This window comes from Papaver somniferum, unplaced genomic scaffold (genome assembly GCF_003573695.1).
Source record: "Papaver somniferum cultivar HN1 unplaced genomic scaffold, ASM357369v1 unplaced-scaffold_114, whole genome shotgun sequence".
Taxonomy (NCBI): domain Eukaryota; kingdom Viridiplantae; phylum Streptophyta; class Magnoliopsida; order Ranunculales; family Papaveraceae; genus Papaver; species Papaver somniferum.
Window position 1 is genome coordinate 3,631,456 of NW_020620381.1, and position 72,089 is coordinate 3,703,544.

The following is a 72,089-nucleotide window of genomic DNA, read 5'->3' on the forward strand; positions in this document are numbered from 1 at the left end:
AGACTTCATTCCAGAAATGAAGTCCATATAAAAACATTAAAAAGAGACTTCATTTCAGAAATAAAGTCCATATAAAAACCTAAAAAAACAGACTTCATTCTCCATATAAAAACAAACTTCATTTCTACTTCATTTTATAGCTAAAAAATAAGGCAAAAATTAAAAGCTCCAAAACATAGCGACAATAATACTCGTTGGGAAGCTATCGTCGAAAGCTTTCTAAATATATAAAATTTATCATTTTTGGACATATGGTTCAAAAGATATTTAAGTTTTAAGTTTTTATTTATTTATTTTTATTAAGAAAGAGAAAAAAGATTTAAGAGAAAGGGTAATTTAAATATTTTAAGATTTTTAAATAATTATTGACCAAATAGAAAAGGTAATTTCTGAAAGGACCAAACAGACATGAGAACACCTAAAAAGCACCAAACGATATTTTTCCCATACTAAAATTAGTTAGAAATTATTCCGTTAATCAACTATTATTCTCTTCCACATTTTTAATTAAGTGATCATGTTGCTTACAATTTTTCCATCAATTATTTTTAATCCATAAATTGTTAACTTACAGTCTATGTATGTATTATATTCAAACACAAAACTATTCCAACAAAATACCATGGCCATTAGCATTACAAAAAGTCACTTATTATTGAGAGCACACTACTTAGATTTTTCCAGCCTGCGATGGGAGTGACGGAAATGTTAATCCACAGTCAATCACTAACTGAATCAGATAAACAACTTAGCTAGGTGTCTCTAATAACGATAGTGGTCATGTGAACATTGAAGGTTCGTGCATATAGAATAAAATTCTATTAGAAGAACACTGTCATAAAAGTAATACTGTGATTATTGATTGCCTTAATTAATTTCCCCTCTTATATTTGGATATGACAGACGATGGATGTTTGTCTTTATAAATCCAAAAGGCCAAACTGATAAAGATATTGGATGTGACAAATAAACATGTCTGGACACTGAATTGTAGTTCCTAATTTATATTAATCAGAAGTATGAAAAGAAAATTATAATGCATACATCGTTTCAAGTGATTTATTCTCAAACTTATACAATCCTTGATTTCATTTCCTGATGAGTGCAACATTATCAATAATCTCATCCCACATACCGATTTACCTCTATTTCTCAAAACATTTCTATTCCAAGCTTCAAACAACTCAAGAAGTGACCTCGGCATTGGCCACGAGATCCGGGAAGCTTTGATGAAATAGTTTCATATTTCGAACGAGTAAGGACAATGAAAGAGCATATGATCCGTTGTTTCTCTTTCAGATATATAAAAAACACGCAAATCACTTTCTATCTCCACTCCTCTATGCCTTAACATATTTCTAGTTGAAGAGAATTATGAAAAGGAGACCAAATAATAAAACTGACCTTACGAGGAATATTATTCTTCCATAGATGCTTCGCGAAAATGCACGTCTCAAACTGCCCAGCTAAAGTCTCTTAGAATTTTGCCGTATTAAAATATCCATAATAGATATCTCATCTCCGCCTTCCACAAGATTTGGAATACTAACATCACGCCTAAGAAAATCCCAGTCTATATGCACATTAGCATTCAAAACTCTCTTAAAAACACACTGTCATCTAATGCTTCTAATCATCTCTGCTATAGTGACATCTTTATCTTTCACTACCTTAAACACCTCCGGAAAAATGTCTTTTAACCAACCTCCATCAATCCATTTTTCCTTCCAAAATCTGTTTTCGTTACCGTCATTGACTGTAAACTGATCCATGTTATGAACCGTCGAAACTATATTCACCACGTTCTTCCATAAACTTCTGAATTGGGTTTTAGAATCACATCCGGCATTAGAAAATCATTATTCTTCTTGAACTTCTCTTGAATTTTCTTCTTCTAAAGCCTGATTGATTTCCCTTAGATTCCTCAAACCTAATCTCTCATTATCCTTAGGCAAACAAATCTTTGTCCACCCTACCCAAACTAACTTTCACCTCCGTCGAACTACCATTCACAAGAACAGAAAAATTCGAAGAAGTTACACACCATCTAATCCAAGAGATTGCCAACTGACATTGTCAAACGATTTCTCCATATCAATCTTGCAAAGAATCCCAGGCTTCTTAGCTTTCAACCTACTATCCACACATTCATTCAGAATGAGCACTCCATCAAGAATTTGCTTGTCATGAATGAAATCTCCTTCAAAGTCCAAAATAATATCGGGCATTTCTTTCTTCAGTCTGAGGGCAATCAGTTTAGACAGAATTTTTTCCACATTACAAATAAGACTTAACGGTCTAAAGTCTTTAGGAGTACAAGAATCTTTTTTCTTCGGAATTAATGTGATGAAAGAGAAATTAAACCTTTAATCAATAGAATAGTTCTGTGGAAATCCTTGATAAGATTCATAAGATCATCTTTCAAAACACCCTAACAACTCTTGAGAAAATCAGCCGTAAAACTATTTGGACAAGGCGCCTTATTACATCTCATTTGTTTAACAACTCCCCAAACTTCCTCCTCCGAGAACTCCCTCTCAAGCAAAAGTTTTTCCTCCTCTTTGATCTTAGGGAAAAAAAGATTTTCCATACCTGAATTCAACTTATTCAGTTGAAGTACAAATTGATATAGAAACTACGAATTTCTTCCCTTATAATGCCTTGATCAAAACAGTCGACCCCTCCAACCTGAAGCTTGGCTATTGTGTTTCTATTCCTCCTTGTGCTAGCCATACCATGAAAATATTTAGTATTAGAGTCGCCCCATCTAAAATCATTTTGCTTAGCCCGCAACTGCCATTTACCTGCCTCTATAGCTTCTATATTCCGCAACAGTAACCTGCATTGAGTTCTCTCTTCCAATTGGTTTTGATGTAACGCCCATCTTCCTCTTGAATGTTCAAATCGTGAATCCTTCCTGTTAGAGCCTTCTTATCTCTAGAAATGGAGCCAAATTCCTGCATTCTTGAAGGTTTAATCATGTGCTTTAAATTCTGAAGTTTCAAGAAGAAAGCTGTGCTTGCACTACCATGAAACAACATATATTTCCACCACTGCTTTAAATTCCTCACGAAATGCTTGTGCTCCACCTAAACCCTATCTAACTTGAAATATGGCTTGGAAGGCATTGAAAGTTCTATAATCAGTAATATAAGATTGTGATCTGAAATTGTTCTCGTCAGTACTATTTGAAGAGAGGTCGGAAATGCTTACTCAAATTCGTAACTAAAAATAGATCTATCTAACCTACATAAAAGAGGGTCAGAATCATTATTCGACCACGTGAAAGATCCTCCTACCAATGACTGGTCAATCAACTCTTGTTCCAAAATGAAGTTGATAAGCAAAGAAGTAGTTGGACTATCCCCATCGCCCCGATTCCTCTCTACGCTTGACCTTACAACATTCATATCTCCATCTATGCACAAAGGTCCGTTCCACCAGCCTCTCACTTCAGCCATATCATTCCAGAACTCAGTTCTATAATTATAATCACATGGACTATAAGCCTTCGTCACCGCCCACTGAAATTCAGTTAACCTTTTTACGAAAAGAGTAGTGATGTTCATGTATCCAACTCTCTCATTCAACTTCTTGAACCTGCTACCATCCCAAATGCACAATAAACCACTACTGTTGCCTACCGATGGGATGTAGTTTCATCCATAATTGTCGTCAAATCACAACTGACTAACAAGATCATCGGTAATGTGCTGCATTTTCGTCTCTTTAACTAGACAAATTGCACTCCTCTGTGAAATAATCCCATTCCTAACTGCAATTATTTTATCAAAATCCTTCATGCCTCTTATATTCCAGCATAAAATTTTAAAGTCCATTTAAGATGTTTTCTTCCCGTTCTGTGCTGATATCCTCCACTCTATCTTCACGTCTACCCCATGTAGAGAATTCACCTCCTCCTCATTTTCAGATAATCCATTCTCGCCCATAAAAGATGTTCCATTATTTTGGTTGTCATCTACAGTCTCTCTATTGTTATGAAAACGCTGTCTGTAATTCATCACCAGCTTAGTCATGTTGGATTTCAAAGTTTCTCTATGCAATTGGCTAATACTGCCGTAACTAAAAGCTACCTGCACAAGAGAGTTGATTGTTTTTTCCATCAGTTCCTCCTCAACTTATTCTGTTGCACCTCCTCTATATTTTTAACTACCTCATCTTCCAAATCCTTTCTGTTAGACTGCGCAGTTAAAGAATTGACTGATTTTTCAGTACTTCTCTCGCCTGATTGTCTCAGTTGAATTCAGTTCGACTGTGCACTTAAAGAATTTTCAGTGCTCTCCTCACCTGACTCTCCCACGTGCTGGATAGGTGAGAACCCTGAGCCAGTACCTGAGTCCCGTATACGATGTATTCGTAGTAGCACTTACACTCCCCTGTCTGAAGTTTGAAACTAAAGTTATTATTAGGTGTTTTTGCTCACCCCTTTGAAAATAAAGGAAAATGAAATTAACTTTTATCAGGCCACTCCACGACTTGGAGAAAAGAAGGCCTAATAGAAAAACTCTCGAAAATACCTATATCTAATGATCGATTTGAAAGACCAAGTACATATAGGGCATAATGTATTCCAACAACCAAACAATCAACTTCTCATTAGATATGAAAGACCTATCGGTTAATTTTGGGTCCTCTTGTTTCACTATATCTTTAGTATATCTTGCGAACAACTGTGATTAAGTGATGGCCTGAAATTGTTAATATTATGCAAGGCAACAATCTTATGTGAAGTCCTTCAAATATAGCTAAGACGACGAGCCCACCCTTTTTTCAAAGACAACTCTTTCCTCCTTCCATTTCCGCATTAACTTTACATCATAACTACTCCCAAATGGTAGGGCATAATATGTTTGAACCATATTAATACGTACAACTGCAACTACTTACTTGACCACACAAGTAGTGCTACAAGGCAGGCAAAGCATGTGATTAGGCTCATCAGGAACCCAAATTTTATCGACAAGAAATGCTTATTCACCACTCTTTTCAGTACCACTAATTCTTTCAAGCAAACAACCAATCATCTTTAAGTATGAGGAACCAAACCATGTGATTGCACATATACAGTGATCTATCATCTATGAGCCCAGCACACACAAAAATCCTTCTTCTTATTTCCACCTTTTCTTTTTGTTGGCACCTTGACAAAGTAATTGTCCCTTCTACTGACCATCATTTCAACTATATATACATAAACACATTTCAAAAACTCAAACAACCGTAGCATCAAAGTATTCATATCTTAAACCTCTTTCAATAACATCGTTCAATCAAGTCTACATCCAGAAAATCTAATCTTCAACTAGCTTTAAGCTAAAGATATGGGTTTCAGTTTTACTTCAAAAATACTCCGAAGATCTTCTTCCAAAGGAAAGAATGATGAGATGGTGATCCCCAAAGGACATTTTGCAGTTTACATTGGAGAGACTCAAATCAAAAAGAGATTTGTAGTTCCAATATCGTATTTGAGTAATACATGTGTCCAAGAACTCCTAAACCAAGCAAGGGAAGAATTCGGGTTTGATTATCCAATGGGAGGTGTTACAATTCCTTGAAGCGAAGAAAAATTTATGAATCTTACATCCCAATTGAGTGACTTGTAATCAAATGCAGAGAAAACTTCTGAACAATTTTGTACTATAGGGTCGTGTTAATCTCTTGTTCAAACTGATGATATTGAAATAGCAAATTTTAGTTAGAAATTATACCTTTAATCGACCAAATGCCAGTTATAGATTCTTCGCTTGCACATCGTAATTAAGTATCCATTATGTATAAAGTTCTCCTACTAATTACTTATAGGATCCTTAAATTGTTGACTCATAGTGTATACACGTATCACTCAAACCCAAATTTATTGGAAACAAATATCATTACAATAAAATACTGAGGCCCTGGCTCTGCCCTTGGCGTTGCGAAAAGTAATTTTCTTAATCCGAAACAAACATGCATGTAATCTGTTTGTCGCAAGCTTAGCTAGTGAAGCAAATGAAACAACTAGGCAAACATCAACACACCAAGAATCATTCCAGAACAAGAATCCTGCTCATTTTCCAATAGTTAGTTCACTTGTAATAAGTGTCTGCTAATTTGGAAATTTTCTGCTAGTAGTTAGTCATATTAACTGGATGTGCCAAAAACTATCTTTCTCTTTTGCAAAACGTCAAAGCCACTTCAATGTAAGTGAAAGATTCATCATTTGCAAATTCTTTAAAAATTGAAATTAAAATGTATTCTCATTAAAAAGCAGTACGTAAATATCTGTTTTACTATCTAAGTTCTCTAATTAATGCCTCTGTTTGCACTCAACAACCTATAGGCCATAATGTGTTCCAACAACCTAACAATGCAATTTAAACTCTCGTTAGGTTTGAACGACCTATCTGTTAATATAAGATATCCTTAGCATATCTTGGGTTCATATATTACGAACTATTAATAAGTAATGACCACAAATTGTTGATGTTGAGCAAGGCAACAATCCCATGTGAATTCCCTCATATAGCAAAGGCGACGAGCCAACTATGTGTCGAAAAGACACCTCTTTCCTCATCACTCATTTCATTTCCGCATTAACTTTATCTCAAATCATCTCCGAAAAGGTAGGGCATAATATGTTGTAACATAATAATATGTACAACTGCAATTACTTGCTTGACCAAACAAGCAGTACTACAGAGTAGGCAAAACCATGTGATTAGGCTCAGCATTATCCCAAATTGTTATAGACAAACAAATGTTTGTTCACCACTATTCTCATTGTCCCCTTAAAGATTGGGTAAGTTGTCCCATCAACTCATTTCCACCGTAACATTTTGGTAGGCACCGCACCAAACTAATAATGGTCTCTCCGCACTACTATCCATCATATCCTCTATATATACAAAAACACATGTCAAGAACTCAATCAACCAGCTACCAAAACAACAAAGGTTTCACTGTTCATTCAAGTATACATCAAGAAACCTAATCTTGAATCACCTTTCCGATTTCTCTTCATCTTTAACCAAAAGATCGATATGGGTTTCACTTTGACATCAAGAATTCTTAGACGATCATTTTCAAAAGGCAGGAACGATGAGATTGTTATCCCTAAAGGACATTTTGCAGTTTACGTTGGAGAGACTCAAATCAAGAAGAGATTTGTAGTTCCATTATCGTATTTGAATCACATTTGCATCCGGGAACTTCTAAACCAAGCAGGGGAAGAATTCGGGTTTGATTATCCAATGGGAGGTGTTACGATTCCTTGTAGCGAAGAAAAGTTTATGAGTCTTACATCTCAATTAAATGTTTTGTAATCAAGTGCTGAGAAAATTTTCTCAAACAATTTTGTAAAATAGGTTCCTGTTTATCTCTTGTACAAACTGACAATATTGAAATCCGAACATTCATTAGTTCGACATCTTTCAGTAATCATGTTATTTTACAACTCTCCACCAATTTTTCATTTTAATTCCATAAATTATCGACTCACGGTGTATGTATGTATCACTCAAACAATAGAAATTGAATCTTTGATTTAGCACCCTAAACCAAATTATTAGGAACAATCCCTTATTATATCTATTAAAATACCGTGGCTATTAGCGCAAATGCTCATCTTCTTAATTATACCGGTTGTTAAAGCTGTAAAACGGATACCTAAAACTATTTTTATTGAGATTATAATCGTATATACTGAAGAGAAGGGAACTGTTGTGCTGCCATACTTGTCAACTGGAAACTAACGCTAATGCTAAAGAATGATGGAATGTTTACCAAGCTTTCTCAAGCCTGCAATAGGAATAACAAAAATGGTCTTCCTCAGTTTGTCACTAGTTCATTCAGATAGACAACTTTTTAAGGGTCAAACTGGGGAAATATTTGAATTATTCTATCAAGCATAGGATGGTATTCTTAGGTCTTTATTGAACATTTGTACATAGAGAATTCTTGTATTAGGTTAGGTTTCTACATGGACATTTCATAGACATCATTTTCGAAAGGAAAGAACGAATATTGTAAGAGCTCTCAAAAGGTAGGGATAAATATGAGAAACACATGATTCCGGTACGTATACACCGTGGTAGTGGCTTGTCGTGAGAACAGAATTACGGTCTGAAACATTAGAAAATACGTAACAAACTAAATTTACTAATGAAATGAAAAATCAAAGTAACCGAGGACTAAATCAGCTAGTGCTTCCAAGTTCCAAAATTTCGTATAGACTTTATACGACTAAAAACCACAATTTTATTCTTTTATAACCAACGCTAAAATAAGAAAGAAAAACTGTGACTAGAAGGTTCCTAAAGTACCATCAGGACTTGTTGCCCATTATCGCAAGTACTTTTAACGTAAACTCTAAACTACACGAAAGGCAATCTATTTTCTAGTAATTCCAATCCATTCATCTGTATGATTCAAGTAGACAAGCTAATGGACCCCTGACTGAATTTGTGTATGATAGATATGGAACATGTGATAGGGCATATTGAAACCACAGAGATTACATTGTCTAGCTCATGTTGCATATCTTTCGTAATGGAATATAGGGAATAAGTGGTCATATTTCTTTGCATGTTGCACACCTAACTAGAATACATTGAGTAAAATTATACCACTAATTCTTGTAAGTGTGCAAGCAAACAAAAACAAACAATCATCTAATTAAGTAGGAGGAACCAAACCATGTGATAGTATAATTATCTATGAGCACACCGAATACACAAATCCTTCTTTTTATTTCCACCTTAACTTTTTGATAGGCACCTCGCCAAATTATTAATCTCTTCTACTGTTCCGTCATCTCTATCCTCCTCTATATATACATAAACACATTTCAAAAGCTCAAACAACCATAACATCAAAGTATTCACATCTTAAACATCTTCCTATAACATCGTTCAATCAAGTCTACATCCAGAAAATCTAATTTTCAACTAGCTTTAAGCTACAGATATGGGTTTCACTTTGACTTCAAAAATACTCCGACGATCTTCTTCGAAAGGGAAGAATGATGAGATGGTGATCCCCAAAGGACATTTTGCAGTTTATGTAGGAGAGAGTCAAATCAAGAAGAGATTTGTAGTTCCTATATCATATTTGAATCATACTTGTGTCCAAGAACTCTTAAACCATGCAGGCGAAGAATTTGGGTTTGATTTCCCAAATGGGAGGTGTTACAATTCCTTGCAGCGAAGAAACGTTTATGAATCTTACATCTCAACTGAGTGAGTTGTAATCAAGTGCACAGAAAACTTCTCAACAATTTTGTAATATAGGGTGGTTTTAATCTCTTGTACAAACTGATGATATTGAATTAGCAAATTTTGAAATATAGGGTAATTTTAATCTTTAATCAGCTTTCCTAATTCTCTTCGTCTTTAACAAAAAGATTGATGTGGGTTTCACTTTGACTTCAAAAATTCTTAAACGATCATTTTCGAAAGGCAAGAACGACGAGATGGTGATCCCAAAAGGACATTTTGCAGTTTACGTTGGTATTGGATGTATATTCTTATATATTCACTTACCTTGTTTGAGAGATATTCACCTCTCTTAGAATATCTTCACAAGATTTTTGTAAATCTAACTCCTTTATATAGGAGTCATTGTTATCAATGAAAGACAGAAAATCACAATCAAATTATTCTTCTTGTCTCGTGTTGTTCATCTTGTCTCGTCTTGGGTTATAGAAACCCTCGGTCGGAGAGACTCAATTCAAGAAAAGATTTGTAGTTCCAATATCATATTTGAATCATATTTTATCCAAGAACTTCTAAATCAAGCAGGGGAAGAGTTTGGGTTTGATTATCCAATGGGAGGTGTTACAATTCCTTGTAGCGAAGAAACATTTAAGAATCTTACATCTCAATTAAAAGTAGTCATGTTAATCTCCTGTACAAATGGATAACATTGAAATACTAAAAGCCAGTCACCTAAAAGAAACCCTCATGGTATCTTGAGTCCGGTAGCAATATCTAGTGTTTTAACTTCATCTTCCTCTTCACCTAAAAGCCAGTCCTCTATATATGATCTAGCTTCAAATGATGGACCAGGAACTATCATCACACATATAGTTCTCAAAGGATCGAATTATGAAGAATGGGATAAAGGGTTTCGTATTTCTCTGGGTGCGAAACGAAAACTGGGCTTCATTAACGGTAAAATCTCTAAACCTTCTGTTGATTCTTCTGACCTGGATGATTGGTGGACTATAAACTACATGATCGTTGCCTGGATTTTTAACACAATTGATCCAGTTCTTCGTTCCTCAATTTCTTATCGTGACACCGCATTCGATTTATGGGAAGATATCAGGCTTCGTTTTTCTCTTGGGAATGGAATAAAAAAATTTCAGCTTAAATCTGATGTCGCTGGTTGCAAACAAAAAGATGGAGAGTCTATACAAGACTATTACGGGAAGCTGAAGAAACTCTGGGATGACATCAATGACTTTGATGCCTTACCTTCTTCTCAATGCTCCGGTTGTACTCGTGGTCTTAATGTGATTCTTCGTACTCGACGTAACAATGATCAGGTACGTGAATTTTTAAATGGGTCTCATACCCTATTATGCTAATGTTCGTTCTAGTATTTTTGGGCACCGAACCACTTCCGCCTCTGTACATTGTGTACTCTCGTCTCATCCAAGAGGAAGAGGTTCGTTCTTATACTCAGCCAAAGGAGGATATCGTACTCCAATGGATTTTCTCGCTCACGGAAATAAGCCACAAGGATCCAAAACAGGAGATGTCAAACCTCCATTGAAGTGCACCTATTGTGGTCACAATGGACACCTTGAGGATCGCTGTTGGGAGAAGCACGGATATCCATATGGTCGCCAGCCCAGACGTCCACCTGCGGCTAATCTCAAAACCGAGTCACCAACTCACCGTAACCAACCAGCAGCTAAGGCAAACGCTGTCGTTGGTGAGATGCCAACTACGAATCATGTTCGTCTCTCTGGTAAGCGTGGTCATACCTGGATTGTTGATACAGGAGCCTCCAATCATGTTTGTTGCGATGACAATTTGTTTGAATCTTGTCGTAATATTAGTCCTCTTCAAGTTGGTCTGCCGAATGGTGTCAGCATACAAGCAACCAAAATTGGGATTGTGAAGTTAAATGAATGTATTATATTGCACAATGTGCTGTTCGTTCCTCAATTCACATGCAATCTTCTCTCTGTATCTAAATTTTTATCTTCATCGCATGTTAACCATGCACAGAAGAATATTATCAGTGTTCAATTCACTAATTCTGAATGTGTTATACAGGACCATACTTTGAGGACGAGGATTGGTATGGGTAAGCTCACGGATGGGCTGTATTGCTTGATGGCAGTGGAACCAAATCGTGTCAACGTCGTGTTAGAGAAGATTACTACAGAATTATGGAAAAAACGGCTTGATCATCCTTCTATCCAAGCTTTGAAGTCTCTACCTCAAATCGGTCGTATTGATAGCCAGTTAGATTTTCATGCTTGTGATGTCTATCATAGAGCCAAGCAAACTCGTACTTCTTTTCCATTGAGTAATAATAGGGCAGTTGATTTATTTGAGTTAATTCATTGCAACGTTTGGGGGCCTTATCATCCAAATCGTGCCTGTAACTCGAGATATTTTTTAACAATTGTTGATGATTTTTCTAGATGTGTTTGGGTGTATTTGATGAAAACCAAAGATGAGGTACCTACCTTGTTAACAAATTTTTTTGCACTGGTTGACCGACAGTTTACTCGAAAGGTTAAGACTCTACGCAGTGGCAATGGAACCGAGTTCAAAGGTATCTTCTCTTATTTTCGAAACAATGGCATTGTTCATCAAACTTCTGCTGTTAAGACACCACATCAAAATGCTAGGGTGGAAAGGAAGCATCGTCACATTCTTAATGTTTCTCGTGCTCTACGTTTTCAAGCATCCTTACCAATCGATTTTTGGGGTGAATGTGTCCTTACCGCTGCCTATTTGATTAATAGAAGCCCTTCTCGTGTTCTTCACTTCAAGACGCCTTATGACCTTATTTATGGTTCAGCTCCACCTATTCACTCCCTTAGGGTATTCGGATGTCTCTGTTACGCGAAAAACCTCAACCCTTGCGATAAATTTGACAGTCGCAGTCGTCGTTGCATATTTCTCGGCTATCCATTTGGAAAGAAGGCCTGGCATCTATTTGATCTCGACACAGGTCATTACTTTCAGTCTCGAGACGTACATTTTATTGAAGATACTTTCCCGTTGGCAGATAACGATGAGCTTCTGAAACTGCACTCATTGTATTCTGATGAGGTCACTGAACCAGTTACTAGGAATTTGTCTGACAATCATTTTGAAGCTGAATACAATGATACATATGTCTCTGGTGGTTCTTCTTCCGCTGCTATTCCCTCACCTGATGATACTGGACCTCCACAGACTGGTTCCAGCATTCCGTCAGACTTCCTGGATGTTGTACAGGACACAGCACATATCGCTGATAATGATATATAGGCAATTTCTCAGACAGCACCTGCTGTAAATGATACATGTTCTGCTGGTGAGGATACTGATTCAACATTGTCTCATGCCTCTTCTTCTGCTGTACCTGCGTCTGGTACAGAATCTGTTACTCGTTCTCCCATCGAAACTGCAAATAGTCGAGATCATCACAATATAGTTGCAGACGAGGAACTAGGCCGGGGTAAACGTACAAAATTTGAGAATGTCAGGCATAAGGATTTTGTTCACTGGCAGGGTGTTTCAAAACATTCTAACACGACCTTGGTTTCCCCTGAAGCTTCACCTATACCAGTCAAGTCCTCAGGTACTCCCTATCCTATAACTCATATTGTGAATTGTGATGCATTTTATGCTGCACATCGTATTTTTGTTGCAGCTATTTCAAATGATGTTGAACCCAAATCATTTAAAGAGGCAATGGCTGATACGCGATGGCGTCAGGCAATGCAGGCTGAAATTGCTGCACTAATCTCCAATGGTACATGGACAATTGAAGATTTTCCTGCCAACAAGTATGCAATTGGTTGTATGTGGGTTTTTCGAATTAAGCGAAAATCTGATGGCTCGGTTGAGCGCAACAAATCCAGATTAGTCGTTTTTGGAAATCATCAAAAGGAAGGAATCAATTTCACTGAAAATTTCGCTTCTACAGTAAAGATGGTTACTGTCCGAACTCTTCTTGCGGTTGCTGCGATAAACAACTGGGAGTTAGTTCAAATGGATGTACACAATGCGTTTCTTCATGGTGATTTAAATGAAGAAGTCTTTATGCGACTTCCTCCTGGTTTCAGTAATGGATTATCTGGCAAAGTCTGTAGACTTCGTAAGTCTCTGTATGGTTTACGCCAGGCTCCCCGGTGTTGGTATGCTAAGCTAGCAACTGCTTTGCATACATATGGTTTCTCTACCAGTGCTTCTGATCACTCGTTATTTCTTTATCGCCAAGGAAATATTATTATGTATATTCTAGTGTATGTGGATGATCTTGTTATTGTTGGTAACAACAAAGCTGCTATTTGCGAATTTCAGGAATATCTAAGCAGATGTTTTCATATTAAGAATTTGGGGAAATTAAAATATTTTCTTGGCATTGAGGTAGCTAGAAGTTCCAAAGGAATTTTTCTTTGTCAGCACAAATATGCTCTAGATATCTTGACAGAAACAGGCCTTCTCGGTTCCAAACCAGCTAATATTCCCATGGAGGAGAATCATCGGCTGGCTCTTGCATCAGACTCGCCCATGCCTGATCCTGCTCGTTATAGAAGGTTGGTGGGGAGACTAATTTATCTCAATCTTACACGGACGGATCTGTGTTACTCTGTTCATATTTTGTCCCAGTTTATGCAACATCCAACTCAATCACATTGGGATGCTGCACTTCGAGTTGTGCGCTATTTGAAATCTAGCCATGGGCAAGGTATTTTACTTCGAGCAGATTCCAAGTTAGTTCTTGACGCTGATTGTGATGCAGATTGGGCTAGTTGTCCACTTAGTCGTCGTTCACTCACGGATCACTTTATCTTTGTCGGGGGTTCTCCTATATCTTGGAAAACCAAGAAACAAACCACAGTTTCTCGTTCCTCAGCCGAAGCAGAATATCGTGATTTGGCTTCCACAACTTGTGAGATTATATGGTTAAAAGGATTGTTACGGAATTTTGGTATAGGACATACAAAACCAGTTTCGACTCATTGTGATAGTCAAGCTGCGTAACATATTGCTAATAATCCTGTCTTTCATGAACGAACGAAGCATATCGAGATTGACTGTCACTTTGTGCGTGATGAAATACTTCGAGGTATTATCCTTCCATCTTATATTCATATTACCTCTCAACTAGCTGATTTTCTGACTAAAGCTTTGGGTCGTCAGCAGTTTCAAAATCTTCTTCTCAAGATGGGCATTTCGACTCTTCATGCTCCAACTTGAAGGGGGTATTGGATGTATATTCTTATATATTTTGTATATATTCACTTACCTTGTTTGAGAGATATTCACCTCTCTTAGAATATCTTCACAAGATTTTTGTAAATCTAACTCCTTTATATAGGAGTCCTTGTTATCAATGAAAGACAGAAAATCACAATTGAATTATTCTTCTTGTCTCGTGTTGTTCATCTTGTCTCGTCTTGGGTTATAGAAACCCTCAGTCAGAGAGACTCAATTCAAGAAAAGATTTGTAGTTCCAATATCATATTTGAATCATATTTTATCCAAGAACTTCTAAATCAAGCAGGGGAAGAGTTTGGGTTTGATTATCCAATGGGAGGTGTTACAATTCCTTGTAGCGAAGAAAAATTTAAGAATCTTACATCTCAATTAAAAGTAGTCATGTTAATCTCCTGTACAAATGGATAACATTGAAATACTAAAATTAGTTAGAAATTAATCTAAAAAATTTTAAGTGATCATGTTGCTTAAAATTCTTCCATCAATTTTTTTTTAATCCAAAAATTTATGACAAACACAAAATTATTCCAACAAAATACCATGGCCATTGGCATTACGAAAAGTCACTTTTTAATACTGGTGGTTGTTACTGCTGTAAAATGGTCTAAGAGATATTAATGAAACTACACTACTTAAATTATCGTTTATAGAGAAGAGAAAGTAACCATCGTGCTGGAATACTTGCCGAAAATGGGGAACTAACATTGCTAATGCTAAAAAGTTATGAATGCTTTGCCAAGATTTTTCCATCCTGCGATGGGAGTGACGGAAATGTTAATCCTCAGTCAGTCACTAATTGAATCAGATAGACAACTTACCTAGCTGTCTTTAATAACGATAGAGCTCATGTGAACATTGAAGGTTCGTTCATATAGAATAAAATTCTATTAGAAGAACACTGTCATAAAAGTAATACTGTGATTATTGATAGCCTTAATTAATTTGTAAATGAACCCCCTCTTATATTTTGATATGACAGACAATGGATGTTTGTTTTTGTAAATCCAAAAGGCCAAATTGATAAAGATACTGGATGTTACAAATAAACATGTCTGGACACTTAATAAATTTCTATATGCAAGATATACAACATTTATAGTTGTATGAGAGAGCCATTTGTAGTTGTAGTAGCTCTCTCAAAAGGTAGGGCTAAATATGTTAAATATCAGAATATTATTTTGATTATCCACTTGACCGCACAACATTTTGGAAGCAGGCAAACCCATGTTATAGAGCTCACGGAATAGACAAGCAAATGTTGGTTCGCCATGCTTTTCAATTCCGTAGAACCATAAACGATAGCCAACCTATCTTGCAATTTCTCTTATCTTGTTATCATCTTCTATTATATATAGTCACCCACATCGATAGTACTTAAACCATCAAAAACTAGTAAACTATCATATCCTTATACAACTCTCCTATTCTCTCGTTGTTCTTCTATCAGTATTTTAAGAATCCAATTCTTGGTTTACTTGTTCCTAAAATTCTGCAGCAACATGGGTTTCAACTTACATGCAAAGATTCTCAGGCGATCATTTTCCAAAGTGAGAGACGATGCTGAGATAACCCCAAAAGGACATGTCACAGTTTATGTTGGTGAAAGTACTAAACTCAAGAAGAAATTTGTGATTCCAGTGTGGTACTTGAACCAGCCTTCATTCCAAGATCTTTTAAGTCTAGCCGAAGAAGAATTTGGATTTGAACATCCAATGGGTGGGCTCACAATTCCTTGCAACGAAGCCTCTTTTGTTAATCTTGTTTCTCAGTTAAATGAATTGTGATCACCGAATTCTAAAATTTTGTATTCTAGAATCATGTAAATATAATTTTTCTCTGAAATCAAACTTTGTAGAAGTTCATTACTGATATTAATTAATGAGAAGTATAGAAAAGAAAATTCTTATAAAAATTGATTATGATTTATTCTCCATCTTTATCCACTAACTACTATCCTTTATTTCATATTTTGTTGAGTGCAATGTCAAGAAATCTGAGTTCGATTTTCCAAAACTTGAAATAAAAATTAATATTCCACCATCCAAAAACAGCGCATCAAATAGTTGTTATACGAAGATAGCTAAACCATCTGTCATTTCAATGTTTTTTTTTTTTTCACGAGAAAGAGAAATATAACAGATAAGTATATTCAAATGTACAGGAAGAAGAAGATACAAGGAGACTACACCAGTAGCAAACAATTATAGAAAGATAGAAACAATGTCTCTCAATTGAGCATACTTTGGTAGAATTTAGCAAAACAATGTCTCTCAATTGAGCATACTTTGGTAGAATTTATATGTGATTTAAGTCCCACTGCATCAGACCAAGATAACAAGACAGACCTCACTTCCATACCCAAGCCTAAATCTGTTTTGAATAGATGTCTTTAGGTTCTACTTCATAAGGTAATGGTAGTAGATAGGGAAGACCATACGGTCGTAAAGAAATATGGGATAGAGGTTTTGGTATCTCACACAACTGTGTCGAGATTATCTCATTGATTATGTATTTATAGTAAGAAAATTGTACAGGAAGTTACAAAGATCCAAATACATAGCTAGTCAAGCAAAGAAATAAGAAGACTTAACAAATAAAACCTTATTGAGCTAGAAAGGAGGAGGACGTATTCTAGGCACTGACTTTGTTACAACAACTAAGACTAGATACAAGGAGATGATAATATACAACATCTTATTACCCCCTCAAGTTGGAGCGGGAGAGCATGACCGAACGCCCAACTTGCTAACCAGACGGCCAAGTTGTTGAGCTCCTAGCGGCTTTGCTGAGCTCCTAGACGGAAGTGCACTGTATCAACAGGCTTATTTGCAGCTAAAGATAAAGCAAATGGTTGAAAACAGAAATGATATAGGCCTGCCACCTGCTTACTCCATCCAATCACTTTGGTGGTTCTACGGCCCTGACATACACCAGAATCGTGTGAGAATTTAAAACAACAAGTAGGTGTGCTGGAGAGTTTACTGACGGATATTAAATTGAACTTAAAGCTCGGGATATGAAATAATTTAGCAATTCAGTATGAGGTGATAAATTCACAGTGCCAATGTGAGCCACAGATGTATGTGTACCATCTGATAGCTGAACAGTGAGTGGTTTATTAACCACAATATGAGAAGAAAAAAGAGATAGCGAATAAAAAATATGATGGGTTGACCCGCTATCAATAATCCAAATATCATTAGAACAAGAAAGAGACATACCAGCAAAATTGGCATACGGAGCTACATCAGTGCAATCATTTTCAGGTTCAAGGAGAGACCCAAGACGTGCATATTGAGCGGCACTGATGGGTGGTGCAGTAGTTGCAGGTTGAGTAACAGCAGCAATTACATGAGACTCTAGATCCCTTGGCATTGGAAAATCCTTCGGATATCCATTTAATTTCCAGTAGGTTTGCCTAGTGTGGCCATACTTATTGCAATGATCGCAGAAATGACGTGCACGCTTGTTGGGACCATTATTTGGAAAAGGTCTCTGGTTGCGATTGTCACTACAAGTAACATTAATGGTTGCAGATTCAACAAATGGAAGACAAGAAGAGTTTATACCTTGCTGCTCCTCTTCTTGTCTCACATGATTATAAATCTTGGCAGGGGAAGGCATGGGTTCCATGAGAAGAATCTGACTCCGCAATGAAGAAAACCGATCATGTAATCCTTGTAAGAACTCCATTGACCTATCCTGATTATGATTTTCAACATAGCTCTTTCCGGCACCACAAATACAGGGTTCAATTTGCCTGAAAGCATCCAATTGATCCCAAAGAGATTTCAGATTAGTGTAATACCTTGCAATATACAAGTTGTCTTGTTTCATGGTGCTTGATTGAATCGATGGATCCACATAATTGGAAATCCATCTTCCAACCAAATCGTCACATCTCGTCCAGTGAGGTAGATCAGTGGTGCTAGTTGGCTTTTTGACAGTACCACCAATATAACCTGTATTGCCTTTCGCACTGAGCGCTTTTGTCATCTCTCTTCCCCAAGTGCAATAGTTATCACTTGTTAGGAGAGGGATGAAGATGAGTGAGGTGGGATTATCCGCATAATGGACATATTACGGCTGTTGGAGAAAGAACAGAATTCTTATCGATTGAAGAGGTAGGATCGTCTTCAATATCCATGGAGATGATTGTTTAGAAAGAAAAAAATTAACATAGCTCTACTATACCATAATTAAATCTGGGACTGAGGTTTTGGTATCTCACACAACTGTGTCGATTTTATCTCATTGATTATGTATTTATAGTAAGTACATTGTACAGGAAGTTACAAACATCCAAATACATAGCTAGTCAAGCAAAGAAATAGGAAGACTTAACAAATAAAACCTTATTGATATAAAAAAGAGGAGGACGTATTCTAGGCATTGACTTTGTTACAACAACTAAGACTAGATACAAGGAGATGATAATATACAACATCTTAATACCCCCTCAAGTTGGAGCGGGAGAGCATGAACGGACGCCCAACTTGCTAACCAGACGGCCAAATTGCTGAGCTCCTAGAGGCTTTGTGAAAACTTCTGCGAGTTGATCATAAGATGGAAGATACTTTGGCAAAATCAATCCATTGAGTAACTTCTCACGAACAAAGTAGAAATCAATTTCTATATGTTTGGTACGTTCGTGAAAAACTGGATTTTGAGCAATGTGAATTGCGGCTTGATTATCAAAAGAGATGGTGATAGGTAAAGAACAAGGAATATGCATGTCCTTGAAAAGATAACGTAACCATTGAAGTTCAGCTGTAAGATTTTCCATAGAATGATATTCAGCTTCAGGGGAAGAGCGAGCAACAGTGGGTTGCTTCTTTGATTTCCATGATATAGGACTAGAACTTATCGAAGCAAAATAGCATGTAGTGGAACATCGAGTAAGTGGACATCCTTCCCAGTCTGAATCCGTGTATCCATGTAATGAGAGGATATTGGAAGATGAGAGAAAAATGCCATGCCCAATTGTACCTTTGAGGTAACGGAGGACACGGTGAGCAGCATCAAGATGAGATGTACGTGGATGTTTCATAAACTGACTTAAGTAATTGACTGCATATGTTATATCTGGACGAGTGACAGTGAGATATAAAAGGAGGCCAATGAGATGAAGGAAAGAGCTTGGATCAGTTAAATCTTTTCCATCTGTAGGAAGTAATTTAATATGCGTATCCGTGGGAAAGGATGAAACGCGAGCTCCAGTGCGACCTTAGTCCTTAACGAAAACCGAAGTAACTTTGGCAATCCATTGACGAGAGGCTTGTTTAAGGCATTAAAGAGATTTATTAGGTTTAAAAACTTTAGACTCACCTTTGCGAGATAAATCAGAAGGTATTTTCATGTAAATTTCTTCATCCAGATCCCCTTGGAGGAAGGCATTTTGACATCTAACTGATGGATAGATCCACCCTTGATGGATGCAATGGACAATAAAACACGAACGGTGACAAGATTAGCTACAAGTGCAAAAGTATCATAATAATCAATACCTTCTTGTTGATTGTAAACCTTAGCGATAAGTCGAGCCTTGTAACGTTCAATGGTGCCATCGGAGTTAAACTTAATTTTGAAAACCCACTTACATCCAATTGCTATCTTACTAGGTGGTAATCAACCTCAATCCAAGTATTATTTACTTGTAAAGCAAGAATTTCTTTGTACATAGATGCTCGCCATTTAGGACATTTAATGGCTTGAGAAAATGATTTTGGTTCATCTGTCAGCACAACAACAGCTAAAAAATTCCTTATGAGATGGTTTGAATGTATCAAATGAGAGATAATTAGTCATTGGATAGACTGATGTGGACGCACACGTGGTGGAAGAACAATGATAATCCTTCTAGTATGTAGGAGGATTTCTGGAACGAGATGGCCTAGGGTCCGCAGGAGTGACTAAAGAGTCGGATGAATAAGACAAAATAACATCACGAGAAGGATGCACTGGTGATGGTGCAGTGGGGAACACTACTGGCGTGTCAGTAGTGCTTTGTGGTGTTTCTGTAGGAGCCTCTACAGATATGGATGGACCACGTTGAGCTGGTGAGACTGTATGAGATGGAAACCCTGAGCTATATATATCCTGAGAGTCAGGACTGCTGGTTGAGAAACTGACGTGTTAGATAGACTCAATTCAAGAAAATATTTGTAATTACAATATCATGTTTGAATCATATTAGTATCAAGAACTTCTAAATCAAGCAGGAGAAGAATTCGGGTTTGATTATCCAATGGGAGGTGTTACGATTCCTTGTAGCAAAGAAACATTTATGAATCTTACATCTCAATTAGATGACTTGTAATCAAGTGTTGAGAAAATTTCTCAGAATTTTGTAAAGTAGTCGTGTTGATCTCTTGTACAAATGGATAGGATTGAAATACTAAAATTAGTTAGAAATTATTCCGTTAATCAACTAATATTCTCTTCCACATTTTTAATCAAGTGATCATGTTGCTTACAATTTTTCCATAAATTGTTTACTTACGGTCTATGTATGTATTATATTCAAACACTAAACTATTCCAACAAAATACCATGGCCATTAGCATTACAAAAAGTCACTTATTATTGAGACCACACTCCTTAGATTTTTCCAGCCTGCGATGGGAGTGACGGAAATGTTAATCCTCAGTCAGTCACTAACTGAATCAGATAAACAACTTAGCTAGGTGTCTCTAATAACGATAGGGCTCATGTGAACATTGAAGGTTCGTGCATATAGAATAAAATTCTATTAGAAGAACACTGTCATAAAAGTAATACTGTGATTATTGATTGCCTTAATTAATTTCCGCTCTTATATTTGGATATGACAGACGATGGATGTTTGTCTTTATAAATCCAAAAGGCCAAACTGATAAAGATATTGGATGTGACAAATAAACATGTCTGGACACTGAATTGTAGTTCCTAATTTATATTAATCAGAAGTATGAAAAGAAAATTATAATGCATACATCGTTTCAAGTGATTTATTCTCAAACTTATACAATCCCTGATTTCGTTTCCTGATGAGTGCAACATTATCAATAATCTCATCCCACATACCCATTTACCTCTACCTCTCAAAGCATTTATATTCCAAGCTTCAAACAACTCAAGAAGTGACCTCGGCATTGGCCACGAGATCCGGGAAGCTTTGATGAAATAGTTTCGTATTTCAAACGAGCAAGGACAATGCAAGAGCATATGATCCGTTGTTTCTCTTTTAGATATATAAAAAGCACACAAATCACTTTCTATCTCCACTCCTCTAAGCCTTAACATATTTCTAGTTGAAGAGAATTATGAAAAGGAGACCAAATAATAAAACTGACCTTACGAGGAATATTATTCTTCCATAGATGCTTCGCGAAAATGCACGTCTCAAACTGCCCAGCTAAAGTCTCTTAGAATTTTGCCGTATTAAAATATCCATAATAAATATCTCATATACGCCTTCCACAAGATTTGGAATACTAACATCACGCCTAAGAAAATCCCAGTCTAGATGCACATTAGCATTCAAAACTCTCTTAAAAACACACTGTCATCTAATGCTTCTAATCATCTCTGCTATAGTGACATCTTTATCTTTCACTACCTTAAACACCTCCGGAAAAATGTCTTTTAACCAACCTCCATCAATCCATTTTTCCTTCCAAAATCTGTTTTCGTTACCGTCATTGACTGTAAACTGATCCATGTTATGAACCGTCGAAACTATATTCACCACGTTCTTCCATAAACTTCTGAATTGGGTTTTAGAATCACATCCGGCATTAGCAAATCATTATTCTTCTTGAACTTCTCTTGAATTTTCTTCTTCTAAAGCCCGATTGATTTCCCTTAGATTCCTCAAACCTAATCTCTCATTATCCTTAGGCAAACAAATCTTTGTCCACCCTACCCAAACTAACTTTCACCTCCGTCGAACTACCATTCACAAGAACAGAAAAATTCGAAGAAGTTACACACCATCTAATCCAAGAGATTGCCAATTGACATTGTCAAACGATTTCTCCATATCAATCTTGCAAAGAATCCCAGGCTTCTTAGCTTTCAACCTACTATCCACACATTCATTCAGAATGAGAACTCCATCAAGAATTTGCTTGTCATGAATGAAATCTCCTTCAAAGTCCAAAATAATATTGGGCATTTCTTTATTCAGTCTGAGGGCAATCAGTTTAGACAGAATGTTTTCCACATTACAAATAAGACTTAACGGTCTAAAGTCTTTCGGAGTACAAGAATCTTTTTTCCTCGGAATTAATGTGATGAAAGAGCAATTAAACCTTTAATTAATAGAACAGTTCTGTGGAAATCCTTGATAAGATTCATCTTTCAAAACACCCTAGCAACTCTTGAGAAAATCAGCCGTAAAACTATCTGGACAAGGCGCCTTATTACATCTCATCTGTTTAACAACTCCCCAAACTTCCTCCTCCGAGAACTCCCTCTCAAGCCAAAGTTTTTCCTCCTCTTTGATCTTAGGGAAAAAAAGATTTTCCATACCTGAATTCAACTTATTCAGTTTAAGTACAAATTGATATAGAAACTACGAATTTCTTCTCTTATAATGCCTTGATCAAAACAGTCGACCCCTCCAACCTGAAGCTTGGCTATTGTGTTTCTATTCCTCCTTGTGCTAGCCATACCATGAAAATATTTAGTATTAGATTCGCCCCATCTAAAATCATTTTGCTTAGCCCGCAACTGCCATTTACCTGCCTCTATAGCTTCTATATTCCGCAACAGTAACCTGCATTGAGTTCTCTCTTCCAATTGGTTTTGATGTAACGCCCATCTTCCTCTTGAATGTTCAAATCGTGAATCCTTCCTGTTAGAGCCTTCTTATCTCTAGAAATGGAGCCAAATTCCTGCATTCTTCAAGGTTTAATCATGTGCTTTAAATTCTGAAGTTTCAAGAAGAAAGCTGTGCTTGCACTACAAACAACATATATTTCCACCACTGCTTTAAATTCCTCACGAAATGCTTGTGCTCCACCCAAACCCTATCTAACTTAAAATATGGCTTGGAAGGCATTGAAAGTTCTATAATCAGTAATATAAGATTGTGATCTGAAATTGTTCTCGTCAGTACTATTTGAAGAGAGGTCGGAAATGCTTACTCAAATTCGTAACTAAAAATAGATCTATCTAACCTACATAAAAGAGGGTCAGAATCATTATTCGACCACGTGAAAGATCCTCCTACCAATGACTGGTCAATCAACTCTTGTTCCAAAATGAAGTTGATAAGCAAAGAATTAGTTGGACTATCCCCATCGCCCCGATTCCTCTCTACGCTTGGCCTTACAACATTCATATCTCCGTCTATGCACAAAGGTCCGTTCCACCAGCCTCTCACTTCAGCCATATCATTCCAGAACTCAGTTCTATAATTATAATCACATGGACTATAAGCCTTCGTCACCGCCCACTGAAATTCAGTTAACCTTTTTAGGAAAAGAGTAGTGATGTTCATGTATCCAACTCTCTCATTCAACTTCTTGAACCTGCTACCATCCCAAATGCACAATAAACCACTACTGTTGCCTACCGATGGGATGTAGTTTCATCCATAATTGTCGTCAAATCACAACTGACTAATAAGATCATCGGTAATGTGCTGCATTTTCGTCTCTTGAACTAGACAAACTGCACTCCTCTGTGAAATAATCCAATTCCTAACTGCAATTATTTTATCAAAATCGTTCATGCCTCTTATATTATTATCCACTGCACATTTCTGCAGTCTCCAGTAGTATGCCCACGGAATCTGTGGTATGCACAGAATTCATGGCTGCACCTTCCCGGGATAGGTTCCATCCCTAAATTGAGAGGTATTAGTATTTTCCCCATTAGTACAACATCCTCCCAAACCTTTTCGATCGTTGGGTTTAATCATAGCATCTTTATATCTTCGAATACTCGTGCATTTTGACTTTGATTATTGTTGTACCTTCTCCCTTGATTGTTGTATCCTCCTCTTTGATTGTCGGATATTCTTACCTAGTTATTCCTTCCTTGTTTTCTCTCTCTATATTCTCTGTCGAATATTTCCTGATCTCTGCTATATTCTCTTCTCCTGTTGGTCATCGGTATTAGGTTAGATATTAGAGAAGTAGACTGTAGAGACTAGAGAGTATTAGGTTGTTCTCCGACAATCGATACTCGATAGATAATACCTAGGGGTAGGAAATTACAAGTACACTCCTAGGCCATCGGATGTCGGATACTAACTTAACGGAAGAAGCCTATTCTGATTCCGATTCCGATAAGAGGTATTATCCGATAGATTATCCGATATCCGATATGTCCCATTAAATTCTTTAGGATGTCGGATTTTCGGAAACGGATCTTGGATTTCGGCTATCCGTTGCTAGCTCTAGTTTCGCTACGCGCACAAAATCTAGTATTAAAGTAAAGAAGTTATGCTTATCGTTATCCATTCTTATTTCCGGAAAATATTTACGTATAATTCTTTTTTTTTTAATTTTATAAATTCCGAGTTTAAAAATGAAAGAAAATATTTCTTTACAATTTTCTTTATTTCCTTTTGCAATCGTCAGATTTGGAGCATTAGATCGACTATATGGAAATTCTCATTTTTTAGCAAAGATATTCTTTTTTCCTGTTTTTTATCCAAAGATGTTCGTTAATTTTCTTAGCCAATCTGAAGGCCTAAATTTTATAAAAATCATGTAAACGTGGTGTAAGAAAATCCCAAACCTACCGACCAATATGGAGCATTATATCATATCGATCCTATTAAAAATTAACGGTCACGAAATTTAAGGGGTATAACTTGTTTTTCATCCAATCAGGAGTAAGGGTTTCATTGACCGGCCAATGAGAGGGCAGGTTGGCGCGACTCTCAACGTGGAGTAAGAGTAGGTCCTGGCACCATAAATACGAAAAATAATTCTCTTGAAAACACTCTCTCATATATACTCTTTCTTGTAAATAGAAGATAGAGAACAAAAGACACAATGGAAAGGGGAAAATGAGTGGAAAAATTTCATTCATGTGTGAGTTTACAAAGGTTAGGTACTCTATTTATAGAGTGTACATACTTGGTGCCCAAGTAATGGGGTCCCACTGAAGTGAGCATCTACCTAATAAACTTCCGTTTATAACACGCCCCCTAGATGACCACTGTATCTAAGCAGTTGCCTCATTAAAACCTTTGTCAGGAAAATCAAAAAAGGGACAAAACCTGATCGAAGGGAAAAGAGTACAATTGTGAGAAAACTTAGAACACAGTTGGACATGCACATGTTTCCTCATTAAAACCTTGACAAGGAAAAACTCAGTGGGACAAAACCTTGATGAAGGAAAAAGAGTACAACGTGATTGTCCAGCAAAATACCTTTTACTATGATGCCCCCCCTGATAAGTACTACAGTTGAATATTGGCTTGCAAATATTCGAGTCGACACTTCCCAATTTCGATAAACGAATTTCTTGAATGCTGTGGATAGCAATGCTTTCGTGAGAAATATGCCAGTTGATGAAGTCTTATTTTGTTTTAGTCTTCAAATGGTAGTGTTCTCGAGTCTTCATGTTTCTTTCAGTACATTAAGCACTTGTGTCGTGGATTGCTAATTTCTTGGAGATGATTTGTAGAACTAGTTGATGTAGTTTCTCCAATATGTATTTATAGTACCATTTTTGAGTAAAGTTTGTGATCATACCATATATGGATTAGAATGATATCCAGATTCCTAAGGGTTCTTATGTTGATGTGGTCTAACATCACAGAATGACCTAGTTAATGGTGGGAATCCACCAAATAACCAAAATTATACAACTTCCCCTTGGATGACCACCATGTTGAATAAATTGCCTCACTAAAACCTTACTAATAAAACCCAGTGGGAAAAACTTTGGACGAAGGAAAAAGAGCACAAAATATCAACATTTTTGAAAGAAAATCAAACGTCAACGAGATGTTGCCCCGTTAAAACCTTGTCAGGAAAACCACATGGGATAAAACCGGAAACAAAGGGAAAAGACTACAACTTCTGACGTAGATATGTATGCTAACTCAACTATATGAGTATTACATAAAATGAGCATCAAAGTCATAACTCTAGTCAAATACGAGTTTAAGCTAGCATAATTCTAACTGCAGATTTAAGAAATAAATAGAATCTATGCTGCTAAAACGTGGATTTTAATGTTTTTAAGGACTCTTAAAGAGAACAATAAAGTTGATATCATCAACTAACTAATCCGTATTTTCAGTTTGGTACCGAACTTCTAAAAACACATAAAGGATTGTTAAACCTGACATAATCGAGTCAAGTGGCCGCCTAAATATAATTTGAATCCTCCACAGAATACAAATTTGAATAGGTTCTCCAATCAAATCACTTGTGCGAACGCAATATGAGTCCTTCAAGACTACCATGCGAATTGCATCATATAGGGAGAACGATATATTATTGAACCAATCCTCGGCTTTGAACTTATAACCCTCAATCGCTCTTAATACGCAATATGACTACACCAACCTTTAATTAATAGGCTTTCCAGTTTAAAGTGTTAAGTCTTGGACCCAAAATCGCGTTAATCGAGAAATTAATCCAATCTATTTGGAAGTATGCCAACCAATCACATTGTCGATATTCCTCTGCAGAGGGGTTAACAACCACCATCTTTATTATTTTAGTAGCTACTGTAATATTCGACAACAAATTTAGCTTACTACGAGCTCACACAATTCTCAAATGTATGCATATATTGAAAAATTCAAAAGAATTACTGGTACCAGCACGCGCGGGGAATTATAATCTCCTCATCATTCAAATGAGGAGATATGAATTTTGAGAATGTGAATCGTATTATGATAGTCTTTGTTGGAGCACTATATGTAGCTTATATAAAAAATGCGATTTGCTTGCTATATGTGATTGAATTTTCTTTTTCAAACGGCATAAGCTTTTATTAAAGCTATATAAGATATTTTCACGCCTAGTAGACATCCTTTTTCGATTTGATCAAAATGGTAGAGAAACGTTTGGTAATGTATAGTCTCCCCCTGATTATGGCGGAAATATAATCGTCTCATATACGAAAACAAGTTCGCAGAGTATTATCCGATTAAATCGAGGACATATACTCGTAATAACATCTGGACTTTAACAACACCAGTTGGACCGTAGATAATGACTTCAAAAGCCATAAAAGAAATGTCCAAATAAATAAATAAAATGTAGTCTACTTGACGTACAAATTTAAAATCAACCATGAATTCATTGGTTAGAGCAAGAAAGCATAAATCTCCAATGACCTATATGGCCGACAAGATATTCATTCACCTAAGAATGAAATTATAGACACTTTATTTCATTCAAAGAAATTAATATTGAGATCAATATAGTCACTACAAGGATTAATTAATGATTTAGGTTAACAAGTTGAGAATCCGAATTTTGGAGATTATTACCATGAGGGAAAATCAAAATTGCTTAATATCCCGCAAGAACTCAATAGTTCTCCGTTAAATTGGTAAATGCAATTGGTTTAACCAATAATAGTGATATTTCATCTTTTAATTGTTGATATAGCGAAAACGCTTCTTTAAAAAATTATGAAGCATTATTTTGTTTTTAAAAAGAAAGTGGATTATGAATGGTTTCTTATAAAAAATAGAAACCAATGATTTATTATTAAATAAATCTCCTTTCTCATGAGGTTGATGGAAAAACCAAATATTAATTGGTTTTTACGATTTAACAAAATTGTATCGACAAAAGAGGAGAACAATATTGTCGATTTAGTCATCACATAGGAAAAACCTACTTAGTGTATGACGGATGGTTTCTTGTAAAAAGAAAAATAGAAACCATATGGATAAATCACATGATCCTTATATAGAGGACAAGGATACCAAATTTAATTGGTCGTTGGTTTTTCAATCATGCATGTGTTAAATACCATAAAGGTAGCTAAATCGTGATTACACCAAACCAATTTTATTTTATTTTGGGTGATTACAGTTTCATTACAGGAATAGAAACTGCAAACCATCTTTCGATGATTTTTATCTTTCTCTATGCAAAAAAATAAAGAAGAAAGAAAACACCGATTTTTGGTGATTTCAGTGTCATTAGATGTATAGAAATTATAAATCATTTTTTGATGATTTTTCTTTTTCTTCGTTTTTCTTGTCTATAAAAGATTAGAGAAAAAAAATAAATAAACCATATACCAATAAATAATTTAAATCAAACATATAAATTACCGTAAAAAAAGTTGATTGTAAAATAATAACAAAAGAAGAAACAGAACTTTAACAACTTATCTCGGTCCAAGTCCTGTACAGCTAACATCGCGCGTATGAGGATATCTTGACCGAGAGAGAAAGTTGTTAGGGTATTAACTCACTCCGTGTATTTTTCTATTGGTTCAAGCGCCTTTTATGGAAACGTACAGATGGCACTTTGTAACCACAAGTTAACACAATCCATGAATCCATATCTCGGAGACCAAACGGCCATCTGGTATTAGAGAATCAACATCTCCATACTGTGAGTGCTATGAGTAGATCCAGTTTGATCTACAAAAGGACAAAGAAAGCTAGGTATTATAAGATAATGTGAATCAAACCTTAGCCGATCCGAAAGCCTAGATTTTTTTAAATCATGTAAACGTGGTATAAGAAAATCTTAAACCTACCGATCAGTATGGAGCATTATATCAAATCGATCCTATTAAAAACTAACAATCACAAAATATAGAAATATAACCTGTTTTTCAACTATTCAGAAGCGAGGGTTTCATTGACCGGCCAATGGAAGAAGAGGTTGGCGCGACTCTCAACATGTAATGAGAGATGGAGTGGAGTTTTTAGGTTCTTGATGATTGATTGATATAATGGAACCACAAAATGGTCTGAACCAGTGACAATCCTAAGTGACAGCCCTATCATGGGTGCCTCTAACGTGGTTGTGCCTCTGGTTGTTGCAACTAAAGGATATATTGGTGTTGCCAAAATTATATACATTATATTTTTCACGACAGATTAAAATAACATAAATCATATCGAAGTTAAGCCTGAAGTTATTTTTATAAGAAAAGGTAGAGCTCTTTAATCCCATGTGGGTTGAGCCAACATTTTTCTTCCCTCGTTTGTTAAACTGCACCATTTTCAAATGCCAGATGATATGGCAATCCAGTATAGCATACAAGATAATTTAGTTTTGGCCGCATCCACTATCGCAAAGTAGTGCAGCTCCGAGATTCTAGTAAGTTTGATTTCGTCTTTTGATTTAGTCGCAAGTTTATCTTTCAGTTCAGTCTATGTAGGAGTTAGTTGAGTCCATGTTCGAGTTATTGGAATAAAAGTAGGAGAACCTTCGGGAATTTGTTAGTCGACTGGTTAGTATAAATTGAGATGTAAAGATCAGTTGAATACACTACACCGAACCCAATTATTTTCTTGTCTCCCTGTAATTTTCATTAGAGGAATAAAATCAGTTTATTCATTTGCTCTCTCTGTGTTACAATCTATCCCGATCATCTTTTGTTACATGGTATACAAGAGCTAGGTTAGTGATAGAGTGTGTGTTTTCTTCCATTGCTCACAGAATGTTTGATTTTATTACTCTTTGAATTTTTTTTTAACATAGTTTTCCATTTGCAGAGGTGGTGTTATACTTTATACTGTTTTGATCAACATGGATGGTGGAAGTAATTCTATTTCTCAACCTACTGTAGAGAAACTTGTTGGCAGTAATTACCAGTATTGGAAGCTATATATGGAATCTTATCTTCAAGGACAAGATTTATGGGAGTTGGTTTCAGGTGCAGAACGAATTCCAGCGGAAAATCCATAGAATTCATAGGCACGCCGTAAGTGGAAGGTTAAATGTGGGAAAGCTATGTATGCATTACGAACATTGACCAGTAGAGAACTTATTGATCAGATCCATGATATGGATACACCTAAGAAGATATGGGATGCTCTTGCAAACTTGTTTACTAAGAAAAATACTGCAAGACTTCAACATTTGGAGAATGAACTTGCTGTGATAAGTCAAGGTAATTTCTCTATTCCAGAATACTTCTTAAAAGTTAATAATTTGTGTTATAAAATTTCAGAATTAGAACCAGATGATCCAATTAAATAGGCTAGATTGCGTCGTTATCTTATACGTGGTTTGAGGAAGGAGTTTATGCCATTTATTACTTCAGTACAAGGGTGGAAAACTCAGCCCTGACATTGAGCTAGAGAACTTGCTAACCAATCAAGAAGCATTAATCAAGCAAATGTCCAACAAGACTATTTCTGAAGTCGAGGATGTGCTCTTCACCAGAGACAAAGGTAGAAACCAGTCTACTACAAAACCAACAGATGACACCATATCCTGCCATAGATGTGGTAAGAATGTACATATCAAAAAGCACTGTCGGGTGAAAATTATTTGTAAAAGATGTGGCAAATCTGGTCACATAGAACCAAATTTTCGTGTAAAGCTTGCAGATGAAGATGCTAATGTTGTTCATGCAGAAGAGGAAGATAATCAACCTACTTGGGAGCAATGTTTTTCTATTGAAGTTGGTGAATCATCCACGAATGCAAGAAAAGGTTCTAATAGTTACATTGATTATACCAAAGACTGTATTGTCGATTCTAGTTGTTTTCATCACGCCACAGGTAATGCTTCTCTTCTCTCTGAAGTTCGTACACACCAAGGGAGGAGAGTTATTGTTACTGCTGATAACTCGCTACACCCAGTAGTTAAAGAAGGTCAGCTAACTTTTAAGGACAATTCTAATGTAGATGGCGTTGAGTTAACAGATGTTTATCATGTTCCTGGATTAAAAAAGAATCTTCTTTCCGTACCGCAAATAACTGATTCCGGGAGGTATGTTTTATTTGGTCCAAATGATGTTAAAATTCTTTCAAATTTCAAATCTGTTGATGCTGATGTTCTCTTTACTGGACAAAGAAGAGATTATTTATAAGTTTTATCTGCTGGTGAAGCTTATGTTGAAAAGACAAGCCAAAATGCAAGTATTTCACTTTGCCATGCACGACTGGGTCATGTTGGTTATCAGTTATTACAAAAATCTCCATTAAACAGTTACTTGAAGGTGTGCCATTATTTCGGAAGATGCATACAAATGTTGTATGTTCTGGTTGTCAGTATGGTAAGTCTCGTCGCCTTCCTTTCCAAAGTTCAACAAACCGGTCTACTTCTTTATTTCAATTACTTCATTCGGATCTTTTAGGACCAACAAAGACACCTAGTTGTGCTGGTTATCAATATTTAATGGTAATTGTGGATGATTTCACCCGGTTTTCTTGGGTTTATTTTTTGAAACACAAAGATGAGGCATTTTCGATCTTTGTAAAATTCAAACTGGAAGTAGAAAAGGAATTTGGAAAGCTGATTAAATGTATACGTACTGACAATGGAGGAGAATTTTTGTCGGATGAGTTCTTCAAATACTGCAGAGAACATGGAATTCGTCGCCAGATGACATGTCCTGAAACCCCGCAACAGAACAGAGTTGCTGAAAGAAAACTAGCTCATCTTACTGAGATATGTGCTTGTCATGGTTGCATGAAAGCAACTACTTAGAGATCTATGGGAAGAATCTATTCAATGTGCTTGTCATGTGATTAATCGACTACCTCCATGGCCAGGTACTGATAAATCCCCTTTTGAAAATTTGTATGTTGTTAAACCTAATGTGAATTACTTTCGGGTTTTTGGTTCACTTTGTTATGTTCATATTCCCAAGAGTAATCGAACTAAGCTTGACCCGAAAGCTAGAAAATGTATGTTCGTTGGATATGATTCACATAGGAAGGGGTGGAGGTGTATGGATATTCAGACAAAAAAGGTTACAGTCTCTCGTAACGTGGTGTTCGATGAAGTAACGTCGTATGATGGTGTCGACAGTACCACTGTTTTAGATCCTTTTTCACTTGATACTGATTCTCGAGCACAAGGGGATGACGATTCTACTTCTCGAGAGGGGGATTCTCCTATCCAGCAAGACGTTGTCCGCAGGTCTACAAGAGAACGAAGAGCACCTAGTCACCTATCTGATTATGAAGTTCAATGTAATCACGTGTCTGTAACTTCTTGCTTTCTGATGGGAGTTACTTATGAAGGTAAACCAAGGCATTATAATGAAGCTGAAGGAGTTGCTGAATGGGAAGTTGCGATGCGTGAAGAAATAGATGCGTTGCATAAGAATTCGACATGGGAGCTTGTACCAAAACCAGATGATGTTGACTTGGTTACTTGCAAATGGGTCTACAAGTTAAAGAAGAAGGAAGATGGCACTGTAGATCGTTATAAAGCTCGACTGGTGACACGTGGTTTTTCTCAGCAGTATGGATTAGATTATGAAGAGACTTTCAGTCCAGTTGCGAGAATGGTAACACTGCATACTCTTATTTCTCTTGCTGCATACGAAGGGTGGACTTTATGGAAATTAGATGTGAAGAATGCATTTCTTTATGGTGAATTAGATCATGATATCTTTATGGAACAGCCTCAAGGATTTGTTTCTAAGCAACATCCTCATCATGTATGCCGACTCAAGAAGGCATTGTACGACCTCAAACAAGCACTGCGTGCTTGGTATGGTAAGATTGCTCAATATCTTAATTTCTGTGGCTTTAAACCGTCAAACTCTGATTCAAGTTTGTTCATTATGAAGACAACTACAGTATGCATAGTGCTTCTTTTATATGTGGATGATATGATTATCACTGGAGACGATGATACTGAAATGAATCGTCTTCGAAGTGACTTGTCTGTACCTTTTGATATGAAAAGCTTGGGTGAAGTTGGGTGTTTCCTCGGTTTGGAAGTTTAAAAAGCAGATGGTTACTTTGTGAAACAACAAGGGTATGCAACTAGTTTACTGAGTCGTTTTGGCCTGGAAGATTCGAAAGAAATGGTTACACCAATGGAACCATCTCTCAAATTAGCAAGAGAAGAAGGACATGTATTGGAGGATGCGACACTTTTTCGTCAACTTGTTGGAAGTTTATTTTATCTAACTATTACAAGGCCTGATATTGCTTACTCTGTAGAAGTGGTATCTCAGTTCATGAACAGGCCTTGTGTTGGCCATTTACTTGCAGCAAAGAGTACTTCGTTACGTGAAAGGCACTCTGAATTTTGGGTTAATGTATAGAAAGACCAAATTGTTTTCTTTAAGTGGTTTTGTTGATGCAGATTGGGCAGGTGACGTAAATGATAGACGTTCTACCACTGGTTATTTTTTAATACTGGCTTAGCTGCAATCTCATGGTGCAGTAAGAAGCAAACTATTGTTGCTCTCTCAAGTTGTGAAGCTGAGTATGTGGCAGCTTCTATGGCAACCCAAGAATGCATATGGGTGAAAAAACTCATTCAAGAAATGGTTACAACATTTAACTATCCAGTTTCCATTTGTTGTTATAATGAAAGTGCAATACGGCTTGCTGGAAATCCTATGTTTCATGCACGTACCAAACATATCGAAACTCGCTACCAATTTGCTCGAGAAAAGGTGTTAACTAAAGATATTCAATTGCAGACAATTCGATCAGAAGATCAAGTGCTGACATATTTACAAAGGCGCTTCAGGTAGCAAAGTTTAAAATATTTAGAAGGTCTCTTGGAATGGTTGATGGGAGTCTGCACTAAGGGGGAGTATCGCAAAGTAGTGCAGCTCCGAGATTCTAGTAAGTTTTATTTCGTCTTTTGATTTAGTCGCAAGTTTATCTTTCAGTTCAGTCTATGTAGGAGTTAGTTGATTCCATGTTCAAGTTATTGGAATAAAAGTAGGAGAACCTTCAGGAATTTGTTAGTCGACTGGTTAGTATGAATTGAGATGTAAAGATAAGTTGAATACACTACACTGAACCCAATTATTTTCTTGTCTCCCTGTAATTTTCATTAGAGGAATAAAATCAGTTTATTCATTTGCTCTCTCTGTGTTACAATCTATCCCGATCATCTTTTGTTACATCCACTGCAAGCAATTTATAGCATATTTGCTATACTTTGGCAATATACTGGGGATTAAAGGTCTTATCCCCTATTGTAATTTTGGCAAGAATTGTTCATAAACTTCATGCTAAAAAAACAACAAGTTTGTTAATAATGTATCTGGAATCATCATTATATATTGGATAGAAAACAAGAAAACAAATTTCAAGTTGAAGCTTCCTCTCTGTCGAATGGGAACAGAGAGGAAGTTAAAGAAGATAACAATAATGAAGGTTGATTATTGATACAAGATATATATATATATATAACATATATTTACTGCCGGATTAAATACTATCTATCTATTATAAAAACAAAGAAGGTATTTTTATTTAATTGAAGCTTTATATTTTTTCTATATGTTTTCTGTGTTTCTTTAAGTTCCCTTTGATATTGCACGAATAAATTTTTTTTTTTTTTTTTTGGTAAACTAATAAGTTTTTCATAAACAGCAATATGCATGGGTGTGTAAATATTATTTAATGTTTTGAGAAAGTTACGGGGCCAAAAAAGTTAAGGATCGAGCAAGAGAGAGGAGAGCATAAACGCGGAAGCGTAAAACGATTACATTGATAATATCTTGGTGTGTCTTTCTCATTAATTCTTCAAGCTATTTATACAATTACAAGACTTGGTTCTCAAGACACAAGACTTGGTTCTCAAGATATTCAATTCCTAATATAACTCACACAACTTAAAGCGCATATCTCCTAAATATAGACTCTCGTATATTATTTCCTAACATGGTGGTGGGAATAAAATAGACTAATATGCATTGGAGTTTTCTGGAGGAAAGAAGAAAAACATGCCTTCGACGTTATGGTCTATACCGATTCTCTCCATCCTTTTGTTTACTACTTCTGTCAAAAGTCTGTTACCGCCAAAGAACCCTCTGTTTCAAGGAAATGCTACTGTTGACGGAACGAATTTTGGACTTCGGTTACTTGTTCAAGAACGAAACGTATACACCATACTTAATATTTATATCTCAAATTAACAATTCTCTCAGAAAAGGTCAAATTACTGAGTTCTTTCGCGTGCAGGTGGTGATGGAAAACGGTCTCGTTCGAGTTATCTTAACCAACCCCGAAGGTCTAATAACAGCAATAGAATACAAGGATTTGGACCGTAACTTACTTGAGTTCCGCTATCATGAAGACAGCAGAGGGTAAGATTAGACATTCTATATTTTTAATTTTAATTCTAACCACCTGGAAGAAAGAAAATGGGTTTCCTTTGGCCAGGTAATTGATTCTTGCATATTTGAAGTCAACCATGATATCCATTTTACAAACAAAACTCTATAAGAAAACGGTATCAACAGGCTCATGAACGGTGGGCATGTCACCGTCCACGTTACACCGTTTAACATGCTTTGTTGAGTTGTATATGATTTTAAAACAAATTCTCCTAATTGTTTCCTACTGAACCTTTGTTTTGTATCCTTCAAATGCGACATCGTACCCTTCGCCGGAAGTAACTAATTTTGTTCGAGACTCATATTTCTTTTTGCGTTTTAATACAATGCCAATCAGATACTATGATGTTATGTGGGGAGAACCAGGACATGAAGGAAATTTTGACAAGTAATCTCTCTTTCTTAAGCTCAGTTTTTTTAATAGATTGAGGTACACGTGGTTCTCCCTTGAAGTATTATAATGTTTTTGTAGGTTGAAGGCAACAACATTTAAGGTTATAGTACAAAACGAGAACCAAATCGAAGTTTCTTTTTCATGGACCTGGGATATTTCGCTTAAAGGAAAACGCATGCCTATTAATTTGGACAAAAGGTCAGTTTGTTAGTATTCTTTGTTTATCTGTATGCAACATCTGTTGATTGTGCCATAATTTGTAACTTGTACGTAATTTTCGGCTAATGTATATAGGTACATTATGCTGAGGCATTCCTCCGGTTTCTATACGTATGTTATTTTTGATCATTTGAAAGGGTGGCCCGAGTTTGGCATTGGCGAAGCCAGAATTGCTTTCAAGCTCAGCCAAGACATGTAAATGAATCTTTCTATTCCATGTATTTCTTACATTCGATATAGGGCTTCCATGGATTGTTGTTCTTGGTATGAGCAATCAAATTGCGCACTGAGATATTGTTCTTATACTTGGGTAAACTTGATATTTGAGTTCTTTGTCGTGTCAACGCATTCACTCACTGCACTCTAAAATTGCTAGGTTTCACCACATGACCATAACCGATACAAGGCAAAGAGAGATGCCCACGTTACAAGATCGTCTTCGAGGGAAACCTCTAGCCTATCCAGAAGCAGTTCTGTTGACAAATCCAGTCAATCCATCTCTTAAAGGAGAGGTAAGAAACTAGACACACCACGCAGGCATATGCATTTTTTTCTATTTATTACAGAATTTGTTGAATCTTAGATTGAAACCAGAGAACATGCATGACGTTGATTAGGAATCTATGTTTGATTTTTGTGGTGCAGGTAGATGATAAGTACCAGTATTCAGTGGAGAATAAAGACACGGGGGTACATGGATGGATTAGTGCCAATCCACGCATAGGATTTTGGATTATAACAGCCAGCAATGAGTTCCTTGTTGGTGGCCCTCACAAACAGGACCTCACATCCCATACAGGCCCTACAAGTCTCTCTGTAAGCATCTCCCCTCTTCCTCTATCTCAATCATACATCTCAGTCTAGCCACTCCAAAATTTCTGGTATTTGGGAGGATTTCGAGAGTAAGGTTCATTTGAACAATGTAGCCATTACATAGGTACAAAATGTTCTGACTTGGCTTCGTGCTATGTTCTAATTCAGATATTCTTTAGTAGCCATTACACTGGACAGGAGCTATCCCCGAAATTCCAAAATGGAGAACCATGGAAAAAAGTTTTTGGCCCTGTGTTCGTCTATGTTAACTCAGTTCCCGAAACAGAAAAGGATCTCTATACAGCACTCTGGGTGGATGCAAAAGCTCAGGTTTCACCCTTGCCTTTCTCCACACTATATATTATGCATTACTAACAATGTTTAAAGCTGCTGAATGAAGGATCTGGCCTATTAAATACATGGACTCTGAGACGGAGGATTGTAGGGATTTCCTTGGCAAAAGTAGATGTAGAAACATAAAATCATCTCTTCATGTTTTACCAAAGAACTTTTTCTTATTTGATCTGCATATAACGTTTAAGCTTTCAACTCTAATTTTTTTCTTTTAGTTGGCGAAGGAAGTCAAAAGTTGGCCTTATAGTTTCCCTGCTTCGGCTGACTTTCCTGCCTCAGATGAACGGGGTACTGTTACAGGAACCTTGTTAGTCCGAGATAGGTGTGTTTCGTTTCATCACTTCTTTTAATCTGTTCAAGTGTAGCCAAGCCAAACTTCATTAATCAACTTATCAAGAATTTTCCCATCAGGTATATTAATAGTCTTGACATCGCCGGGAATGGTGCTTATGTTGGTTTGGCTCCCCCAGGAGATGTTGGATCTTGGCAAAGAGATTGCAAGGTTATTTATACTTTCTGGTCTTATTTAGTTATCACCTTGTTAATTGATGAAATGTAGTATAATTCGTCCTTGTAATTTATTCCAGGGCTATCAGTTTTGGACTAAAGCCAACTGGGAAGGATCATTTGCTATCCCTAATGTTCGTGCAGGAGAATATAATCTCTTTGCATGGGTTCCTGGTTTTATTGGAGAATTTAAGCACAATATTAGTATTCGGATATCTCCAGGTTTAAATTTTTCTGACTTCTTTTTAAGCATATTCGGTCATATTCTCCGGTTCTTAGACATCTAAATAGTAGGGTGAAATGTGACATGTTACAGGATGTAGTCAGAATTTGGGTAAGCTTGTATATGAACCTCCAAGAGATGGTCCTACATTGTGGGAGATAGGTTTTGCCGATAGATCTGCAGCTGAATTCCGTGTACCTGAACCTAACAAAAACTACGTCAACAAACTCTATGTTGATCTTCGTGAAGACTGGTAAATATCTACTTCCTCCCATAAGATGTTGTGATCAACATTTTATGATTAACACTGTATCTTTCTGTCTACAGGTTCCGACAATACGGAATATGGGAGCGGTACTCAGAATTGTATCCGACTAAAGATCTCGTTTTCACTATTGGCGTTAGCCAGCACCAGAGAGATTGGTTCTATGCACATGTGCCAAGGTTGGAATATTTTTTACGACAACATTTTACAAATGCTCGTCTAGTCGTCTTGATCATTTCTCAGAATATCGACGTCATAAATCATTTTATTTTCTACACGGTGTAGGAAACATGGTAACATACTTGTTCCAACAACATGGAGCATTGTGTTCAAAACCGACAAAGTATTACCAACAGGAACTTATAAACTGCGAATAGCATTTGCTTCTGCTACTTGCGCTGAATTACAGGTACACCATATTCAATGATTTTTTTTTTATAATTTTATGCCTGATTTAATGTTTTCTTGGGGTTACTAAATTATATATCAATGTATAATAGGTTCGTGTCAATGACGAAAAAAAAGTAAGGCCTCTCTTCACAACTGGAAGAATAGGAAGAGACAATGCAATAGCAAGACACGGAATTCATGGATTGTACTGGTTATATACAGTTGATGTACCAGGGAACCTACTTCGCCAAGGTGAAAACACAGTATTCCTAACACAAACAAGGACTTATATGGCGTTTGATGGTTTCATGTACGATTACATCCGCTTGGAAAGGCCTCCATCCAATGTTGTATAGAGGACATACCATTTCCGGGCCGGTTGATTATAGGATCTTTCTACAGTTCATACTTGTAATATGGCGTATGGGGGTTTCATGCATGATCACATTTGCTTGCAACGGCCTCCAACCTACGTTCTATAGAAGTTGCACCTTATGGGAGCCAGTTATAGGATCTTTCTGCAGTTTTAACCAGTAATTTAAAATAAAGTATATGTTGGTCCAACTGCTATGAAGCCCTAGGAGAGTTTAAAACCTGGAGGCATTAGGTTGTGATCCATTGTTTCACCACCACTCTTGTTGTAATCTTGAAATGTTCTAGCACTCGTTATGGGCAGAAATCAATATCTTCTTTGACATAAAAAAAAAAATGAGAAGCGAAAGAGTTTTTGGGCCTAAGAACAAATTGGACTTGGGCATACCGCTCTGGAATGTTTACAACATCATGTATAAAAGTCCAACCCTATTACAAAACTGGATTCTTAATTTTCCACCGAATGTGACTGTAGAGGTGTAAAACAGGATGGCCCATCCCGTCCAGGCCTTGGTAGGCCTGTCAACTAAGCAGGCCAAGCTGTCATGGATACCCTTAACTGAGCTCAGCCTGGACTGAGCCAGGCCTGCACTATGTTGTGCCAGCTTGCCCGAACAAACCGAGGTAGCCTGTTTTGTCATTTGATTTTGAAGTGCTAAAAAATTATGGTTGCAAAGTTAATCTGGAATTAGGTCGGGCTAGCCTATTTTATTATTTGGTTTTTTTGTACAGGTAAAAAGTTTTGCCCGTATAGAGGCTCGAACATAAGGAGGCTGACAAAAGTTTTTTTTTTTTTTTTTGGGGGTGTCTAGGGCATTGACCTTGGTCGCCTATAGTCTCAGGCGACCTTGTATCTTTGTCACAATATTCATTTTCAGTACGTAACTACCAGAAAAAATGCACATGAAATTTATTTTCTGTGACTTGATGATTGCTAGACCGACAAAGTTATTGCCCCGAACATATTATCTTAGCTCAACTAATTGGTATTGTTCTGGTGGTGAGAAATTATAGGAATGTCGAGCAGAATTTCCGTTTTCACAGCCTTTTCTATGGACCAAGAAGATATCTATAAAGGCATATGAAAATAAACAAAGGGGATTTTCCAGGCAAGGGAGCCAATTAAAGCTTCCCATGGTACGATTTTTAACCGACAAAAAAGAAAACCAAACTTGCAGGCCCAAACGACAGAAAAGAAAAAAACCCCTAAAATCCAGATTCTAAGAAATCCAAAAAAATCATTGGATTATAAACATATATAGGCCTACTTTTCAACCCGATGGACAACCATAGGCCCGTTTTTTTTTCCACTTTTCAAATTTAGGCTTATCCAACAGTTTCCGTCCAAAACTGTTATCTCAGACAACTTATCGCGAAATTGACGTGATTTCTCGTTGACCGAGATGAGATGTTCAAATGAAAATTACCTATTTAACCTTACAAATATTACGTGTTAACAACACATTAAACAAAGGGAATTTTGATAAGTACCCCGTTTTTCGGATACTCACAAAAAAATGCTTCCGTTTCTTAAAACTTTGTTAAAGTGACCTTGAAGCTTAGATATCGGTCTGGGCCCACCAAAGTTGGTCACATCATATTTACTTGGTCAAGAAAATAATTGAAATTACTTAATTTCCCTATTCTATATAACAAAAGAAAACCCTAATACTAACTGCGCCTACCTCGTTCTATTCAAAAGAAAACCTTAATATTAAGAGCCTCCCTCTTTTTTTTTCATCGTCTTCTTCAAATCTCTGTTCACCTAAAAAAATAATTGTTTTCATCGAATCTTAGACAACAACTGGTTTTTCTCAAGTTAGGGTTTGATTTATATAGTAATATGATTGAAGTTACGGCTTTATTTTTATTTGGTTCTGCTGTTAGACCAATAGAAGAAGCAACGGCGTAAAGTATTAGTTTTGATTTTGTTGTTTGACAAGAAGAAGAAAAACGAAGCCAAAGATGAGAAGAATATGAATTTATGGAGTAATTGTTGGTTTGAATTTACCATTGTATAACAACATGATAAATTTCAATTTTTTGGTTGTTAACATAGATGTTTGATGATTAATGGACCAAATCTTAATAAACTTCAATTTATTAATTAGGGTTTATGAATGTTAATTTGGAATTTCTTTTGATTAGGGTTGTTGAGATATATTAGGGGTTTTATCTTCTACTATCATATGTTTTGCTAATTCATGAAATAGGTAATTTTATTTCATGATGTCTACGATTCTTCGATTTAAATTAGGTGAATTTCTAAAATCAGGTTCTTCAGTGGATTTAGGGTTCTAGGATTTGGGGAAGAACATGATTGATTGAGGTCAACACGATAACTGATGGAGTTTATGTTGGGGGTTTTCTGTTATGGTTTGAATTTAGGTTCTCAGTTTTGGGTTTTTCTGGATATAGCGTGCTATAAAAAATCGAAGTTCTCCTTAAACCATTATTCTTCATAATCTTTATGAGCTTGAAACAGATGAAGATAAAGATTAAAATAAGACATTTGCTGAGTCAAATGCCATACACAGATGAATATGGGTCGTTTGCTGAGTCATATCGCCAGCACTCATAGGATCGGTCCAACTCTAATAAGGGGTTCATTGGACTTTTTGCCGCTGCCACCTAAACGTTAATATCTTCTAAGTGTTATTTACCGTTTTTTGAATAAAACGATCAAGATAAGGGTACTTTAACAAAGTTTTAAAAGACGGGGGCATTTTTTAAGGATTATTTGGTTTTTGGTACTCACATTTTGTCTAAAACCTGAGTTTGGTCTAACATTTGTCCAGGCTTTACGTTTGGTCTAAAGACCAACATTGACCCGTGTTGACCCGGTTTGACCCTAACCTGTCACTTTTTCTGTTAACTAAATACGAAAATACCAAACAAAATTAAACTTTAGTAACAATTACTTGTCATGTCCTAACAGTGCACGTATATGGTCGTGGTTCTTTTAGATTTTAGGTTATTTTTCTCCTCTTTCTTCTTCTTTGGTACTCCCGATCTGATATTTTTTTTTTTTTTTTTTTTGCTATTGTTCACCATGTTTTCTTTCAGGGTTTAGACTGGAAGTTTTTTTTTTTTTTTAATAATCATAGACTGGAAGTGTATGGTTTACACTGGAACCATATTAAAATCAACTTTCAATCTAATAGATCCCTAATTTAAAGATTACGCTGCTAGTGTATTTGTTAATGAGTATTTGAAGACGGTGGCGACGATGCTGTTGCAGATTAGCAGATTCCATGGTGATGATGATTTAAATGAATGATTCCTTTCAATTTATTATATACTCGATAAATTATCTATTTGATTTAATGGCATTTTAGTTGGTTTCTGGTGATGCCGGTATGAAGATTTTAGAATCGTTCAATGAGAGTTTATTGTTGATACTGTAGTTCTAGATATTATTCATTGTATAATGGCCTGATGAGTTTGAGAATTTCCTATTGTTGTTATAGTATTGGTCGTGATGGAACGAAATCAACCAGGGGAAGATTTTCTATCGTGGATTTTGATTTTTGTTGGTAATGATTTTGATCTAATTGGGGATTTTGGTTTCTGTTAGATAATAATTAAATTGGGGAATTTGATTCTTGTTAGAAATTAGACTGGGAATTTCTAATTTTCTCTACCCCATCTTATGAATCATATTTGCTTCATTCTCGAATGCTCTCTCGTCTTCTTCAATCTATTCTGTCCACTACAGGTGGTGCAAGTGCTGGTGTAGACGAAGACTTTTTTTTTTTCGGAGATATCAGTGCAAGTACAGGTGCAAGATATTGAGTTCGGTTTTAAATAAGGAGTGATTTTTAAGTTTTTCATCATTTACGGGTCCCGCTGGGCCCATCCCCTGAAGTTAGTAGGGGACCACATATTCTATGAAAGTTTGTTCTTGGAGTGGCATCGGATCTAAGCTGGGTATTTTCTTAAAATTTTTAAAGGATTTTCATATTCAACCATTTTCTGAAACTAAGGCATTCGTCTATGTTCAGAATCACAGTGAAAGGGAATCGCTTTTCAAGATAGAAGCCTGGTCCATTAATGGGGTATCTTTTGCTTTTAAGCCTCGGTCTTCTAAAATGAATCTTCTTAGTCAAGAGGAGATTTGGAGCTGATGGTACTTCTGAAAGTCTGTTTCAACCAACAACGTTGTTGAGCAGCAATTAGTTATTGGAGCTGATGGTACTTCTGACTCCGTTCAGTCAATGGGAAATAATATTTGACCATTCAAATGGGTAACGTGTTGCTAGAGCCTTGAGGCTTGAGTGACGTGATGCGCTCCTCTCCACATCCACAAAAGGCTCGATCATTACGACCAACTGAAATTATTTGTAATGGGCTTCTTATAGATGAGGAAATGGCGTTGGAGAGGATGGAAGTTTACGGGCCTAGTAAATTGGTTCCATCTAATCAAAAGACCAAGTTCAATTCAGTGATGAAGAATCTTCCTGTGACGATGGAATTGATTATCAGGTTCATAAGGGTTTCACATCTGATTCTTCACAAGCTGCAGCAAATTCCATTATTCGGTCTGAATCTCGGGTGTTGGAAACTCAAGTTGAAGGTGATAACTTCAAATCCCTGGATGATTTGAGCGACTTCAACTCTAATTTTGTATCTCCATCCGGATTTGGGGATATGGGGGTGGATTCACAATCGTTAATCCCTGACATTAGGCCTAATTCTCCATCCCAGTCTCCAATTAATTCTCCATCCCAGTCTCCTCATGTTTCTCCAATTAATACGCCATCGGCTGATTTCTTTGCTCAAACTTTAGTTGATAAGGAGGAGGAGGCAGTGGTGATTAATTACATGAAGGACCGTTTTTTGCCAGCCATCGAGATGATTAAAGTTGTTAACGATGTTTCTGGTATGGGTATCGACGGTGACTTGGATGACATTGTTCGAATGCTAATCAAGTCAGCAATTAAAACCCCAAGAGTGTTTGATTTTGAATGCAGGGAGGTCAGGCATGGGGTCTAAGCTCTTCTCAGGTTTGCTCCTTTTGGGTTTCTTTTTCTTAATTCTGTTTTAATTTTAAAGATCATCTCATGGAATGTGAAGATCCTTAGGGATGTTAAGAGAAGAGGGAGGGTCAAAAGGTGGTGTATGATACACAAACCTGATATCATTGTTTTCCAAGAAACCTTACTTACTAAGTGCACTGATGCTATTGTTAGGAAAATATGGGTCCTGGTTTAGTCGAATGGATTTCTTTAGATGCAATTGGTAGGTCAGGTGGTGTTTTAGTTCTTTGGAATCCTAATGTAGTTCATCTAGTTGATCATATTGTTGGTACCTTTTCTATTAACATCGGTTTTAAACATTGTATTGACAATTTTCAATGGCTTTTCTCCGGCGTCTATGGGCCTTGCGGAGTGGTCTATTATGAATGATATTTGGGAGCTTCCGTGTGGGTAAAATTCCCGATGTCCACGTGTCAACATCTCAAGGGATGAATGCATGATAAGATGGTGAGATAGGAGCATCGAATCATCCTCTAAAAAGGAGAGTTTGTCTCAGTCGAGGCACCTGTTACAGCGTCACATGAATGACGCATGTAAGGAGCAGTCTAATCCGCTCAGGCGGTCAAATCTAAAAAGGAAGACCGCATTTAATGAAGGATAAGGACGAGACGTGGGCAGATCTGCATCGTGACGGAAGACTCGGACGATCTATACTACTACCCAGAGGTGATATAGAACAAGGTTCTCCTTAGAAGAGCAGCGGGATACGAAGAGGAGCGAGTCAACTCGGAGGAAGAACCAGAAAAGCCATCACGAGGGATAGTATAGAACCAGTCCGAAGCAGCAAGGCCGATGAATGACAACTCACCAAGCTCGGACGATCAAGCCACCACGAGTTTATTTCGCCTATAAATTCCAGTCCATGTAGAAGGAGATGGACAACTTATGTAAGATTAGATGGTCTTTCTAGAAGAGATTTGTAACTCTTTCAAGGGTAAGACCTTATAATCAATAAGAAAACATCTTCTTTCCCGTGGGTGTAGGTCTCGATGGCCGAACCACGTTATATGCTTGTGTCAATCTTTATATTTCATACTCTTTACATCTTGTTCATCGTGAATCTTGTATGTTTTAGTAGTTTTTAGGCTTTAATTTCACTTGGGTGTAGTCATCAGAAAATGTGCAACTACATTTTGGCGCTAGAAACAGGAACGTATGAAGATCTAATCTACTTCCCTAATAATAGCTTTATATTGTTTTCATAATCTCCATGAGATAGATGTTTCTTTCATACTACTGAGTAGAGTCCTGTTGAGATGAATGAGTAGAGCTCGAACTAAAACATGATCTCCACGATCTGAGAAGTCTAAAAGAACTTCAAAATCAACAGATCCACGTTTTTTCACCTATTTTCTTTGAGATTTTTGTTATTTCAAATATTTTTATGCCTTCCTCAAAGAGCTCAGGAGAGTTGTAGATCGGAGTAAAAATGGAGTTTAAAACACTTCGGTGCTCAAACGATCTCCTCCATGAGAGAGCTGGGAAGAGATGCTAGTTAGTAAACTGCATAAGGAAAATATCACCTTATAAGAGTTGAAATGACGAATTTTTCATGATGTTCATCATCAAACTCAAGATAGTCCAATATTTCCTTCTTAAGAACTTAAACCTAAGTCAATGGGAAGGATTAATGAATACATAATCAATCATCAAACTCAAAGTTTGTCCAAAATCAAAAGTTAAAAGATGATGAGCGATGTTTCCTAGAATGGGAAGATATACTCAATCGTCATAATTTGGTTTTTTCCCAATAGAGGCATAGCGTGTTGGAGGAGGTATTTTTCTCGAAAAAAAGAGAACTGATAAAACACCTTTTCTTCATCATAAGCTCCTCGTGCAAAGAGGGAATGTTTTGAAATTTTCACACGTCTCCAAAATTTACTACAAAGTCTTCCTGTACCAAACTGTCCAGTCTAAACTATGACTTAGTAATTGCACATGACCTACAAATCTAGGGTCCCACTTTTCTGAAGAAAAGACAAATTAAGTACTATTGCATATATTGCAGGATAGATACTGGTGACGCGACAATCTGCTCGCAGAAGACAAGGTGAAAATGGTGGAGCCCAGCCAGAAAGACTCGACGACATGGAGCAAGTCGAGGCCATGCTAAACGGTGAAGTCCCAGGAGAGGGACGACCCGATGACCAGGAGAGGGAAGGACTAACTGACAATTCTAGGTCCGAAGGCGAGGGAAAACCCTTGAGAGACATGATGATGTTCATCTAACTCAACCAGGTGGGTTGAACCGTTTTCCAAGGAAAACAGTAAATAGAGAGGCCAATAATGACAACCCTCCAGACCTCGGCGATGCTAATACTACGATCACAACCATCCGGAAAGCCCAAAAATCCCAGGATGAGATAATGGAGAAATTAGAAAGGCGTAATAGGAGGATGGAACGGAGAAACCGTAGTCTGAAACATAAAATAAAGAAGAAGGTTCCACTCGCCACCATCGAAGAGATCCCATAGGAAGAAAACCCCTTTGAACACTTGCAAGATGACGAAAAAATCAACATCCCTGACACCTCTAACGAGGATACATCGGATCGCTTTCCTAGAGGAAGCAAGGGTGTCTTCGACCATGAGGATAGCCCATCCGAGAGATCTTCTTCCAAGCACAAACAAGAAAATAATCGAATCAACGAAGTTAGAACTAACTATGATGCCACGAACCTCGCAGCCCCAAATCCCAAGCGAGGGGAGACCTCGAGTTGAACCCGTTCTAAGGTTGTATGGTATGCCGAACAATCAGACGATGACTCAAGACGATCAAGATATCGCAACCACGAACCATCTTTCTCACCCGAGAGAGCTTTGGGAAGAAAAAAGAAGGCCGAAACAAGACGAAGTGATGACCAACTCCAGGCTCGACTCAACCGACTTGAAGCAATGTACAGAGAAGCCACAGGAAAACATGAGAGCAAGAAATTGGCGGAAGTCATGCAAGAAGCAGGACAATCTCCCTTATCAGAAAATTTGTTAAGATTACCATTTCCAAGGAAATGCTCCTTACCGACGTTTACTGCCCCGTTCACCGGAACGGGAGACACAATTGAGCATATTAGAACTTACCGTATGGCACCAACCCAATGGGACCACTATGATGTGGTATTGTGTAAATTTTTCCCAGCAAGTTTAAGAGATGAGGCCCGAATGTGGTTCAAAAATTTTCCCAAGGGCTCAGTTAAATCGTTTGCTCACCTATCCGAGATGTTTTTAGAAACATATATTCATAATAGCCGAGTCCGACCAGAAGTTGACGCGCTGTTCCGGATGTCTCGAGGCCCAAACGAGTCACTCTGCTCCCTGGTGACACGATGGAGGAAACTGTGTGCCGAGATCGGGAAGGTCCCTAAAGACTATGCGATCTTTGGCTTTAAAAATAGTCTTAGAAAGACATACCCTATATTTGTCTGTATGTATGAAACCATGCCAAAGAACTTGGGAAAACTACGAGAAATCCAAGAGGATTATGTGGCCTTGGAGGAACTCCAAGATGGTACTTATGACAAGATGGCAGAAGGAACCAGTAGAGGAGCAAATGTGGTAGAACCACAGAACCCTCAGATGCCAGCCCAAGGAGCGGGGCGATCCAATAACGGGTCAGACCAGTTCGATAATCATCGGACTGGAGGATTGACAGGGCGATATCAGGCCCAACAAAAGAAGGGAAAATTCGTTGACCCAGTCTACACGAAGCTGAACACCCCCATATCTGAGATCCTCAAAAAGATCGACGGAAAGCATAAAATCACTTATGCATGGAACAGAGGCCAACAACCAGAACGAACCAAAAATAGAACTGACTTTTGCGAGTTCCACTAATTCCACAGCCACACGACAGACTCGTGTAGAGACTTAAAGAAAATGGTGCAGGACATGATCGACGAGGGCAAGCTCCAAGAATACATCGCACAACCAACGATCCCACCCACCGCAAGAGCAACAATACATTGTGTGGAGATCCCTCGTGAAGCACAATACTTAGGATGTAACACGATATCCCACTCAGCAATCACTACTCCTATACCAGAAGGAAATATAACAGGATGAATCCACAAAAGAAACTTCGAAGGTGATAAAATTTTCAGTGTGGCCAGAGAACCTCCGATTGAGGAGTGGATGAAACTACCCATCATCTTTTCAGCCTCGGAGGCAACTGATGGATGACAAAACCAAAACGACCCACTAGTGGTCACGATGGCCATTGCACTTCCCGAGCACGAAGGTGGGGAAGAAAAATCTAGAGCACTGCCATGGGAAATGCCCAAAATCTTGATCGACGGAGGTAGTTTTGTCGAAATATTGTTCTACGAAACATTCAAACAGATGGGCCTTGGAGATGAGTGCCTTGTACCCTCTACCTATAACATATTTGGATTCAATGGCTCATCCACCCGCCCAAGAGGAGAAATAACTCTGGAGATTCGTGTAGGAGCAATCCTTACACTCACCACATTCTGCGTAGTGGACGTTATTTCGTCATACATTACCATCATCGGGCGATCCTGGATCCATGGGATCAAAGGGGTTGCCTCGACGTACCATCAGAAACTATGTTTTCCTACACCTGGTGGAATCGCCGAAATCCAAGGTGATTCGGACGAAGCTAAATACTGTTACAATATGGACGTTCAGAATGGTGAACAAAGGGTGAATTCGTCAAAATCCAGGAAGGATAAGGAAAAAGGCAAAGAAAGTGCAAGTGTCTACATGACGAGCACGAACGAGGCCGAGAACTCGGACATTACATCTGACTTGAAAAAAATCATGTCATCAAAAAGCCCTGCAAAACCTTCCCAACGACGGGGAAGGAAGATCGGACCCCCTAATCGCAAGAGATAACATGGGGCGACTCATTGATGTGGCGCCTAGTTTAGAATTTCTATCACTGATGGATAGCTACTCTGGGTACAAGCACATCCTCCTTGAAGGAGAAACTCGGGACAACACCTCACAAGGTCCCCTCGATAAAGGCACAACGTCTGACCTAGAAAATGAAGTAACAAAGGCGGAAGGAAAACTACTCGTGCCTTCGATAAAAGAAAAGGCAGGCGAGAAAATTTTCGTCTACTTAACAACTACCAACATATCCGTTGGTGCGGTGATGACCCAAATCAATGAAAATACAAAAAGGAAGTTCCGCTCCATAAAGAGAATTCTGAACCCAACAGAGAAGAATTATTCGAAGAAGGAGAAAATTGTATTATCACTAATATATGCCACGCACAAAAGCACGTTGTGACTGTTGTCACTAGAAACGTTACATAATTCAAGCATAACAATACTGACGACACCAAAAAGGTATCTAGATGGAAGGCCCAAGTAATACAACTTAGGATCAAGTACCAACCCTGGTCAAGATCACCAGGAGACAAAAAAACATTTTTTGACCAAAAGGACGAAGAAGAACGTCCAAAATAAAAAATAGGAGGTTTGGCACATCCTATAAATCTAGGGCATGCCTTCTATCTTTGGCCTTGTATCAGAAGACGAGGTGGTCTCGAAGAGACCCTGCAAAATGATACAGAACCTCGAATAACTGACAATGGCTACTATACAGCATGGATGCAGGTCTCTGAATTACAGCTCGTTGACCAAATTCAGCCAAAACAATCAACACATGATGAGGGAAAGGCCCCCGTGGTCCACAAGAACGCGATCCCAATAGACAAACTTGGGGATCGAAATAAGATCCTAGCCCGAGAAGGTTCGGACGCATACAAAACAGAACGGGCGAGCCAACAGTTGGCAACTCCGACAAAAAAACAACCCGCTAAATGCAAAGTAGTTCGGAGGGACACCTCGCCAGAACAAGAGAAAATCAAACTGGGTCTTTCATGAAACAATGAGAATGGAGCGCGAAAGTCACTCCAACCAAATGTCAAGCAACCAAAACATATTCTTTTGAATACCAAATGAGCATATGGTACTTAAATAGCCTTCCAAGGGGGTAAAACCTTGAAGAAGGGGTTCTATCCCTACTTGTAATAAGGTTACAAACCTTACCCAAATGTACTAAGGGTCTCCAAACCCTCTTTTAAAAATAATAAAACTACTCCTTTTGTGTATTCTTGTCAATACTACAGTTTCATTTCTTAATTAAGTTTCATTTATTTATTATTTTTTTAGTATTATTATTTAATGTTTATTTTCTCGCCTTTTTGCTTTATACATACATATAGATTAATCAAACCACACTTACATTCCAGAGCAAAGTCCATCAAAAGCTATGGCACGGTGCTAGCCACACCTTCCATTCCACAACGAATGATGCGGGTCAAATAACCTAAGCTACCCTACACTGACGACAAAGCTACGGTAATGCCATCAAGATCATGATATCAAGATGACGTCCTTCCATAACAAGAGATACCCAGATTCAAGATACTTACCTTCGGCCAAGGAAAGAAGCACTCGACCGAGGTATCACTCTTCGAAACATGCCTAAAGAGCATAAACAGTGAGTCAAACATCTGACCACTCAGCCAAGGGACAAGTGTAACCTAAACAGGCACTACAAAACAAAACATACAACAACATAATGGCTAAACGAATTTTTTTTACAATCGAGGCCCAACACCGTAAGAGGTGACATATCCAATTAAGGAACCGATCACTCCTTGGCTATGTCATCCAAGGTTGGACGAATAATGAACATCCAAAACTCTTTCAAAGGAAATAAAAATAGACCATTGCGTGATTCAAAAGCAATATGTCGCTAACTATAGTGATAAATAAGTTATTCAAAAGTATTAACGCGCCTCCCACAGTGGAGGACTTTCCAAAGATATGAAAATGTTTTCATAAAGAAGCATACGAACCAATTAAGCTATGTTCATTACATACACTCTCGAACAACATCGGAGACCAAAAGAAGAAAATTAGAAAGCCTATAAGAGGCAACGCTTACACGAGTATGGAGACAGATAGACTCAAGTCTGTCCACCATCAAGAGCATCTTTCTCAACATCCACCCGATCCTCGACATCAGGAGCATTCTGCCCAGGATTGGAATCGATAACCGGTGGAGGAACCACAATGTTCGCAGCAGCAGCAGCGGCGGAGACTTGTTGGCGCTCACGTAACACGGCAGCCTTACAGGCATTCGCTATTAAAGCCTTGTACTCTGCATGAAGGTTGCTCAACTTCTCATTCTTGTCTGCATGTTTAACGGCCAATTCCTCTTCATGTTGGCTTACCAACTCGTTGAGCTCCTCATCAAGGTTCCGCCTAACAGCTCTCTTCTCCTCCAGTCGCTTCTCCAACTCGGCCCTTTGCTTGCAAGCGTCTGCAAAAAAAAAAACAAAAATGATTAAACTATGCAAGATATCATGCCAAGACGATGCACAAATTTGTCATATGAGTAACCTTCATTCTCAAGTAAAACGACGACTAAGTTATGTTCTAATCGAATTTTTGCAGTATCTAGAGCACTAATTCTCGCTTCCGCTGGAGTTATGGCCACATCACCATGGGGGCATGATAGCATATGCCTATCACAATCCCTCTCAAGCGTGATATACTCCCGCTTGAGTTGTCTCAGTGCTTCCCTATCATCCTCAGCTTGCGCCAGCAGAGGCAAATGATTGCACTTCCATTCAATAAGCTCATCCTTTTGAACAAGCAGGAACTTGATCTCATCTGCACGGTCCACAGAACCTTCTTAGCCTTATCTAGTAACTCACGAAGCTCCACAATACGATCCCGACGTACTTCTACATCCTACCGCAACCTTGAATTCTCTTGCTCCAAGGAGTCAATCTTGCACTGACATGCACTCACATCGGGTTTAAGACTTCTATGCTCTCTAGCATGTCTATGACCAGAATTATATAGCTGCTCCTCCAACCGTTTGACCGTAGCTACCAGTACATGGGCTAATTCAGAAGTCTAAACCCTACCATGGAAAATCAAAAATGAGATATAGGAGCACGTAAATACCTGCTAACTCCTTATCCTGACGAAAAGCTAAAGCCTCATGCTTAGCCATCTCCACAGCAGAACGAAGATGCTGAACCTCCTGTTCGGCACTAGACGGATCCACTGAAGAGCTAGAAAAGCCACCAACAAAGTTGCTCGGTACACTAGGAGTACTAACCCTCGACACCATCAGGAGGCTACAACTTATGTTCTCTCCACCACCCCGAGCACTAGCATCAGGAAGAGTACCCTTGTCAGAGACATCTCTCGCCTGGGGCAGACTCACTTCCGGTCCAACAACGGTACCGGGCTCAATGGGATTGTCCAATAAAGCTTGATCAAGATCATCAAAGAATGACTCAGTAAGACACTTCGTTCTCACCAAACAAAGCACCAATATCCACTTCCAGGGCATGCTCGGCAACATCCACAGAAGTATTCGATGGCCAGGACCATCATCTAACCTCCTCCTCTGCCAAAAACATAAACAACGGATGTTAATGAAAAAAACAGGGGCATGGTATATATATATACTTCAAAATGTTATGAAAGTATTTTTTAACTTAGCATCCTCAGTAGCCCGAGCATACTGAAACAAACGCCTACGAGAAATGACCCATGTAAGCTCCCAAGGCCTATAGGAGGGCAGATCGGCATGCATCTCAAGAATACAAGAAAGAACATTACCAAGTTCATCCCAACCAAAAATGTAATGTCCCATAACCCGAATAGGAGCAACAAGCCATTTGGGATCGTGAGTCTTGTGAAGTGTACGTTGGGTGGAAACAGGAGGATCTAAGTCGGTCATAAGCGGAGGACCTCGGAGATCTTTTTGAGACCGAGAAATACCAACCCCAAAACCATCATAGTTATCGGACTGTTGACACCATAGTTCTCTACAAAAGTACCAGAAGTGTAGAAATCCTTATGAGAAGGAAAAACTGATTTAACTCGTGCTCAGTAACCTTACCTTGGCTTCAACGAGAACACTCTCGGGCGATTCGGTAAAAATTACCATTGGGCTGAAATATACATCGTTGTGGTTCAAGCTTACGCAATACCTCGTACTGAAAAGGATCTAGCGGACAATACAGAGGAAGACTAAGGTGGGCGTCGAGTTGACCCACCGCGACAATGATTTCATTGGGACCACACGGGTTCTTATCAAAAAGATCCTTTGAAAGAACACCAAACTGACCCTCAGGAGTGGCAAAGGAAATTTGAAACCGTTGAAGATGATGTCTAACCCTCACCTATTCCAAGAAGGCCTCATCGCAGATACCAGAGGAATGGTCGGAACTCGGATGTCTCATCGTAGAATTCCCGGTGTTGCTGAAAGGTTAAACAAAAGAAGGAATTTAAAACGACGTTAATCAAAACAAAGAAGAGCCAAAATAAACATGCACCGGTAGAAAGACCGGCGACGGTAACAATAAAACTTCATAGTCGAAGACAAATGGGGAAATCATCAAAACAGTCATGACGATCACAGGACCCAAGAAATAGAGTCGAGCAATGACGAGAACCGTTGATGCTAACAAGCATAATGATCACAGAATCCAAAAATAACGATGTAAAACATCAGAGAAAACAAAAGAAAGAGCAAAGAAACGGGACCATACCGTCTTGAGGAGCGAGATGGGGAGTTTCTCCCAGACATTATAAGCTTCTTTATAGGAGACGGGAAGATAAGAAGAAACAGTAAGAAACAAAGGATAGAAAGAATGAAAAAGTTCTGAACTCTGAAAAGAGATAATAAAAGGGACATTCTCTCATCCCAAAAGATTTTATAAGAAACCGAAGGACCCCCAACCGGCGCCTCAAGTCCAATGAGTAAAATTGCACTAAAAGTGCAGACGTGGCAGAAATCGATGACGTGGCGAAAAAGAAGGGAATGTTACATAATTTTTCCCATCATGCCCTCGGCAAGTTACAAAGAAAAGGAGAAAAATATGTGGGCAAAATACATGATGGCCACGTGACAACATCTTAAGGGGATGAATGCATGATAAGATGATGAGATAAGAGCATCGAATCATCCTCTAAAAAGGAGAGTTTGTCTCAGTCGAGGAACCTGTTACAACGTCACATGAATGACGCGTGTAAGGATAAGTCTAATCCGCTCAGACCTTCAAATCTAAAAAGGAAGACCTCATTTAATGAAGGATAAGGACGAGACGTGGGCAAATAAGCATCGTGACGGAAGACTCGGACGATCTATACTACTACCTAAAGGTGATAGAGCACAAGGTTTTCCTTAGAAGAGCAGCGCGATATGAAGAGGAGCGAGACAACTCGGAGGAAGAACCATACAAGCCATCACGAGGGATACTATAGAACCAGTATGAAGCAGCAAGGCCGATAAATGACATCTCACCAAGCTCGGATGATCAAGCCGCCACGAGTTTATTTCGCCTATAAATACCAGTCCATGTAGAAGGAGATGGACAACTTATGTAAGATTAGATGGTCTTTCCACATAGAATTCCTGAGAGATATCTAAACAAAGAGAAAGTAAGAAATATATAAGAGATTTGTAACTCTTTCAAGGGTAAGAACTTATAACCAATAAGAAAACATCTTCTTTCCCATGGACATAGGTATCCATGGCCGAACCACGTTATATGCTTGTGTCAATATTTACATTTCATACTCTTTACATCTTGTTTATCTTGAATCTTGTATGTTTTAGTAGGTTTTAGTCTTCAATTTCACTTGGGTGTAGTCATCAGAAAATGTGCAACTACAGCTTCCTTGGTGCATATGTGGGGACTTCAATGAAGTCAGGTATATGCATGAAAGGCAGGGGTGCATAAGGTCTTTCAGGGGTATGCAAGATTTCGATAGTTTTATTGATAACCATAACCTTTTTGACATTCCTATTCAGGGTGCTAGGAAACTTGACAGGTTTCTTATAATTGTAGGTTGGGAGGATTACTTTCCTTATATTTCGGTTACGGCAATGGCTCGCCCTATGTCTGATCATAAACCTATTCTGTTGTGCTGCAATATCGATGATTGGGGTCCTCCTCCATAGAGGTTTGAAGGAATGTGGCTTCTTGATAACCCTCTTTTATCTCTTATGGCTGATTGGTGGAGTTCTTTTGTGATTTCGGGTCCTCCAGGCTTCCAACTGGCTAAGAAATTTCAGATGCTCAAGGCTAAGCTAAGAGCGTGGAATAGAGATGTTTTTGGAAACATTGATAGAATATTTGAAAGGATTATTCAACAAATTAAGGTTCTTGACCAGTTGCACGATGAAGGAACTATCTCTGGTCAGCAAATCTCTAACTGGACTCGTCTTAAGTCGGACTTTGAAGATATAGCTGATATGCAGGAGTTGCATTACAAAGCTAAATCTAGAGTCAAATGGCAGATTGAGGGTGAAAGAAACACTAAATTTTTATCACAGGATTGCCAAGTATAGAAGAAAAAGAAATACATTTGCTCGTTTGCGCATTGATGGTGACTGGGTTGAAGAAAAAAGTTTGATCAAGGACAGCATCGTGGCTCACTTTCATAATAGATTTAAGTTGGATGATGACTTTGAATTTTCTTTGGCTAATTTGGGTCTAAAGACTATTTCTCCTGGTGACAATGAGATACTCGAGAAAAGAATAGAAGAGGATGAATTTCTGGTGGCTCTTAAGTCTTTAGGTTAGGATGGAGCGCCGGGTTCGGATGGCCACCAGAATGCATTGAATGATATCCTGGATTCAGTTTTCCATCCTCCAATAGCATCCAAAGCTTCTAATTTCAATTGTTCTTTAGCTGGCTGAAATTCTTTGATTGATTTCTGCTTCGCTTTTTCAGGGTCAGATTTTATTAATTTCTTCTTTTTGGTGTCCATAAACTCCAGTGTCACCACTTCATCATCACTTTGTTTCATAAATGTTTCCATAGCCTCATGTAGTCTATCAATTCTCTCATTGTTAGCTTGTTTTTTCATTCTTTTCGTTCTTCTTTTCATTAATTTTCTTCATCATTTCTGGTGTATCCTTAGGAAAAATATTCACCTGACCTTTTACCTGTAAAACATGATCCTTAAATCTATTATTTCACAGCTTACAACTGACGTGTCTGGTTTTACGATTAGCATATTTAGCCTATTCACTAGCTATATCACAACCTTTAGAAACACCAATAGATGAGGTTGAAGCATCATTCACCCGTTAAATGATACATCAAATACATTTAGTCATTCATATACTTCTAGGTGAGGATGGGGCTAGAAGGCATAAAAAAGCTTATGTATAATTCAGTTAAAATAATTAGTATACCTAACACACATATTCAGAGAACATTAAGGTCTTGTTTGGTATCCTGGATGATCTATTCTAGATTGGGTTATTCATTAAAAAACGGTTAAAACATGTTTGTCTCACTGCAATTCCATTCTTGGATAAGGAATACTAAACCTTCCTTGATTTTAGGAACTCAAAAAAGTGAGGTTATATTATCCTTCCAAATACCTGAGATACGTTAATCCTCACTTGGGTTACACAATTATTTTGCTTCAAAATAGGTAATTGTCGTAATTTCTCAAATTGTTTTTATTTCTGACTACAAAGTTCAATATTTTATACATAAGTTCTAGCGAATTATTTGTTAACCTACTTATGGATTAAGTGTTAAGCAAACACAAGTTAACCTAACCTAAAATAAGATAAAATTTAAGACAAATAACACTACAACTAACCAATAACAAGGTTATTTTAAATTAAATTAAGATAACTTTTTTAGGATATTTTTTCCCACTTCCAAGGTTCCAAACAGACCCCAATGAATTATCTTAAAATTGATATCAGGAAGAAGAATTGAAGAGAAAGAAAAGATCGTAAACTAGAAAAGCTGAAAATAAAGAGAATTTAATACACCTTAGTTTTCTTGGTCATATTCTTCTGAAAATGTAAGAAAAACTGTAAAAAAATTAGATCTAGAAGAAGAAGAAGAAAAATGGAAGAAAAATAGATCAAAGAGAAGAAAAAAAAACTTTGCTTTCCTTGCGCCTCCAATGCTGCTAAGGGTTTTTTTCTCCATATATAAATGTTTGGAAACAAACATTACTACTTTGACCCTATCTTGTCACTCGTGACTCGGTAAGACTCTTAACTCGGTCTGAATCACGACTAGAACAACGAGTACATGGAATATCGTGTTCGGCCAAGTTTTCAGCGATCGTAACGGCCAAAGGCCAATACCCGAATTACTTGCAAGTAACTCTGTTGACGCGTCTGAGGCATACCACATTGCTAGCAAGTTAACTGGAATTAGTATGATAAAACTGTCCAAAAAAATCCATAAAATCCTTACAAAAAGGTCCGTAGTGAGTTAGTTGGACAAATCATTGGGTAAAATCAGCATAAAACCGTTGCCAAATGTCAAAATTGTCCGCTTTTGGAATTTTTGACTCGGGACAATAGTTGCCCAGAATATCACTTTTTTAAGTCCCTTCCCGCCACCGCCAACCGCTCTTTTCCATACATATAATTCATACTTAGACATACTTCGAGAGGCTCTTTACACACATCCACGTTAACGATTAAGTTTTTATATCTCGACACGCCACAATGAGTTCATCTCCAGGCCCTATCCATAGAGGGTAGAGTTTCCACTACCTCTCGCACTAGTGAAAATCCGACTTCTACTCACGAAGTTTCTTGCCAATTTTTTTTAATCTCAGTGTCTTACAAGTAACGTGCATGTGCATTTTGTATTTTCCTATTGCTTAATAGTGAACGTGCTGCACGTCTACCTTAACATTATTCTAGTGTCTTGCATTCCACGAACATGTGCATTTTTGATGTTCCCTGAATATACCCCTATATATATATGCCATCTTCGGCATCAAATGATTATACATCTCATCCACACGATACGATATGCTTAAACTTAGGTGAGATCCTGTCATGTGTCGGTCGCCATCTAATAATCTGCGGCATTCAATGATTTCACATCCATCCACGCGATATGGGCAAATTTGGTGAGATCCTATCATGCGTTAGTTGTCGCTGTCGATGATAATATAAATAAATTATCATACCAAAAAAAAGAAAAATGATAATATAAAGTTACCTGGTGATGATTATACCAGTGATTAGAGTCTGAAACTCATCATTATTTTTCGAAAAAAATAAATTGAAATGGGAGATTCATCTCGGTAGAAATAACACCAACTAGTCACCAACAACAATCATGGTTGGATTCTGGATTTTGTTTTGGGTGGAGCTAATTTACCAATGTTACCAAAGCCGTCGAAGGCGTGAATTCTCATGAACTGAGGCAAATATTTAATGTACAAGTTTAATTTCTTTTTACAGTATTAAACATTGGGTCGAAAACTTAATATTTAAAAAATAATAAATTGTGTAAAAAACACAAAATTGGTTAAAAAGACCAAAATCAACAATTCTTGGGTGAAAAAGACACTCAGATTTTGATACTGTTTAAATGGACAAAAATGTAAAAATAGCCAGGATGTAAACAGTTTCATCCTACCCATTTTCAAATCGGAAAATGAGTCATTTGTCCAAATATTTTTAAAACATGGTTCAAATGGACGAGTAAAAATTAGTATGGGTGAAATGGACACCAAATAAATAGTAAGGATGAAACTGGATTCATCCTGACTTTAACTTAAAAAATAGCAAGAATGAAACTGAATGCATCCTGATGTAAATTAAAAATAAGAAAATGTATTTGAAAATGGGTAGGATGAAACTGTTTACATCCTGACTATTTTTACATTTTTTTCCACTTAAACAGTATCAAAGTCTACGTGTCTTTTTCACCCTGGAATTGTTGATTTTGGTCTTTTTAACCAATTTTATGTTTTCAAATACATTTTCTTATTTTTAATTTATATCAGGATGCAACCGGTTTCATCCTTACTATTTTTTAAGTTAAAGTCAGTTTCTTACTATTTTTTTGGTGTCCATTTCACCCATGCTAATTTTTACTCGTCCATTTGAACCATGTTTTAAAAATATTTGGAGAAATGACCCATTTTCCGTGTAAAAAAAAGGGTGTGACTAATTAATACACAAAATTGGTTAAAAAAACCAAAATCAACAATTCCTGGGTGAAATGGACAGTTAGATTTTGATACTGTTTAAATGGACAAAAATGTAAAAATATGCAGGATGTAACCAGTTTCATCGTGCCCATTTTCAAAGATTTTTTCTTATTTTTAATTTACACAGGATGTATCCAGTTTCATCCTTGCTATTTTTTAAATTTAAGCTAGTTTCATCCTTACTATTTTTTTTTTGGCCATTTCACCCAAACTATTTTTTACTCGTCCATTTAAACCGTGATTTAAAAATATTTGGACAAATGATCCATTTTCCGTAATTAATAAGGACAGTACATGATTACCTCCATAATTCTCATAGCACTAGTACCATGAATCAACTGAATCCCTAAAACCTAAAAGTTATTCTCTCATGAATCAATTAAGCCCCCGAGAACTCCTAAACCTCTATCAAGATTCAGGACATCTACCATACTAAATAGTTCTTGATAAGCATTGATATGGTTATATATGTTTATGAAGCAAAAAAAGATCTCGGCTGGGTGAGATGGTGGGCTTATTACTAGATCATATGGTAGAAAAAGAAATATTTTCTGGACCCGCTCCATTTTGGAGAGTACCACGGTTTTCATTTGATTAAGTCATTTTAAAATAATTTGAAACACCGCTCATTCAAATATTTATCTTAATGCCAAAGTCACCATTTTTAAATTGATATGTAAATATAGCGGGGGTTAGATGGTTATTAGGTTAGTTATTGACAATTGCTAGACCTGCCGCCAATAATTTCATATGATAATTTGTTATCCTGATCACGTTATCTCAACTAAACTAGTGGGTTTCGTACTAATGAGAAAGTTATTGGAAGATCGATTTTTTTATCGAAAATGGGTCATACATAGAGGTGTAAATTGGATCGGGTCAACCATGTTTATGAATTCTTCAATTTCTTTTTAATCAATTAGTTTTTTCTTTTTCTTTTCTTGAGTTCTTTTCTTCTTGTTTAACATTTCTGACAACCATTATTATGGACAGGAAACTACTTCGTTCTACTGGGAGGAGAAACAATTGCTTTGCGCATCGAACGGGCCAGAACATCGCATCTGTTTTGTAGTTCATAGCCGGTAATTGAGGTTAGCATTTGGACCGCAATTCGTGGATTTAAACCTGACCAACCGTTCTTTTGTGGATGGATGCCCAGACTGTTCATTAATGGGTTAAATGTGGATGGAACTTTTAAAATCCAATGAATTATCGATCGATCACGGATGTCACCTTGAAAATCCGTTGAACATCCATACTTATTATTTAGGGTGTTGTACATATCATTTTTATATTCCCATACATATATAGGGTGTGTAGGTTTTATAAGGAGTCATTTGTGTTGGTTTTATTTTCTTTATTATAGATTTTAAATAAAACAAATTCATTGGGTTATCCGTATCCAATCAGTCCATTCATGAGATGCAAATCCGTTGAATGTTCGATTGAATGCGGATGCCAAATTTAAAATCCCAGATGCATCGGATTGAATGCGGACGAAGTGAAAACCGAAGTACACCCGCCCATGCCAGCCGGGGGAGAACATGAGGTGGGCCCTATGAAGGTAAGGTAAGGGACCATACGGGGCAGAGAATCCGATCGTACCAATACATTTTCTTAAAATAAAAAGCAACCACCGACATTTAGAATGACACGTTTCCGGGACTTCCTTTTAAGAAATATTTGTTGAACAAAAAAATTTTGAATCTCTTTTTGTGGTATTGTTTTGGAAATCGATTCATCCATCTTATTGTAAAGATTCCTTTTGGCTCCGGAGCTCTAACTAATTTCCCTGCATATAATTCCAACTCATTTGTAGCCTCTATTCACAAGGAGAAAGACGGGGTAGTAAACCCCAATACCATTAGACTCTCCTTGTTCTAGTGTCTTACAAGTGACGAGCATGTGCATTTTTGGCTGCTTCCAATACATGCCATCTTCCGCATTATATCTACCTGTCAAAAATCTTCCGCATTAAAACTTCCCATTGCACCATATGCTTAAACATTTTGCAAATCTTGTGAGATCCTACCGTGTGTGTCATGCGTTGGTCGTGTCTGTTAATGACAATCTAAAATAGAGCGGGGGTTAAGGACTAAACATGCTTCGTTAACATGTGCATTTTTGATTTTCCCATATATGCCATCTTCGGCATTAAATGATTTCACCACCCATCCACTCGACATGTGTATCATGTATTGGTCGTCTCTGTCAAGGATAGTATAAATTAGAGCGGGGAGATTACATCAAAAGAAATAACACCAACTACTCATCAAGAGGATCCTTAGCACAAAATGGAAAGAGGAGAAGAAAATACAGTAAAGTTAGATAAATGGGGTTACCCTGTTAGAACTTCCTCTGATGCTTGCATTGATGCCATTAATTCTTACTATATACAGGTTGGTTTCTTCTTTTACAGCTTATGTATATTTTCACGATTTTTTTTTTCTTTCTTGAGACTGATTTTCCTTCACTGGATCAATAGTTTCTTAGTCGTGGGAGAAAAACATCAGTGATACTTAAAGCAGTAACTGATGACGAAAGCTGTGTTCTTGCTAATACTTTAGCTGCTTATGAATCCTATCAACTCAACCTTTCAAAAAGTCAAGCCTATCTCTCGTCTGCTAAATCTCAACTAGTAAGATTTTTTCTCTATTCAGGTTTTTAATATTTTAGTATGATCTGGAGTTTGAATTTAACCTTTTTGTTCAGAAATATGCTACACCGTATGAAAAGGCGGTATTTCTTGCTATTTCACGCTTGGTTGGTGAAGACAGAGATGACGAATCCGCATATTTTCTGCACTCAGCGGTATATGCACTCTCTATATGTATTTCATGCTATTTTGGGTTTACCCGGTCCCTTCGATCATGTTAGAAGGAGCTATACTTGCATTTCACTTTTTCAAGTTATTGGAAATGTTGTATTTGCAGTTATTGGCACAGTTTCCTAAAGACTTGGCATCTTTGAAAAGGGGACATGATCTGTGCTTTTTCATGGGACAACCTGATAAGTGTTTGAGTCTCGTTAAGCAGGTAATGGTTTCTTTTTGGAATTGTGCGCCTTCATGTTTCCGAATGAACAAGTGAAAATTTTATTCGAATGTTGCAATTTATTTCCAAGGCAATTCTTATGTATGTGTTTTCCACTTAGTAGCTTGGTTGGTAACCATCTGACGGATTTCTGTGAATATAGTTTCCTTCGATTTAACGAGGTTGGTACTCATTTCCGACAGGTTTTACCACAAAATGAAGAAGAGGACTACATACACGGAATTTATTGTTTTGCTTTACTAGAACTTGGGAGAATGGCTGAAGCTGAAAAAGCTGCAAGGAAGGGATTGGAAATCAATAAGGATGACATCTGGTCACAACATGGTGTAAGTCAAAGCTCTGTCCAATTTTCCTGTGGTATATGCACTTAAAAATTTGCACATCTAAGATAGCAGTTGAATTTCCACTTGGAGGGCAGGTCATATGCCCCCCTCTATTCTCTGTTTCCATTCTACTAATTGATCAATGTTCGCCCCCAGTGAGTTTTGCTTAAAACCAAAAGTTGAACTTCCACTTGTATACTATCCGTGTTATTCTTTATAAAGTATATGACAAGAACTAGAAGCATATCCATATAACCAATCTCTTGCTTCTGTAAGACAACAACACTACACATTTTGTTTCACCTGTGAAATGACACGTGAGCCTCGTCGTGCAGCATTGCCATGTTCTTCAGTATGAATGCCGCTTCGAGGAGGCAGCGAAGTTCATGGAGAAGAATTCACCTTCGTGGGATGTCTGTTCATCATTTATGTACGATATGCACAATCTTCCTAGCAAGAATTTTTCATTTTCTTTTCATTGATACTGTATTCATCATACACAGAATCATCTTATGTTCAGGTTGACGCACTGTTGGTGGCATCTTGCCATTTGTTACTTAGATGGTAATTCTCCAATCTCCAAAGTCCTGAGTATTTATGACCTCCATATCTGGGGAGAGCTAGAAAAAAGTGACGCTATAGGCACACAGGTAAGCTTACAAGTATCGATACTAAATCGAACAAGTATGCTGCACTCAGTAAGTCACACCTATTTTCTGGAATCAGGTCTATCTGAATGCTATAGGTTTGTTGATGCGGGTATGTGTACGCGGTCATGCTAATTCAATGGGGGGCCGCCTGGAGAAATTGGTGGGACATCTTACTAACAAAGTGAGTTGATTTTTATTCAAAATTTTAGTTTCATTCTCGATAAACACTGCGTTAAATTAATGATTGGAAATGCATTCTGAAGATATATTAAATGAACGATTAAGTCGTCGAATCTGTGATATTTCCTGCAAAAAAACTGCAAACAAAATAAAAATGAAGTTCGATTCATGAAATATGGTCGAATATTTCTTGAATGAAGTAATATAAACACAGAACTCGATCCCGATATTAGGATACATTCGAATTTTGGTTAATGGTCTGCATAATTGCAGTCTGTCTGGCATATTCAGTGGCATATGGATATTTTAATATTATGGGCCTTATCTAGCACCAGCAAAATTACTGAAGCAGAAACTCTACTCAAAGAAATGAAATCAAAGTAAGAGAAACACTTCCCTTTTCTCTTCATTTAATTTAGTTGGGTCCTCAGTTCCTCGTAACTTCAACTAACATCTTTCTCTATATTTTCTTGGGTCATTTTTGTAATGACCAGGAAGACGAATCCGTCCCTGCAGAAAGGAATCCAGGTTGGTCTCGTGTTCTTAGCCTCTTAGTTTCTTGATTTCTGAAAAGCTCAACTTGGTATTAAATAGTTTTGCTTTTAACAATGATTGAAGTAATATAGGAGTATATTTGAAGATGAAATGGAAGTAATATATATAGGAGTATATTTGAAGATGAAATGGAATAAAAAGAAAAAACATCGCATATGAGTGTTTTGACAAGGATAAACCTTTCTAGGAGAGTAGCTGGTTGAAACCTCTCGGATATTGTCTTATTTGTTACATATTCAGCTTTCAGAAGGCTTACTTGAGTTTGGGCAAGGAAATCATGAAAAGGCCTTTAAATTGCTTGGTCCAGATTTTGAAACCGCTGAATACAAGGTATAATCGGCGTTTTTTTTTTGTTTTGTTTTTGGTACTTTCCCTTAGTTTGCGTTAGGAGAATTCTTTGTTAACGTATAGAACTCTTTTACTCACTCCAGGTTATTGGGGCATCAGATGAACAACTTGATGTATTTAACGAAGTTTGGTACTCTGTTCTGTTGAACACTGGACGATACCAGATAGGTAAAAGAGATCCATTATTTTGAGCCTTGTAGATTTTGTTCCTTTCTCATGCATATTAACATTTTAAGATTTGAATTCCAGCAATCAACCAAATCCAGAAGCAGATTGATAAGACCAAAGGGGTTCCTTTCTTGTGGCGTTTGCTGGTAAGGAGTATCCCATCTTTTAAATCGGCTGTGCGTGTAAGTTAATCCCTTAAACTAAGCTTTAAGACCTCTAGACAGATGGAGTTATCCTTGACAGTTCGGTCATAAGACTCGATTGCCTTTTTGAAGGAAATCTAGCATTAAGAAACATATAAGGGGATGCAGAGTTAGTATATGAGTACACCTCAAACTGTCATTTCGACATACCTTGCTATTTTAAAACTCCATAACATCTAAAGCTTCTGTCCAGAATACTACCCTGTAGGAAGCATAATGGGATCTTAGCCGCATTCTTTGTTCTTCCAGGAGAACACGCTGCACACATTTACATCACTGAAAGTTCGAAACTAACGTTTAGATGCCATTGTTTCTCCAGGAGAGAGGTTATTTTCTGGCAGGAAGAGAAGTAACAGAAAAGGCCAGAGTTTTGGAGTCTGCTGTTTCTCACAGCTGGTATGAGAAATCCCAAAGGAAGAGAACCTTTACCGAACATTGATGTTATCCTAGTGATGCAGATGACCAAGCAATAGCCTATTTGGAGGCTAAAAGCCCGAGTATCGTAATTCAGCTCAAGACAGACCTGTTTTGATGGAAAATGGGCAACGATCAAGACATGTCACTTTGTTGCCGTTTTAAGAGCGTTTCCCTTTGCTAAGATCTTATTAATTAGGAGTATGTTTGAGTCGTTGTTTGTGGTCCGTAGTTTCTTTTCATAAGTACTTTAATTATTTATAAAAATCTCAAATTTGCGAAAATATGGAATTTCGAGTTTGAGTCTGTTTTGGGTTGTTTTCATCCTTTCTTGTCGAATAAGTTAGGGTTGCTTGATTAATAGAATTATTTCTTTGAACTTGTTCAAGTTTAATTATGATTCTTATTTATAGACGAAAAACCGAGATCTAAATAATTATCTCTTCGTAGTCGTTATTCCAAAAAATACTTTGATCCAGTTCTGAACAAACTATCCATTATTTTTCATTTCAATAATATGCTCTACATTAGCTTGACTTCACATGTGCTTCTATCGTCTAGATTTTATGATGCCTAAATGTTCAATGCTTCTTCCTATATGGTTAGAATTGCTACTTTTGAAATTTCAATAAGTTTCCATCAAGAGTCGAAACTGGTACACTAAAAACAAAGAATGAAACGATAGAAAACTATAAGCCATAACGAACCTTTATACTACTGGTTCCAACATCATACTTTAATTAAAATCTTGATTCTTACCATTTTCTCGTCATGGCTTTACAAGATATATTGTAAATATCTTTAATAAGTAGAACTTTAGTTTGATACAGTAAGGTGTCAACCAAATGAATATATTGTTTATTCATGAGCAGATTAGTGTTTCGGTCTCGAATTTTTGCATGTCTTTGCATTGGTGTTTGGGAAGTAAATTCTTTTGTTTTCTTTTGGATACTTCACAAGTATAAGAGGTGTAAGGCAAGTTTGTCCGGTTTGTCCATTTTTATTAAATATTGTAATGGAGGGTTTTTTTAGATTTACGGACAGAGTAGCTAATCAAGGCCTATTCAGTGGTTTCTCTATTTCATCCACAAGTATCATAGTTAATCGCCTTTATTATGCAGATGACACTTTTTTTTTGTCGATAACAAAAAGGAGGAGTTACACAACTTGTTTTTTGCATTACATTGTTTTGAGTTTATTGCCGGCTTAAGGGTAAATACATCTAAAACTCGTCTCATTGTTGTTGGAGATGTTCCTCACTTAGCTACTTGGGCGGAAGAATTTGGTTGTTCAACAGATTGTTTACCATTTATGTATTTTGGGATGCCACTTGGTGCAAAGTCTGGTTTAAAAAAAAAATTGGGATCCAATTCTAGAGAAGTTTGATGCTAGATTATCTTGTAAGGTAACACTTGTCAATGCAAGTCTATTTTCTTGGAACATAAGGTTCATCTATATTTGAGATTGCAAATATTTATCTTTAATATATTTCATAAAAACAAAACTTTTGTTTATGGTGATGTGTTTAACAGAGATAACACTAATGTACATAGAGTCAGATTGCTACAAACACAGACTTATGAGGTTTTAAACGCGTTTTCCTTATCTGATACCAATTGAAAAAGCGGGGGTCTAACAACCGTACCAAATATTTCGTTTAGTAATCTATATGAACAAACTCCAATATACTTTCAAGAGATCCAATTAGACAGTTACACTCAATCTTTATAAAAGTATATCAAAGAGTTGTATCTCTGTTTCTTAATGTAATCAGCAAATCGAAAAGATAGAAATACTTGAGCCTGATTAATATAAGAAACAACTAGGACGGTATCAAAAACCAATATCCAAGTGTCAATCAATTCAATCAAAAACCCAAAGGTCGGATTCACGAACTGATTGAACTTACGCATAAATTGTGATATTTCAATTATATAGAAAATATAATGAGGAAAAGAAATAACACAAACACCAGAATTTTGTTAACGAGGAAACCGCAAATGTAGAAAAACTCCGTGACCTAGTCCATCTTTGAACACCACACTGTATTAAGCCGCTACAGATACTAGCCTACTACAAGTTAACTTCAGACTGGAATGTAGTTGATCCCTAACCAATCTGACATTGATCAAGGTACAGTTGCGCTCCTTACGTCTCTGAATCCCAATAGGACTCTACGCACTTGATTCCTTTAGCTGATATAACCCACAACTAAGATTTGCTACGACCCATAGTCGAATACTTGATAAAAAATCTTTCTCACATAGAAAAATCTATTGAAATAGATAAATCTGTCTCCCACAGAAATGCCTACGAGTTTTTGTACTGTTTTTTGATAAATCAAGGTGAACAGGAACCAATTGATACACCGGATTTATATTCCTGAAGAACATCCAAGTAATGACAATCACCTCACAATAATCTTAATCGTATAGTAATAAAATAAGATATTGTGGAAGATGTTTATGACTTTTTTTTTATCTTACCTATCGGAGATAAATCTCGAGCAAATCTTAGAGAACATAGTACTCAATATGATAGAACAAAGTAAGATCAGAACATGCAACTACAGAGAAAATAGTTGGGTCTGGATTCACAATCCCAATGAAGTATTCAAGTCGTTAACCTATTAGGGTTTTAGGAAAAACCTAGGTTAAAAGAGAATCGACTCTAGTCGCAACTAATATCAGACAGGAGGTGTGTGGATTAGGTTTCCCAATTGCTAGGATACTTCTCCCTTATAATTCTTCAAATCAGGGTTTGATAGCTTTGAAAAAAAGCAATCAATACTTACCGTTAGATGAACACCTGATTAGATTCAATCTAATATCTTTCAACCGTTAGATTGATTTAGCTTGTTACACATAAATCAAATGTACCTTCATTTAGATATGGGTAACCGTACCTAAACGTGTACTCTTAGTATGCTCAACAATAGTTAATCGAAGTTAGCCATATGAAAACTTTCATATCAACCTTATTCATCTTAACACAACTAGTTCAAATGACTCAAATGAAACTAGTTTTAGAGTTGTTCAATTTTTTATATTATTATAGAAGTAAAAAACACACAATTTAAACAAATTCTGTTTTGAATCACTCGAATCAAATCATGAACATTGTAGCCACGGTTTGCAAAAGATTGCATTCCTTATTTTATATAAATGTATTGGTTCATGACTTAACCTATTTTAGAACATAACCTACTCCAGTATGCAAACGGGTACGCATACCTAAGTTGTCGAACATGGACTGTGTTCGCCAGTATGCAAACGGTTACGCATACTGTTGTACACATCTAAACTCAGTTAAATATAGTGTGCGTACGGCTATGCATACTAAAGTTCCCGGACTTCAACTGACTTCGACAGTACGTATACGGGCATGCATACTAGGCTCCCGGACTTAGATTACACATATGTAAGTACGCATATTGTGTTCATATCCAATCAACATTACCTAAACTCCCATTTTAACTATTGAAACATTCTTAGAAAACAAGAATAGTTGTCTCACACAAACTGTCACCTTCAAAGAAATTTTCAAGTGATCGAATAATTAATACGAAACATTCCGAGTCTACATCAAATGATGACTGTCTCACAAAAATCATATAAGATGTAACCAGACGATTTTCACATGATCATCTTTTGACTTTCGTCAAGAATATAAGATGAACTTGGTTAAAGAGAAATCTTACCAGCACATATTTCGAGTATCCTCTTTGTATCATCTTCCTATTTAAGTGTAATTTGTTTTCTCGTACGTGTGCAAGAGACATATTATGTCGTGTTCCCATTTTTAAAAGAAAGAAACAATTCTACACGAACTGACATATTTACCGAGGAGAGATCCAGTAGTGTTTGGATCACTCTTACATAAATGGGATTGTGGGATTGCAAGGATGTGAAGGGGTCTCACGCATTGTCTTGGCTGAAATTTATTTCGTCCTTTTGAGATTTCTCCTCAGGCAAATGTTATTGTGGAGACTCAACAAACAACACCACTTGTTAGGGAATTCAAACACGAATTATCCCTCAAGACACTAATCTTTGGATCGACATAGAATGAAAGGTAACAAGATGCAAACACAAACGAAGTTATAATTAAAGAACAAAAGATGTAACGTACTTCGGCAATATGCCTACGTCCACAACCAGCTACCAATACTCCCTTAATAGTATGAAACCACTAAACATAAAATTATACCAATTCTCCCTTATAATCCGAACAAAATAATATGAATGATTTCTAAACTCAAAAATCAAACTAAGGAAAATACAGGTTTTACACTATTAACCTTATAAAATAATTTCGTCCCGAAATCCAAAAACCGATTGAAAATACAAGGTGTTACACTATTAGCCTCTTAAAAAGAATTTAGTCCCTAAATTCAAAACCATACGAAAGTATTTTGAAGCCCAACTTGTTAAATAATTTACTTTAAAATCCACAAACGAAAACAAATTTTTTACTTTATTTTCGAGTTACATGTTTTATTAATTTACCCCAATCTTAAATTAAGTGGTCCAAAATAAAAGTAATACTCTACTAAACCTGGTTAAAACCGATAGGAAAACACGCCGATTAAAACTCTGAAAAAATTTATTATTCAAAATGTCAAAATGAAATCATGCGATGAATATATTTAAATTTATTCTGTAAATAAAACTTTTACAAACTGGTAAGTCCATGCGCATAACCCAAGTAAATCGAACCCGTGCTATGACAACTGGATATCCATATTTCCAGTGGACCCAGATTCGATTTTGTAGGTGGGGTCTGACGCAGCTAGCAAGACTGAATTTCTAAACTGCCGCTCGTGGATGACAAATTTTTCAATATAATATTTTAAGAAATAAAATATACAATTTAAACTCAAATGACTTTTATTAAAGGATATGTAATAATACTTTTAAAATTACAAAATTGCAAAATAATAACTTCACATTCAAAAGTATCAAATCAAAACAAGCCAATAATAATGATAAATTCAGAACTATCAAATTAAAACAAACCAACACTCTAATTTAATTCAAACTGCGCAAAGATCAAATCCCCATGATGTATAATGATTTCTTTTATCTACTAGTCTTTCTTCATACTTGGTGGAAAGGAGAAATAGAGGGAGAAACCACAACCTAGCTAGTACGAAGCTTCCAAAAGTAATAGAGTACGTTAAGAATCAAACAAATGCATAAAATTTTGCAATAATACTTTCGCCATTCTTAACCGATTTCTTAAAATCTTTAATATTAAATTTTAGATTCCTGATGTGGTTTTCAGGGTTATTCCGGTACCACCCAACTATTCCCCAGGACTGGTTTTTCGAAAGAATGCTAGTTCTTGTGGACTTTCTTACAAATGATTTTTTTTCTTTTGAGATTCAAAAATGAATAGGCGAGGGTACCCAAATATACCTCAAGCTAAAACTTTTCCTACATATAAGTCCTTTTTCCGAAAGTGATTGTCTATGGACTGAGTCGAGACAATACAACTAATCGTTTCACACTTCGTGTGATCGTCTATGGATACGAGATCGAGATAATACAACAACGAAGTATGTTTACTTGATACAAAGGTTCGGACTTAACCAAACACAATAGGATTACTTATCAAGTAAATAGGAATTAACGTTTGTATTATTTACTTTAATTACAATAAAACAATTATAATGCGGAAAATAAAAGTAAATGACATAGAAATATTTTGTTGACGAGGAAAACTGCAAATGAAGAAAAACCCCGGGACCTAGTCCAGAATTGAATACTCTCAGGATTAAGCCGCTACACAAAATTACACTAACTTCTTATAGTTGAGACCAAGTTACTAACCCCATAGTTCACCTAGTTCCGCCTGTATTCCCAAGCCTCCAACTTATAAATAAGTCACGTACTTGGATCAATCCCTTTTGTTCTTATTCCAAACAGTAAAGGAACAAGAAATCTGTTTGGTATCAACTCCATTCAACCAAGTGATACGAGTCGGACAAAGGCTCTTCCGTTTATCTCAACATAAACTCCTTCGTCAGGTCTAGATCTATCTTATGTTCAATCACCCAAAGGTAATCTATTAAGATTAAGCCAACAATACCTTTAATCCGAAGAACCTTGTTCATGCCGATCTACTGAATTAATCAATCCAATCTACCACAAGGATAAACCGATTATTAATTGGATCCTCTTTTACCGAAACAAGTATTTTGCACACCAAAGATTGTAAAACCCAAGTATGATCTTCAATATCTTATTTTTCTTCAAATATTCTTAAATCTTCTATAAAAAACCAGCACACAATCACTTGAATCTCTTGTGATCAATCACGCACAGAACGGAGTCTATTAACAGTGGATTATCACAAGATCGTCTTTAGAACTAATAACAGTCTAAAGATCCTTGTCGAAACTCTGAACTAGTTTGAGTGAATCTTATATCAGAAGAGAATATTCTCAAGAATAAACAAACTAGGTGCAATCATATTTCCACCACCGTTAGTCAATCAAATCAATCGAAAACAAAGATAAACCGCAATTATCTAGTTTCCCATTAATGGGTCGCACTAGAGCTTCTCAATCCCAAAGAAGACTTTAAACTGAGTGTCCGTAAGAGATTTCACCTAATTATATTAGTCTCCTCTCCGATAGGCGGCTACACCATTAAAAACAACAAAAGAGTAAATTTGTTGTTACGAAGGATTAGTTTGCTAGAAAGGAAAACTTCGTGTATTTATAGACAAGGAAGTTTGGACACCAAGGAATTTACAAAACCTAAAATATTCTCAAGATATTCATTAAAGAACAAATTCGATTTCCATAATTCCTGGAAATGCTTTTTCCAAAAATAACGATCGAAATCTCTCGGAAAATCTAATTAGTAAATGCACATTACTAATTCTGTAATTTCCCTACAAAATGAAATTAATAACCTTAGTTAAAAGATTCTTAACTT

At 37.0% G+C, this 72,089-nt stretch overlaps 3 protein-coding genes across 3 annotated transcripts; 2 read left to right on the plus strand and 1 right to left on the minus strand.

The window, feature by feature from the left end:
- Positions 1-16,763: 16,763 nt before the first annotated feature.
- On the minus strand, positions 16,764-18,679 carry LOC113328659. Its single transcript, XM_026575696.1, has 2 exons — positions 17,678-18,679; positions 16,764-17,376 (listed from the first exon to the last, which is right to left on the minus strand). Exons 1-2 carry the CDS (start codon positions 18,450-18,452, stop codon positions 17,369-17,371), a joined length of 783 nt encoding a protein of 260 aa, XP_026431481.1. The 5' UTR covers positions 18,453-18,679; the 3' UTR covers positions 16,764-17,368.
- A 16,729-nt stretch (positions 18,680-35,408) lies between these two features.
- On the plus strand, positions 35,409-44,614 carry LOC113328856. Its single transcript, XM_026575853.1, has 18 exons — positions 35,409-35,432; positions 35,515-35,639; positions 36,007-36,057; positions 36,142-36,261; positions 36,358-36,477; positions 36,659-36,794; positions 36,928-37,098; positions 37,264-37,425; positions 37,665-37,771; positions 37,861-37,951; positions 38,037-38,178; positions 38,273-38,432; positions 38,507-38,623; positions 38,730-38,853; positions 38,945-39,184; positions 43,692-44,183; positions 44,262-44,312; positions 44,399-44,614. The coding sequence occupies exons 2-18, from the start codon at positions 35,521-35,523 to the stop codon at positions 44,612-44,614; spliced, it is 2,619 nt and encodes an 872-aa protein (XP_026431638.1). The 5' UTR covers positions 35,409-35,432; positions 35,515-35,520.
- Positions 44,615-61,515: 16,901 nt separating this feature from the next.
- LOC113328760 (tetratricopeptide repeat protein 38-like) lies at positions 61,516-65,416 on the plus strand. The gene is made up of 14 exons (XM_026575772.1): positions 61,516-61,647; positions 61,734-61,886; positions 61,961-62,059; positions 62,182-62,283; positions 62,484-62,627; positions 62,960-63,054; positions 63,145-63,274; positions 63,351-63,455; positions 63,728-63,834; positions 63,949-63,982; positions 64,250-64,339; positions 64,441-64,525; positions 64,607-64,671; positions 65,048-65,416. The coding sequence occupies exons 1-14, from the start codon at positions 61,543-61,545 to the stop codon at positions 65,165-65,167; spliced, it is 1,434 nt and encodes a 477-aa protein (XP_026431557.1). The 5' UTR covers positions 61,516-61,542; the 3' UTR covers positions 65,168-65,416.
- Positions 65,417-72,089: the final 6,673 nt, after the last annotated feature.

Coding starts and splice junctions, on each gene's coding strand:
- LOC113328659 (XM_026575696.1), bottom strand. CDS start 18,452: ATGACAAAAGCGCTCAGTGCGAAAGGCAATACAGGTTATATTGGTGGT.
- LOC113328856 (XM_026575853.1), top strand. CDS start 35,521: ATGGAAAACGGTCTCGTTCGAGTTATCTTAACCAACCCCGAAGGTCTA. Junction 38,179..38,272: donor TAGTATTCGGATATCTCCAG/GTTTAAATTTTT, acceptor GACATGTTACAG/GATGTAGTCAGAATTTGGGT. Junction 38,433..38,506: donor GTTGATCTTCGTGAAGACTG/GTAAATATCTAC, acceptor TTCTGTCTACAG/GTTCCGACAATACGGAATAT.
- LOC113328760 (XM_026575772.1), top strand. CDS start 61,543: ATGGAAAGAGGAGAAGAAAATACAGTAAAGTTAGATAAATGGGGTTAC. Junction 62,284..62,483: donor GTTTGAGTCTCGTTAAGCAG/GTAATGGTTTCT, acceptor CATTTCCGACAG/GTTTTACCACAAAATGAAGA. Junction 63,983..64,249: donor CCCTGCAGAAAGGAATCCAG/GTTGGTCTCGTG, acceptor TTACATATTCAG/CTTTCAGAAGGCTTACTTGA.